Source organism: Taudactylus pleione, unplaced genomic scaffold, assembly GCF_031769625.1.
Source record: "Taudactylus pleione unplaced genomic scaffold, aTauple2 ptg000695l, whole genome shotgun sequence".
Lineage (NCBI taxonomy): Eukaryota > Metazoa > Chordata > Amphibia > Anura > Myobatrachidae > Taudactylus > Taudactylus pleione.
Window position 1 is genome coordinate 35378 of NW_028285097.1, and position 72089 is coordinate 107466.

The following is a 72089-nucleotide window of genomic DNA, read 5'->3' on the forward strand; positions in this document are numbered from 1 at the left end:
GTTCCCCCTTAGTAATACTATCCCACTGCGCTCTCTGCGATCTCATCTGTATATACAGCAGTATATCCGTTCCCCCTTAGTAATACTATCCCACTGCGCTCTCTGCAATCTCATCTGTATATACAGCAGTATATCTGTTCCCCCTTAGTAATACTATCCCACTGCGCTCTCTGCGATCTCATCTGTATATAGAGCAGTATAACCGTTCCCCCTTTGTAATACTATCCCACTGCGCTCTCTGCGATCTCATCTTTATATACAGCAGTATATCTGTTCCCCCTTAGTAATACTATCCCACTGCGCTCTCTCCTATCTCATCTGTATATACAGCAGTATATCCGTTCCTCCTTAGTAATACTATCCCACCGCGCTCTCTGCGATCTCCTCTGTATATACAGCAGTATATCCGTTCCCCCTTAGTAATACTATCCCACTGCGCTCTCTGCGATCTCATCTGTATATACAGCAGTAAATCTGTTCCCCCTTAGAAATACTATCCCATTGCGCTCTCTGCGATCTCCTCTGTATATACAGCAGTATATCCGTTCCCCCTTAGTAATACTATCCCACTGCGCTCTCTGCGATCTCCTCTGTATATACAGCAGTATATCCGTTTCCCCTTAGTAATACTATCCCACTGCGCTCTCTGCGATCTCATCTGTATATACAGCAGTATATCCGTTCCCCCTTAGTAATACTATCCCACTGCGCTCTCTGCGATCTCATCTATATATACAGCAGTATATCCGTTCCCCCTTAGTAATACTATCCCACTGCGCTCTCTGCGATCTCATCTGTATATAGAGCAGTATAACCGTTCCCCCTTTGTAATACTATCCCACTGCGCTCTCTGCGATCTCATCTTTATATACAGCAGTATATCCATTCCCCCTTAGTAATACTATCCCACTGCTTTCTCTGCGATCTCATCTGTATATACAGCAGTATATCCTTTCTCCATTAGTAATACTATCCCACTGCGCTCTCTGCGATCTCATCTGTATATATTCAGCAGTATATCCGTTCCCCCTTAGTAATACTATCCCACTGTGCTCTCTGCGATCTCATCTGTATATACATCTGTATATCCGTTCCCCCTTAGTAATACTATCCTACTGCGCTCTCTGCGATCTCATCTGTATATACAGCAGTATATCCGTTCCCCCTTAGTAATACTATCCCACTGCGCTCTCTGCGATCTCATCTGTATATACAGCAGTATATCCGTTCCCCCTTAGTAATACTATCCCACTGCGCTCTCTGCGATCTCATCTGTATATACAGCAGTATATCCGTTCCCCCTTAGTAATACTATCCCACTGCGCTCTCTGCAATCTCATCTGTATATACAGCAGTATATCTGTTCCCCCTTAGTAATACTATCCCACTGCGCTCTCTGCGATCTCATCTGTATATAGAGCAGTATAACCGTTCCCCCTTTGTAATACTATCCCACTGCGCTCTCTGCGATCTCATCTTTATATACAGCAGTATATCCATTCCCCCTTAGTAATACTATCCCACTGCTCTCTCTGCGATCTCATCTGTATATACACTGCGGTATATCCGTTCTCCCTTAGTAATACTATCCCACTGCGCTCTCTGCGCTCTCATCTGTATATATACAGCAGTATATCCGTTCCCCCTTAGTAATACTATCCCACTGTGCTCTCTGCGATCTCATCTGTATATACATCTGTATATCCGTTCCCCCTTAGTAATACTATCCTACTGCGCTCTCTGCGATCTCATCTGTATATACAGCAGTATATCCGTTCCCCTTTAGTAATACTATCCCACTGCGCTCTCTGCGATCTCATCTGTATATACAGCAGTATATCCATTCCCCCTTAGTAATTCTATCCCTCTGCGCTCTCATCTGTATATACAGCAGTATATCCGTTCCCCCTTAGTAATACTATCCCACTGCGCTCTCTGCGATCTCATCTGTATATACAGCAGTATATCCGTTCCCCCTTAGTAATACTATCCCACTGCGCTCTCTGCGATCTCATCTGTATATACAGCAGTATATCCGTTCCCCCTTAGTAATACTATCCCACTGCGCTCTCTGCAATCTCATCTGTATATACAGCAGTATATCTGTTCCCCCTTAGTAATACTATCCCACTGTGCTCTCTGCGATCTCATCTGTATATACAGCAGGATATCCGTTCCCCCTTAGTAATACTATCCCACTGCGCTCTCTGCGATCTCATCTGTATATACAGCAGTATATCCGTTCCTCCTTAGTAATACTATCCCACTGCGCTCTCTGCGATCTCATCTGTAATTACAGCAGTATATCCGTTCCCCCTTAGTAATACTATCCCACTGTGCTCTCTGAGATCTCTTCTGATATACAGCAGTATATCCGTTCCCACTTAGTAATACTATCCCACTGCGCTCTCTGCGATCTAATCTGTATATACAGCAGTATATACGTTCCCCCTTAGTAATACTATCCCACTGCGCTCTCTGCGATCTCATCTGTATATACAGCAGTATATCCGTTCCCCCTTAGTAATACTATCCCACTGCACTCTCTGTGATCTCATCTGTATATACAGCAGTATATACGTTCCCCCTTAGTAATACTATCCCACTGCGCTCTCTGCGATCTCATCTGTATATACAGCAGTATATCCGTTCCCCCTTAGTTATACTATCCCACTGCGCTCCCTGCGATCTCATCTGTATATACAGCAGTATAGCTGTTCCCCCTTAGTAATACTATCCCACTGCGCTCTCTGCGATCTCATCTGTATATACAGCATTATATACATTCCCCCTTAGTAATACTATCCCACTGCGCTCTCTGCGATCTCATCTGTATATACAGCAGTATATCTGTTCCTCCTTAGTAATACTATCCCACTGCGCTCTCTGCGATCTCATCTGTATATACAGCAGTATAGCTGTTCCCCCTTAGTAATACTATCCCACTGCGCTCTCTGCGATCTCATCTGTATATACAGCATTATATCCATTCCCCCTTAGTAATACTATCCCACTGCGCTCTCTGCGATCTCATCTGTATATACAGCAGTATATCCGTTCCCCCTTAGTAATACTATCCCACTGCGATCTCATCTGTATATACAGCAGTATATCCGTTCCTCCTTAGTAATATTATCCCACTGCGGTCTCTGCGATCTCATCTGTATATACAGCAGTATATCTGTTCCCCCTTAGTAATACTATCCCACTGCGCTCTCTGCTATCTCATCTGTATATACAGCAGTATATCCGTTCCTCCTTAGTAATACTATCCCACCGCGCTCTCTGCGATCTCCTCTGTATATACAGCAGTATATCCGTTCCCCTTTAGTAATACTATCCCACTGCGCTCTCTGCGATCTCATCTGTATATACAGCAGTATAGTTGTTCCCCCTTAGTAATACTATCACACTGCGCTCTCTGCGATCTCATCTGTATATACAGCATAATATCCATTCCCCCTTAGTAATACTATCCCACTGCGCTCTCTGCGATCTCATCTGTATATACAGCAGTATATCCGTTCCCCCTTAGTAATACTATCCCACTGTGCTCTCTGCGATCTCATCTGTATATACAGCAGTATATCCGTTCCCCCTTAGTAATACTATCCCACTGCGCTCTCTGCGATCTCATCTGTGTATACAGCTGTATATCCGTTCCCCTTTAGTAATACTATCCCACTGCGCTCTCTGCGATCTCATCTGTATATACAGCAGTATATCCATTTACCCTTAGTAATTCTATCCCACTGCGCTCTCTGCGCTCTCATCTGTATATACAGCAGTATATCCGTTCCCCCTTAGTAATACTATCCCACTGCGCTCTCTGCGATCTCATCTGTATATACAGCAGTATATCCATTCCCCCTTAGTAATACTATCCCACTGCGCTCTCTGCGATCTCATCTGTATATACAGCAGTATATCCGTTCCCCCTTAGTAATACTATCCCTCTGCGCTCTCTGCGATCTCATCTGTATATACAGCAGTATATCTGTTCCCCCTTAGTAATACTATCCCACTGCGCTCTCTGCAATCTCATCTGTATATACAGCAGTATATCTGTTCCCCCTTAGTAATACTAACCCACTGTGCTCTCTGCGATCTCATCTGTATATACAGCAGTATATCCATTCCCCCTTAGTAATACTATCCCACTGCGCTCTCTGCGATCTCATCTGTATATACAGCAGTATATCCGTTCCTCCTTAGTAATACTATTCCACTGCGCTCTCTGCGATCTCATCTGTAATTACAGCAGTATATCCGTTCCCCCTTAGTAATACTATCCCACTGTGCTCTCTGAGATCTCGTCTGATATACAGCAGTATATCCGTTTCTCCTTAGTAATACTATCCCACTGCGCTCTCTGCGATCTCATCTGTATATACAGCAGTATATCCATTCCCCCTTAGTAATACTATCCCACTGCGCTCTCTGCTATCTCATCTGTATATATACAGCAGTATATCCGTTCCCCCTTAGTAATACTATCCCACTGCTCTCTCTGCGATCTCATCTGTATATACACTGCGGTATATCCGTTCTCCCTTAGTAATACTATCCCACTGCGCTCTCTGCGCTCTCATCTGTATATATACAGCAGTATATCCGTTCCCCTTAGTAATACTATCCCACTGTGCTCTCTGCGATCTCATCTGTATATACATCAGTATATCCGTTCCCCCTTAGTAATACTATCCCACTGCGCTCTCTGCGATCTCATCTGTATATACAGCAGTATATCCGTAACCCCTTAGTAATACTATCCCACTGCGCTCTCTGCGATCTCATCTGTATATACAGCAGTATATCCGTTCCCCCTTAGTAATACTATCCCACTGCGCTCTCTGCGATCTCATCTGTATATACAGCAGTATATCCGTTCCCCCTTAGTAATACTATCCCACTGCTCTCTCTGCGATCTCATCTGTATATACAGCAGTATATCTGTTCCCCCTTAGTAATACTATCCCACTGCGCTCTCTGCAATCTCATCTGTATATACAGCAGTATATCTGTTCCCCGTTAGTAATACAATCCCACTGTGCTCTCTGCGATCTCATCTGTATATACAGCAGTATATCCATTCCCCCTTAGTAATACTATCCCACTGCGCTCTCTGCGATCTCATCTGTATATACAGCAGTATATCCGTTCCTCCTTAGTAATACTATCCCACTGCGCTCTCTGCGATCTCATCTGTATATACAGCGGTGTATCCGTTCCCCCTTAGTAATACTATTCCACTGCGCTCTCTGCGATCTCATCTGTAATTACAGCAGTATATCCGTTCCCCCTTAGTAATACTATCCCACTGTGCTCTCTGAAATCTCATCTGATATACAGCAGTATATCCGTTCCCCCTTAGTAATACTATCCCACTGCACTCTCTGCGATCTCATCTGTATATACAGCAGTATATACGTTCCCCCTTAGTAATACTATCCCACTGCGCTCTCTGCGATCTCATCTGTATATACAGCAGTATAGTTGTTCCCCCTTAGTAATACTATCTCACTGCGCTCTCTGCGATCTCATCTGTATATACAGCATTATATCCATTCCCCCATAGTAATACTATCCCACTGCGCTCTCTGCGATCTCATCTGTATATACAGCAGTATATACGTTCCCCCTTAGTAATACTATCCCACTGCGCTCTCTGCGATCTCATCTTTATATACAGCAGTATATCCGTTCCCCCTTAGTAATACTATCCCACTGCGCTCTCTGCGATCTCATCTGTATATACAGCAGTATATCCGTTCCCCCTTAGTTATACTATCCCACTGCGCTCCCTGCGATCTCATCTGTATATACAGCATTATAGCTGTTCCCCCTTAGTAATACTATCCCACAGCGCTCTCTGCGATCTCATCTGTATATTCAGCATTATATCCATTCCCCCTTAGTAATACTATCCCACTGCGCTCTCTGCGATCTCATCTGTATATACAGCAGTATATCCGTTTCTCCTTAGTAATACTATCCCACTGCGCTCTCTGCGATCTCATCTGTATATACAGCAGTATATCTGTTCCCCCTTAGTAATACTATCCCACTGCGCTCTCTGCTATCTCATCTGTATATACAGCAGTATATCCGTTCCTCCTTTGTAATACTATCCCACCGCGCTCTCTGCGATCTCATCTGTATATACAGCAGTATATCCGTGTCCCCTTAGTAATACTATCCCACTGCACTCTCTGCGATCTCATCTGTATATACAGCAGTATATCCGTTCCCCCTTAGTAATACTATCCCACTGCGCTCTCTGAGATCTCATGTGTATATACAGCAGTATATCCGTTCCTCCTTAGTAATACTATCCCACTGCGCTCTCTGCTATCTCATCTGTACATACAGCAGTATATCCGTTCCCCCTTAGTAATACTATCCCACTGCGCTCTCTGCTATCTCATCTGTACATACAGCAGTATATCCGTTCCCCCTTAGTAATACTATCCCACTGCGCTCTCTGCTATCTCATCTGTACATACAGCAGTATATCCGTTCCCCCTTAGTAATACTATCCCACTGCGCTCTCTGCGATCTCATCTGTATATACAGCAGTATATACGTTCCCCCTTAGTAATACTATCCCACTGCGCTCTCTGCGATCTCATCTGTATATACAGCAGTATATCCGTTCCTCCTTAGTAATACTATCCCACTGCGCTCTCTGAGATCTCATGTGTATTTACAGCAGTATAGTTGTTCCCCCTTAGTAATACTATCTCACTGCGCTCTCTGCGATCTCATCTGTATATACAGCATTATATCCATTCCCCCTTAGTAATACTATCCCACTGCGCTCTCTGCGATCTCATGTGTATATACAGCAGTATAACCGTTCCCCCTTAGTAATACTATCCCACTGCGCTCTCTGCGATCTCATCTTTATATACAGCAGTATATCCGTTCCCCCTTAGTAATACTATCCCACTGCGCTCTCTGCGATCTCATCTGTATATACAGCAGGATATCCGTTCCCCCTAAGTAATACTATCCCACTGCGCTCTCTGCAATCTCATCTGTATATACAGCAGTATAGTTGTTCCCCCTTAGTAATACTATCCCACTGCGCTCTCTGCGATCTCATCTGTATATACAGCAGTATAACCGTTCCCCCTTAGTAATACTATCCCACTGCGCTCTCTGCGATCTCATCTGTATATACAGCAGTATATCCGTTCCCCCTTAGTAATACTATCCCACTGCGCTCTCTGCGATCTCATCTGTATATACAGCAGTATATCCGTTCCCCCTTAGTTATACTATCCCACTGCGCTCCCTGCGATCTCATCTGTATATACAGCAGTATAGCTGTTCACCCTTAGTAATACTATCCCACTGCGCTCTCTGCGATCTCATCTGTATATACAGCATTATATCCATTCCCCCTTAGTAATACTATCCCACTGCGCTCTCTGCGATCTCATCTGTATATACAGCAGTATATCCGTTCCCCCTTAGTAATACTATCCCACTGCGCTCTCTGCGATCTCATCTGTATATACAGCAGTATATCCGTTCCCCTTTAGTAATACTATCCCACTGCGCTCTGTGCGATCTCATCTGTATATACAGCAGTATATCTGTTCCCCCTTAGTAATACTATCCCACTGCGCTCTCTGCGATCTCATCTGTATATACAGCAGTATAGCTGTGCCCCCTTAGTAATACTATCCCACTGCGCTCTCTGCGATCTCATCTGTATATACAGCATTACATCAATTCCCCCTTAGTAATTCTATCCCACTGCGCTCTCTGCGATCTCATCTGTATATACAGCAGTATATACGTTCCCCCTTAGTAATACTATCCCACTGCACTCTCTGCGATCTCATCTGTATATACAGCATTATATCCATTCCCCCTTAGTAATACTATCCCACTGCGCTCTCTGCGATATCATCTGTATATACAGCAGTATATCCGTTCCCCCTTAGTAATACTATCCCTCTGCGCTATCTGCGATCTCATCTGTATATACAGCAGTATATCCGTTCCCTCTTAGTAATACTATCCCACTGCGCTCTCTGCGATCTCATCTGTATATACAGCAGTATATCCGTTCCCCCTTAGTAATACTATCCCTCTGCGCTATCTGCGATCTCATCTGTATATACAGCAGTATATCCGTTCCCTCTTAGTAATACTATCCCACTGCGCTCTCTGCGATCTCATCTGTATATACAGCAGTATATCCGTTCCCCCTTAGTAATACTATCCCACTGCGCTCTCTGCGATCTCATCTGTATATACAGCAGTATATCCGTTCCCCCTTAGTAATACTATCCCACTGCGCTCTCTGAGATCTCATCTGTATATACAGCAGTATATCCGTTCCCCCTTAGTAATACTATCCCACTGCACTCTCTGCGATCTCATCTGTATATACAGCAGTATATCCGTTCCCCCTTAGTAATACTATCCCACTGCGCTCTCTGCGATCTCATCTGTATATACAGCAGTATATCCGTTCCCCCTTAGTAATACTATCCCACTGTGCTCTTTGCGTTCTCATGTGTATATACAGCAGTATATCCGTTCCCCCTTAGTAATACTATCCCACTGCGCTCTGTGCGATCTCATCTGTATATACAGCAGTATATCTGTTCCCCCTTAGTAATACTATCCCACTGCGCTCTCTGCGATCACATCTGTATATACAGCAGTATATCCGTTCCTCCTTAGTAATACAGCAGTATATCCGTTCCCCCTTAGTAATACTATCCCTCTGCGCTATCTGCGATCTCATCTGTATATACAGCAGTATATCCGTTCCCTCTTAGTAATACTATCCCACTGCGCTCTCTGCGATCTCATCTGTATATACAGCAGTATATCCGTTCCCCCTTAGTAATACTATCCCACTGCGCTCTCTGCGATCTCATCTGTATATACAGCAGTATATCCGTTCCCCCTTAGTAATACTATCCCACTGCGCTCTCTGAGATCTCATCTGTATATACAGCAGTATATCCGTTCCCCCTTAGTAATACTATCCCACTGCACTCTCTGCGATCTCATCTGTATATACAGCAGTATATCCGTTCCCCCTTAGTAATACTATCCCACTGCGCTCTCTGCGATCTCATCTGTATATACAGCAGTATATCCGTTCCCCCTTAGTAATACTATCCCACTGTGCTCTTTGCGTTCTCATGTGTATATACAGCAGTATATCCGTTCCCCCTTAGTAATACTATCCCACTGCGCTCTGTGCGATCTCATCTGTATATACAGCAGTATATCTGTTCCCCCTTAGTAATACTATCCCACTGCGCTCTCTGCGATCACATCTGTATATACAGCAGTATATCCGTTCCTCCTTAGTAATACAGCAGTATATCCGTTCCCCCTTAGTAATACTATCCCTCTGCGCTATCTGCGATCTCATCTGTATATACAGCAGTATATCCGTTCCCTCTTAGTAATACTATCCCACTGCGCTCTCTGCGATCTCATCTGTATATACAGCAGTATATCCGTTCCCCCTTAGTAATACTATCCCACTGCGCTCTCTGCGATCTCATCTGTATATACAGCAGTATATCCGTTCCCCCCTTAGTAATACTATCCCACTGCACTCTCTGCGATCTCATCTGTATATACAACAGTATATCCGTTCCCCCTTAGTAATACTATCCCACTGTGCTCTTTGCGATCTCATGTGTATATACAGCAGTATATCCGTTCCCCCTTAGTAATACTATCCCACTGCGCTCTGTGCGATCTCATCTGTATATACAGCAGTATATCTGTTCCCCCTTAGTAATACTATCCCACTGCGCTCTCTGCGATCTCATCTGTATATACAGCAGTATAGCTGTGCCCCCTTAGTAATACTATCCCACTGCGCTCTCTGCGATCTCATCTGTATATATACAGCATTACATCAATTCCCCCTTAGTAATTCTATCCCACTGCGCTCTCTGCGATCTCATCTGTATATACAGCAGTATATACGTTCCCCCTTAGTAATACTATCCCACTGCGCTCTCTGCTATCTCATCTGTATATACAGCAGTATATCCGTTCCCCCTTAGTAATACTATCCCACTGCACTCTCTGCGATCTCATCTGTATATACAGCAGTATATCCGTTACCCCTTAGTAATACTATCCCACTGCGCTCTCTGCGATCTCATCTGTATATACAGCAGTATATCCGTTCCCCCTTAGTAATACTATCCCACTGCGCTCTCTGCGATCTCATCTGTATATACAGCAGTATATCCGTTCCCCCTTAGTAATACTATCCCACTGCGCTCTCTGCTATCTCATCTGTATATACAGCAGTATATCCGTTCCCCCTTAGTAATACTATCCCACTGCGGTATCTGCGATCTCATCTGTATATACAGCAGTATATCCGTTCCCCCTTAGTAATACTATCCCACTGCGCTCTCTGCGATCTCATCTGTATATACAGCAGTATATCCGTTCCCCCTTAGTAATACTATCCCACTGCGCTCTCTGAGATCTCATCTGTATATACAGCAGTATATCGTTCCCCCTTAGTAATACTATCCCACTGCGCTCTCTGCGATCTCATCTGTATATACAGTAGTATATCCGTTCCCCCTTAGTAATACTATCCCACTGCGCTCTCTGCGATCTCATCTGTATATACAGCAGTATATACGTTCCCCCTTAGTAATTCTATCCCTCTGCGCTCTCTGCGCTCTCATCTGCATATACAGCAGTATATCCGTTCCCCCTTAGTAATACTATCCCACTGCGCTCTCTGCGATCTCATCTGTATATACAGCAGTATAGCTGTGCCCCCTTAGTAATACTATCCCACTGCGCTCTCTGCGATCTCATCTGTATATACAGCATTACATCAATTCCCCCTTAGTAATTCTATCCCACTGCGCTCTCTGCGATCTCATCTGTATATACAGCAGTATAGTTGTTCCCCCTTAGTAATACTATCCCACTGCGCTCTCTGCGATCTCATCTGTATATACAGCAGTATAACCGTTCCCCCTTAGTAATACTATCCCACTGCGCTCTCTGCGATCTCATCTGTATATACAGCAGTATATCCGTTCCCCCTTAGTTATACTATCCCACTGCGCTCCCTGCGATCTCATCTGTATATACAGCAGTATAGCTGTTCCCCCTTAGTAATACTATCCCACTGCGCTCTCTGCGATCTCATCTGTATATACAGCATTATATCCATTCCCCCTTAGTAATACTATCCCACTGCGCTCTCTGCGATCTCATCTGTATATACAGCAGTATATCCGTTCCTCCTTAGTAATACTATCCCACTGCACTCTCTGCGATCTCATCTGTACATACAGCAGTATATCCGTTCCCCCTTAGTAATACTATCCCACTGCGCTATCTGCGATCTCATCTGTATATACAGCAGTATATCCGTTCCCTCTTAGTAATACTATCTCACTGTGCTCTCTGCGATCTCATCTGTATATACAGCAGTATATCCGTTCCCCCTTAGTAATACTATCCCACTGCCCTCTCTGCGATCTCATCTGTATATACAGCAATATATACGTTCCCCCTTAGTAATACTATCCCACTGCGCTCTCTGCGATCTCATCTGTATATACAGCAGTATATCCGTTCCCCCTTAGTACTACTATCCCACTGCGCTCTCTGAGATCTCATGTGTATATACAGCAGTATATCCGTTCCCCCTAAGTAATACTATCCCACTGCGCTCTCTGCGATCTCATCTGTATATACAGCAGTATAGTTGTTCCCCCTTAGTAATACTATCCCACTGCGCTCTCTGCGATCTCATCTGCATATACAGCAGTATAACCGTTCCCCCTTAGTAATACTATCCCACTGCGCTCTCTGCGATCTCATCTGTATATACAGCAGTATATCCGTTCCCCCTTAGTAATACTATCCCACTGCGCTCTCTGCGATCTCATCTGTATATACAGCAGTATATCCGTTCCCCCTTAGTTATACTATCCCACTGCGCTCCCTGCGATCTCATCTGTATATACAGCTTTATATCCATTCCCCCTTAGTAATACTATCCCACTGCGCTCTCTGCGATCTCATCTGTATATACAGCAGTATATCCTTTCCTCCTTAGTAATACTATCCCACTGCACTCTCTGCGATATCATCTGTATATACAGCAGTATATCCGTTCCCCCTTAGTAATACTATCCCACTGCGCTATCTGCGATCTCTTCTGTATATACAGCAGTATATCCGTTCCCTCTTAGTAATACTATCCCTCTGCGCTCTCTGCGATCTCATCTGTATATACAGCATTATATCTGTTCCCCCTTAGTAATACTATCCCACTGTGCTCTCTGCGATCTCATCTGTAAATACAGCAGTATATCCGTTCCCCCTTAGTAATACTATCCCACTGCGCTCTCTGCGATCTCATCTGTATATACAGCAGTATATCCGTTCCCCCTTAGTAATACTATCCCACTGCGCTCTCTGCGATCTCATCTGTATATACAGCAGTATATCCGTTCCTCCTTAGTAATACTATTCCACTGCGCTCTCTGCGATCTCATCTGTAATTACAGCAGTATATCCGTTCCCCCTTTGTAATACTATCCCACTGTGCTCTCTGAAATCTCATCTGATATACAGCAGTATATCCGTTCCCACTTAGTAATACTATCCCACTGCGCTTTCTGCGATCAAATCTGTATATACAGCAGTATATACGTTCCCCCTTAGTAATACTATCCCACTGCGCTCTCTGCAATCTCATCTGTATATACAGCAGTATAACCGTTCCCCCTTAGTAATACTATCCCACTGCGCTCTCTGTGATCTCATCTGTATATACAGCAGTATATCCGTTCCCCCTTAGTAATACTATCCCACTGCGCTCTCTGCGATCTCATCTGTATATACAGCAGTATATCCGTTCCTCCTTAGTAATACTATCCCACTGCACTCTCTGCGATCTCATCTGTACATACAGCAGTTTATCCATTCCCCCTTAGTAATACTATCCCACTGCGCTATCTGCTATCTCATCTGTATATACAGCAGTATATCCGTTCCCTCTTAGTAATACTATCCCACCGCGCTCTCTGCGATCTCAACTGTATATACAGCAGTATATCCGTTCCCCCTTAGTAATACTATCCCACTGCGCTCTCTGCGATCTCATCTGTATATACAGCAGTATATCCGTTCCCCCTTAGTAATACTATCCCACTGCGCTCTCTGCGATCTCATCTGTATATACAGCATTATATCAATTCCCCCTTAGGAATTCTATCCCACTGCGCTCTCTGCGATCTCATCTGTATATACAGCAGTATTTACGTTCCCCCTTAGAAATACTATCCCACTGCGCTCTCTGCTATCTCATCTGTATATACAGCAGTATATCCGTTCCCCCTTAGTAATACTATCCCACTGCACTCTCTGCGATCTCATCTGTATATACAGCAGTATATCCGTTACCCCTTAGTAATACTATCCCACTGCGCTCTCTGCGATCTCATCTGTATATACAGCAGTATATCCGTTCCCCCTTAGTAATACTATCCCACTGCGCTCTCTGCGATCTCATCTGTATATACAGCAGTATATCCGTTCCCCCTTAGTAATACTATCCCACTGCGGTATCTGCGATCTCATCTGTATATACAGCAGTATATCCGTTCCCCCTTAGTAATACTATCCCACTGCGCTCTCTGCGATCTCATCTGTATATACAGCAGTATATCCGTTCCCCCTTAGTAATACTATCCCACTGCGCTCTCTGTGATCTCATCTGTATATACAGCAGTATATCGTTCCCCCTTAGTAATACTATCCCACTGCGCTCTCTGCGATCTCCTCTGTATATACAGCAGTATATCCGTTCCCCCTTAGTAATTCTATCCTACTGCGCTCTCTGCGATCTCACCTGTATATACAGCAGTATATCCGTTCCCCCTTAGTAATACTATCCCACTGCGCTCTCTGCGATCTCATCTGTATATACAGCAGTATATCCGTTCCCCCTTAGTAATACTATCCCACTGCGCTCTCTGCGATCTCATCTGTATACAGCAGTATATCCGTTCTCCCTTAGTAATACTATCCCACTGCTCTCTCTGCGATCTCATCTGTATATACAGCAGTATATCCGTTCCCCCTTAGTAATACTATCCCACTGCTCTCTCTGCGATCTCATCTGTATATACAGCAGTATATCCGTTCCCCCTTAGTAATACTATCCCACTGCGCTCTCTGCGATCTCATCTGTATATACAGCAGTATATCCGTTCCCCCTTAGTAATACTATCCCACTGCGCTCTCTGCGATCTCATCTGTATATACAGCAGTATATATGTTCCCCCTTAGTAATACTATCCCACTGCGCTCTCTGCGATCTCCTCTGTATATACAGCAGTATATCCATTCCCCCTTAGTAATACTATCCCACTGCGCTCTCTGCGATCTCATCTGTATATACAGCAGTATATCCGTTCCCCCTTAGTAATACTATCCCACTGCTCTCTCTGCGATCTCATCTGTATATACAGCAGTATATCCGTTCCCCCTTAGTAATACTATCCCACTGCGCTCTCTGCGATCTCATCTGTATATACAGCAGTATATCCGTTTCCCCTTAGTAATACTATCCCACTGCACTCTCTGCGATCTCATCTGTATATACAGCAGTATATCCGTTCCCCTTAGTAATACTATCCCACTGCGCTCTCTGCGATCTCATCTGTATATACAGCAGTATATCCGTTCCCCCTTAGTAATACTATCCCACTGCGCTCTCTGCGATCTCATCTGTATATACAGTAGGGGTGTGCACCGGCCACTTTTCGTGTTTTGTGTTTTGGTTTTGGATCTGGATCTTTCTTCGTGTTTTGGATCTGGATTGGTTTTGCCAAAACCACCCTTCTGTGTTTTGGGTTCTGGGTTTTGTGTTTTGGATCTGTATTTTTTTGAAAAAAAGCATAAAAACAGCTAAAATCACAGAATTTGTTGGTTTTTCTGCTCCTATGCTATTATTAACCTCAATAACCTTAATTTCCACTCATTTCCAGTCTATTCTGAACACCTCACACCTCACAATAGTGTTTTTATGTCCAAAAGGTTGCACCGAGGTAGCTGGATGACTATGCTAAGCGACACGAGTGGGCGGCACAAACACGTGACCCATCTAGGAGTGACACTGCAGTGGCAGACAGGATGGCAGTTAGAAAAACTAGGCCCCAAACTGTACATAATGCAAAGAAAAAAAGAGGTGCAAGATGGAATTGTCCTTGGGCCCTCCCACCCACCCTTATGTTGTATAAACAGGACATGCACACTTTAACAAATCAATCATTTCAGCGCCAGGGTCTGCCACACAACTGTGGCTGAAATGATTGGTTCGTTTGGGCCCCCACAAAACAAGCTGGCAATTAATGTGTCCCTGCACAAACTGGCTCTACGGAGGCAAGATGTCATCCTCATCCTCCTCATCCACCGATTCCTCACCCTCTTCAGTGTGTACATCCTCATCCTCACAAAGTATTAACTCGTCCCCACTTGAATCCACCACCACAGGTCCCTCTGTACGTTCTGGAGGCTGGTCTCCCTGGAAGAGCTGATAATTCATTTTGATGAACATCATCTTCTCCACATTCTGTGGAAGCAACCTCCTACGCCTTTCGCTGACAAGGTTCCCGGCTGCACTAAACACTCTTTCGGAGTACACACTGGAGGGGGGGCAACTCAGGTAAAATAGAGCCAGTTTGTACAGGGGCCTCCAAATTGCCTCTTTTTCCTGCCAGTACAGGTATGGACTGTCTGACATGCCTACTTGGATGCTGTCACCGATGTAATCCTCCACCATTCTGTCAATGGTGACAGTATCATATGCAGTGACAGTAGACATGTCAGAAATTGTTGCCAGGTCCTTCAGTCCGGACCAGATGTCCAAACTTGGTCCTGCCTGCCCTGCATCACCGCCAGCGGGTTGCTTAGGATACCTAAGTTTTTTCCTGGCAGCCCCAGTTGCGGGAGAAAATGAAGAAGGAGCCGTTGACGTGTCACGTTCCGCTTCAGCTGACAGTGTGTTCACCAGCAGGTCTTTGCACCTCTGCAGGCTTGTGTCGGCCGGAAAGAGAGACACCACATAGGCTTTAAACCTAGGATCGAGCACGGTGGCCAAAATGTAGTGGTCTGATTTCAACAGATTGACCACCCTGGAATCCTGGCAAAGCGAATGAAGGGCTTCATCCACAAGTCCCACATGCCGAGCGGAATCGCTCCGTCTTAGCTCCTCCTTCACTTTCTCCAGCTGCTTCTGCAAAAGCCTGATGAGGGGAATGACCTGACTCAAGCTGGCAGTGTCTGAACTGACTTCACGTGTGGCAAGTTCGAAGGGCTGAAGAACCTTGCACAACACGGAAATCATTCTCCACTGCGCTTGAGTCAGGTGCATACCCCCTCCTTTGCCTATGTCATAGGTGGATGTATAGGCTTGTATGGCCTTTTGCTGCTCCTCCATCCTCTGAAGCATATAGAGGGTTGAGTTCCACCGCGTCACAACCTCTTGCTTCAGGTGATGGCGGGGCAGGTTCAAGAGTGTTTGCTGGCGCTCCAGTCTTCGGCACGCAGTCGCTGAATGGCGAAAGTGGCCAGAAATTTTTCGGGCCACCCAAAGCGTCTCCTGCACGCCCCTGTCGCTTTTCAGAAAATTCTGCACCACCAAGTTTATTGTGTGAGCAAAACATGGGACGTGCTGGAATTTGCCCAGATGTAATGCCCGCACAATATTGGTGGCGTTGTCAGATATCACAAATCCCCAGGAGAGTCTAAGTGGGGTAAGCCACTGGGCGATGATTTCCCTCAGTTTCTCTAAGAGCTTGTCGGCGGTGTGCCTCTTACTGAAACCGGTGATACACAGCGTAGCCTGCCTTGTAACGAGCTGGCGTTTCTGAGATGCTGCTACTGGTGACGCTGCTGCTGTTGCTGCGTAAGGTGATACATCTACCCAGTGGGCTGTCACAGTCATATAGTCCTTAGTCTGCCCTGTTCCACTTGTCCACATGTCCGTGGTTAAGTGGACATTGTGTACAACGGCATTTTTCAGGACACTGAGGACACTTTTTCTGACGTTTCTGTACAGTCTCGGTATCGCCTGCCTAGTGAAGTGGAATCTAGACGGGATTTGGAACCGGGGACACACTACCTCCATCAATTGTCTAAATCCCACTGCACTAATGGCGGATACCGGACGCACGTCTAACACCAACATAGCAGTCAAGGCCTCAGTTATACGTTTTGCTTCAGGATGACTGCTGTCGTACTTCATCCTCCTCGCTAAGGACTGTTGGAGGGTCAATTGTTTAGTAAAAGTAGTGGTGTTCCTACTTCCTCTCTGGGATGATGAACGACTCCCAGCAGCAGCAGCAACAGCAGCAGCGGCAGCAGTAGGCGTAGCAATGCAGGATCCTCCGGAGGAATCCCGGATAGGAGAGTCAGTCATGCCAGTGATATGGCCTGCAGGACTACTTCCGATCCTGACTAAGGAGGAAATTGACGAGGAGGGAGTTGACGGTGTGGTTTGCAGGCGCTTGGATACAACAGGACAACGGGATTTAGGTGTCCCTGGACTGCTTACGGTCTGAGCCAAAGTTTCTGAACTTGACAGTAACTTTTTATGAACGCGCTGCAGGTGCCGTATAAGGGAGGATGTTCCTAGGTGGTTGACGTCCCTACCCCTACTTATTTCACCTTTACATATGGTACATATGGCAAGACAGTTGTTGTCCGGATTTGGATAGAAATATTGCCAGACCAAAGAGGTGGAATGTTTGGTCTTCTGCCCAGGCATGACCGTGATGGGCTTTTTCATCCCACGGACAACAACTGTCTCCCCCGGAGCCTGATTTAAACAAACCACATCACCATCAGAATCCTCCTCGCCAACTTCCTCCTCAGCGCCAGCTACACCAGTATCCTCATCCTGTTGTACTTCAACAGTGACATCTTCAATTTGCATATCAGCAAGTGGACTGTGGGTGCTCCTTTCAGCACTTGCAGGGGGCGTGCAAATGGTGGAAAGAGCCACCTCTTCCCGTCCAGTGCTGGGAAGGTCAGGCATCGCAACCACCACCACACTTGGACTCTCCTTGGGGATTTGTGATATCTTCTTAGAAAGCACAGTTCTTCGCTGTGCTTTTGCCAGCTTAACTCTTTTGATTTTTTTAGTGGGAGGAGTGCTTCCATCGTCATGTGAAGCTGAACCACTAGTCATGAACATACTAGGGATCGACCTTAGCCGTTCCTTGCCACTCCGTGTCGTAAATGGCATATTGGCAAGTTTACGTTTCTCTTCAGCTGATTTAAATGTCTTTTTCAAGGTCATTTTCCTGAACTTTGCCATTTGGGATTGTATGTGCCCTCTACTATGACATTGGGCATCGGCCTTGGCAGACGACGTTGATGGCATGTTATCGTCTATGTCATGACTAGTGGCAGCAGCTTCAGCACTAGGAGGAAGTGGTTCTTGATCTTTCTCTATTTTATTTTTATCGGAGAAAGTTTGGTCCTCCATTTATGTTATATCGATTTGATATATACGTGCGGCTAAACACAGAAAATAATTTTTTTTTTGGTTTGGACTGGAGTGTACTTTGTGGGTTACAGCACCCTTTAACGGTCAAGCCAGCCGGCCCTTTACTTATGACACAGGCGCACTCTTGGCACTACTTTGTTGATGCACGTGCGGCTACTGCGCACACAATTCACAAACACAGAAAATAATTTTTTTTTGGTTTGGACTGGAGTGTACTTTGGGGGTTACAGCACCCTTTAACGGTCAAGCCAGCCGGCCCTTTACTTATGACACAGGCGCACGCTTGGCACTACTTTGTTGATGCACGTGCGGCTACTGCGCACACAATTCACAAACACAGAAAATAATTTTTTTTTGGTTTGGACTGGAGTGTACTTTCGGGGGTTACAGCACCCTTTAACGGTCAAGCCAGCCGGCCCTTTACTTATGACACAGGCGCACGCTTGGCACTACTTTGTTGATGCACGTGCGGCTACTGCGCACACAATTCACAAACACAGAAAATAATTTTTTTTTGGTTTGGACTGGAGTGTACTTTCGGGGGTTACAGCACCCTTTAACGGTCAAGCCAGCCGGCCCTTTACTTATGACACAGGCGCACGCTTGGCACTACTTTGTTGATGCACGTGCGGCTACTGTGCACACAATTCACAAACACAGAAAATAATTTTTTTTTAGGTTTGGACTGGAGTGTACTTTCGGGGGTTACAGCACCCTTAACGGTCAAGCCAGCCGGCCCTTTACTTATGACACAGGCGCACGCTTGGCACTACTTTGTTGATGCACGTGCGGCTACTGCGCACACAATTCACAAACACAGAAAATAATTTTTTTTTTGGATTGGACTGGAGTGTACTTTCGGGGGTTACAGCACCCTTAACGGTCAAGCCAGCTGGCCCTTTACTTATGACACAGGCGCACGCTTGGCACTACTTTGTTGATGCACGTGCGGCTACTGCGCACACAATTCACAAACACAGAAAATAATTTTTTTTTGGTTTGGACTGGAGTGTACTTTCAGGGGTTACAGCACCCTTTAACGGTCAAGCCAGCCGGCCCTTTACTTATGACACAGGCGCACGCTTGGCACTACTTTGTTGATGCACGTGCGGCTACTGCGCACACAATTCACAAACACAGAAAATAATTTTTTTTTGGTTTGGACTGGAGTGTACTTTCGGGGGTTACAGCACCCTTTAACGGTCAAGCCAGCCGGCCCTTTACTTATGACACAGGCGCACTCTTGGCACTACTTTGTTGATGCACGTGCGGCTACTGCGCACACAATTCACAAACACAGAAAATAATTTTTTTTTAGGTTTGGACTGGAGTGTACTTTCGGGGGTTACAGCACCCTTAACGGTCAAGCCAGCCGGCCCTTTACTTATGACACAGGCGCACGCTTGGCACTACTTTGTTGATGCACGTGCGGCTACTGCGCACACAATTCACAAACACAGAAAATATTTTTTTTTTGGTTTGGACTGGAGTGTACTTTCGGAGGTTACAGCACCCTTTAACGGTCAAGCCAGCCGGCCCTTTACTTATGACACAGGCGCACGCTTGGCACTACTTTGTTGATGCACGTGCGGCTACTGCGCACACAATTCACAAACACAGAAAATAATTTTTTTTTAGGTTTGGACTGGAGTGTACTTTCGGGGGTTACAGCACCCTTAACGGTCAAGCCAGCCGGCCCTTTACTTATGACACAGGCGCACGCTTGGCACTACTTTGTTGATGCACGTGCGGCTACTGCGCACACAATTCACAAACACAGAAAATAATTTTTTTTTAGGTTTGGACTGGAGTGTACTTTCAGGGGTTACAGCACCCTTAACGGTCAAGCCAGCCGGCCCTTTACTTATGACACAGGCGCACGCTTGGCACTACTTTGTTGATGCACGTGCGGCTACTGCGCACACAATTCACAAACACAGAAAATAATTTTTTTTTGGTTTGGACTTGAGTGTACTTTCGGGGGTTACAGCACCCTTTAACGGTCAAGCCAGCTGGCCCTTTACTTATGACACAGGCGCACGCTTGGCACTACTTTGTTGATGCACGTGCGGCTACTGCGCACACAATTCACAAACACAGAAAATAATTTTTTTTTAGGTTTGGACTGGAGTGTACTTTCGGGGGTTACAGCACCCTTAACGGTCAAGCCAGCCGGCCCTTTACTTATGACACAGGCGCACGCTTGGCACTACTTTGTTGATGCACGTGCGGCTACTGCGCACACAATTCACAAACACAGAAAATAATTTTTTTTTTGGTTTGGACTGGAGTGTACTTTCGGGGGTTACAGCACCCTTAACGGTCAAGCCAGCCGGCCCTTTACTTATGACACAGGCGCACGCTTGGCACTACTTTGTTGATGCACGTGCGGCTACTGCGCACACAATTCACAAACACAGAAAATAATTTTTTTTTGGGTTTGGACTGGAGTGTACTTTCGGGGGTTACAGCACCCTTAACGGTCAAGCCAGCCGGCCCTTTACTTATGACACAGGCGCACGTTTGGCACTACTTTGTTGATGCACGTGCGGCTACTGCGCACACAATTCACAAACACAGAAAATAATTTTTTTTTTGGTTTGGACTGGAGTGTACTTTCGGGGGTTACAGCACCCTTAACGGTCAAGCCAGCCGGCCCTTTACTTATGACACAGGCGCACGTTTGGCACTACTTTGTTGATGCACGTGCGGCTACTGCGCACACAATTCACAAACACAGAAAATAATTTTTTTTTTGGTTTGGACTGGAGTGTACTTTCGGGGGTTACAGCACCCTTAACGGTCAAGCCAGCCGGCCCTTTACTTATGACACAGGCGCACGCTTGGCACTACTTTGTTGATGCACGTGCGGCTACTGCGCACACAATTCACAAACACAGAAAATAATTTTTTTTTTGGTTTGGACTGGAGTGTACTTTCGGGGGTTACAGCACCCTTAACGGTCAAGCCAGCCGGCCCTTTACTTATGACACAGGCGCACGCTTGGCACTACTTTGTTGATGCACGTGCGGCTACTGCGCACACAATTCACAAACACAGAAAATAATTTTTTTTTGGTTTGGACTGGAGTGTACTTTCGGGGGTTACAGCACCCTTTAACGGTCAAGCCAGCCGGCCCTTTACTTATGACACAGGCGCACGCTTGGCACTACTTTGTTGATGCACGTGCGGCTACTGCGCACACAATTCACAAACACAGAAAATATATTATTTTTTTAGCACTTGGGGGGAGCACCCCTGATGGACAGAGCACCCCCTGGACAACACTACAGCACCCCTTTAGGACTGGGACACTGCACAGGACTTTGGAGTGGACACAGCCCCTATGGAGAACTGACTGCACAACACAGTCCAGCCAGCCCCTATGGACTTTGAAGTAGTGGACACAGCCCCTATTAACAACAGCAGCACAGCACAACACAGCCAGCCCCTATGGACTTTGAAGTAGTGGACAACAGCAGCACTACACTACACTACACTACACAGCACTAACTCCCACCCTCCCTCTTCACTGTCCACAGCCGAGTGAGAAAATGGCGCCGACGCGGGTACCTTATATAGGATCCAAAACCCGCGAGACTCGGAAGGCGGGATGATGACGTTTTGCCTCGATGTCAGATCCGAGTCAGGCGGGAAAAGTCGAGCCTGACTCGGATCGGACTCGGATCGGGGGGGCTCGGGGGGGTTCGGATTTCAGAAATCCGAACCCGCTCACCCCTAATATACAGCAGTATATCTGTTCCCCCTTAGTAATACTATCCCACTGTGCTCTCTGCGATCTCATCTGTGTATACAGAAGTATATCCGTTCCCCCTTAGTAATACTATCCCACTGCGCTCTCTGCGATCTCATCTGTATATACAGCAGTATATCTGTTCCCCCTTAGTAATACTATCCCACTGCGCTCTCTGCGATCTCATCTGTATATACAGCAGTATATCCGTTCCCCCTTAGTAATACTATCCCACTGCGCTCTCTGCGATCTCATCTGTACATACAGCAGTATATCCGTTCCCCCTTAGTAATACTATCCCACTGCGCTCTCTGCGATCTCATCTGTATATATACAGCAGTATATCTGTACCCCCTTAGTAAATTCCACTTATCGTTGTTCTTCCTTTGCACATGTAAATAGTCACTTTCCTGCTGTCGTTTCAGGCTTAGTGCCAGTGTGGGCACAGGATGCCACCGCAGACACCGCTGGTGACCCCTACCAAACTCAGTCGACAGTCATGTTTAATATTCTTCAGGGGGAGAATTACTCTATAATGCTGAACACCGGGCAGAAGACCAGTACGTCGCCCTCTCTCACCACCCACAGTGACAGCTCCACACAACTCACTGTGAGAAACCAGGACCGTGCCACAACGCTACTTTCCACTACGCATCAGATCACAGAATCGCTATCACATACAAGTCAGAGCCTCTCCGTAGAGTTACCGCCTGCGAGTGTTGGAAATACTACAGCAGATGAGGATACCACCAGTGCAACGTGTGCTACAGGCGAGAGCAAAACCGGGATCCCTCCAACTACAAGTAGGAACACCACCAACAACCCATCAGCTATAGCAGAGAACAGCACCAACACCCCAACTGGTAAAAGCAAGAACAGCACCGATACGCCGACAGTGACTAGTGGAAGCAGCGCCAGCATTTCATCTACTGCATTTGCAACCAGCACCGGAACGTCATCTGGCACAATGACCGACAGCTTGTTGCCTGTGACACCCAATAAGCCAATTGCCAGTCTGAGAACTTCAGGTCATGCGGTTGTGAACCCAAGAACCGTGAAGAGGACGGCGCGTGTGATCAGCACGACTGGTGAGTTGCTGACATATGCCTCAGAGTTAGGGGCAAATCAGAGAATGGAGCAATTTGCACCATGGAAGATGTGGGAGAGTCCGCATTTTTCGGGTACTCCCAGGGCCGGTGCTAGGGTGTTCGGCGCACCCCTGCAAACTATAAATTTGCTCTCTGATATAGTTAGCATTCACACATTTCTAATGCACGAACGAATGGCTCCATTGGTGAAGTGTCTGAGTACAAAGTGTGGGGTGATAGGTTCGAATCCCAGGTGTGACTGTATTTTAAATTAAGGAGATCGTGAAGTAGCCTCATATAGTTAGAATTCACAGGTTTCCATTGTAGCAGCAAATGGGTCCATTGGTAGAGTGAATGACGGCGTGAGGTGATAGGTTCGAGTCCCAGCTGTGACAGTGTTTTGAAATGTGTTAAATTAAGGAGAATATGGGGTATATTTACTAAGAATCGTGTCTGGCCTGTGTTTGTCAGAGATTACACGGGTGGGAACGATCATACATGGAGGGCTTAAAAAAATTTCTTAGGATCGTTCTTTCCGATGGTGTATGTGATCATTTTTACCCGTGTTTAATCCCCGTGTTTACGTAGACTAACACTCCTGAACAAGCAGCCTGCACATATCAGTGAGATCAGTGCAGGCTGTTGTGTGTATTAACCACTTGCCTGGCACGCATTGCATCAGATGCGACCACACCAGACTGATGCAACCAGTCAGAAATGCCCACTAGGCGGCTGCCGGAAGTTAATCTTCCAGCAGCCGCCTATGTCAGAGGCACCTGCTGGTCCCTCTACACCCTCGGATTCACCTCCAGTGTGTCCCGATCACTGCTGGCCACAGTGATCGGGCACCCAGCGGGACCCCCTCCTGGCACGGCTGCAGGCAACCGTGCCTTCAATAGATCGGGCAGGCTGAGTGAACTCCCTCCCGGCATGGGCAGCCGGCAGCACCACCACGTACACACCCAGCGCGGCTGTGACAGCTGTAGAAGCAGGCAGCAGCTGTGGCTGCTGCTCCGGGGAGCCGGCGGCTCTCCCACCCTCTCCCTCCCCGGCTCGGCTGCCTACCTTCCTGTGATATCTGCAGAAGCAGCAGCCGCGGCTACCAGAGTCGTGGTTGCTGCTCTATATGAGCTGCTCCATCCCAAGCCGGCGGCGCTCGCACCCATTCCTCACCCGATGCAGCTGCCAGCACTGCAGATGCTCCGGCTACTGCTCTGTTCCGAGCCGGCTGCACTCGCACTTACTCCTCACCCGGCGCGGTTTCTATTGAGAGTTGACCCATCGGCTATCGATGGTACAGCTGTCAACGGCCATCATTTCAGTATACCATAAAAATTGCTATTTTCATGGTATACGGTGTTTTAAAAATAAATAAATTATATAAAATCATGTTGCATAAAGATGTTCTTGACTTAATTCAGTCATAAAAATCCCAGACAATTTCAAGGTGGTTTTTGGAAAAAAGTTTGTCCGTTAAGTGGTTAAAGAATAAAATAAAGGGTTAATTGTAGAACTAAAAAAAAATTACATGAGGTTCACCCCCCCCAAAGCATAAACTGCCCCGGGTTCCTGAGCCAGTGCTGGTTCTAAAAATACAGGGGACAAACGTGTGGGAGTACTCCGTATTTTATGAACCACCACTGGGCTGAGAGCCAGTCCAGGTTTTTAAAATACGGGGGAAAAAATGGTGTGGGTTTACCCATATTTTTAAAACCAGCACCGGACTCAAAGTAGCCGGGGTCCATAGCCAGGGTACCCTTTCTCCGGGGTTACCCTGGCCAAAGCATTAACTGGTTAATTCTTTGGCCAGGGTAACCCCTGGCCAGAGCCAGTACTGGTTCTAAAAATACAGGGGACAAAACGTGTGGGAGTACCCCGTATTTTATGAACCAGCACTGGGCTGAGAGCCAGTCCTGGTTTTTAAAATACGGGGAAAAAAATGGTGTGGGTTTACCCATATTTTTAAAACCAGCACCGGACTCAAAGTAGCCGGGGTGTAATGCCACAGCCAGGGTACCCTTTCTCCGGGGTTACCCTGGCCAAAGCATTAACACACCAAGCTAGTCAGCCCAGACCAGGGAACTCAGGGGAGATGGGGACCCCCCAATAAAAGAGTCCCCTAGGGCTCTTCCCTGCACACCTGCCGGTGGGTGCAGGGGTAGTAGTGTAAAGAATAGATGGCTACTATTGTTTTTTACAGTGGGACTACAGGTGCCAGCGTGCCTGCCCTTTGGCACTTGTGGAACTGCAATAGTAAAAAAGACCACAGTGCACACAGATAGATAAATGTAGATAGTAACATTTTATGTTTTAATGCTTTGGGGGGGAGGGAACCCCAATGTATTTATTTCTTTAAATGAACCCTTTCTTTTATTAATTACAGGCAGAAACATACACTGATCACACTGATCACACGGATCACACGGATCACACTGCTCACACTGGGCCTGATTCAGAGCCGCTCGTAAGCGGCCTCTCGTTCGCTCCGAACGATGTTTGCCCAACTGCGCATGCGTACGGATCGTTATATGCATGCGCGAACCAGTCAGTGCGGTCGAAATTCATGTGCTCGCAAAATAGCGAATGCCTGATAATTTGAGTGACAGAAAGAGTCGTATGTGGGTGGTAACAGGGGAAGGTGCTTGAAAACGGGGAGTGGACATCCGAACGCAGGCGTGCTTAAAGGTCAAAACGGGCGTTTTATGGATGTGCATAATTAAAACAGCAGCGTCATTGACCATGTCACTGGGTTATTTTATAGCCAGAACTGCTCGCAAAATTGTGGTAGCAAAAACCAACCACAAGAATAGCGAGCAGTTCATACCCTGGTCGATGTACTCGATTAATCTAATAAATAGCGGACATGACGTAGGATGCGAGCGGCCAGGGGACGTAGTTTCACAAAAAACGACTGCAAGTTTTGTTCGCTCGTTCAGACCTAGAGGCGTGAACAGACCGCAAACAGCGAACGGTTCATTTGAATAGCCACCCCAATTTTCTGCGTCCGGCTCTGAATCAGGCCCACTGCTCACACGGATCACACTGCTCACACTGCTCACATTGATCACACGGATCACACGGATCACACGGGTCACACGGGTCACACGGGTCACACGGATCACACTGATCACACGGATCACACTGATCCCACGGATCACACTGATCCCACTGATCACACTGATCCCACGGATCACACTGCTCTGTGTATGCTTCTGTAAGACACGCTGCTTAGGAGGGGGCCTATTTGAAACTTCTATTTTTTAAGCGTGTTTGCTTAAATTACACCCCTGATTATAATCACGATTGTTGGTAAATTCCCGCATTGTATTCCTGTGTATGGAAAGTACTGCTGTGCTCAGATGATGGTGTATTCCTGTGTATGGAAAGTACTGCTGTGCTCAGATGATGGTGTATTCCTGTGTATGGAAAGTACTGCTTTGCTCAGATGATGGTGTATTCCTGTGTATGGAAAGTACTGCTGTGCTCAGATGATGGTGTATTCCTGTGTATGGAAAGTACTGCTGTGCTCAGATGATGGTGTATTCATTACTACTTGTATTTACGGGGGAATTTTAACTTCGGATTTGGCCGCGTTCACCTCTAAAAATACAGAACATACCACTGTTTTTGCAGGAATGGGTATGCCGGGATGCCTCCTGTGAAAATGCCGACAGCGGCGTCCCGATGGTTGGTATCCCGACAGGGGTCAGGTAATTATACTTACCCTCCCCCCTTCTCCCCATAGCCCTCCCTTCTTGTAGCCTAACCCTCCCCACCCCGCACCCTAACCCTCCTCATCAGTGCCTAAACCCAAGTCTCTCCCCTTCATACCTAAACCTAACCCTCCCCCCTTTGTGCCTAACCCCCACCCAGTGGTGCCTGACGCTAACCCTGCAAAACCCAATCATAGCCCCACTACGCTGCCTATACCTAACACTACCCCCCTCCCGCGGTTAATAGCTGAGGGCGCCCGGACTCGTTCGGGGTGGCGTCCTTCTGTATTCCGTCATCGGGATTATGATTGGTGTCAGTATTTAAGTCCCGTGTCGGACTTTCAGCATCGGGATTCATCCTGTTTTTGCATTAGTAAATTCCCTTGTTTGTATAAATGGCAAATTACTCCCGTGATTGCAATCTTGGGCGAACACGGAGCGACTGTGATGCCGAACGCAAGGAATATGGCTCCAGCATCTCAATTCCTCGCCATTGTGTGGGACCATAAACTCACTCATGACTGCAACAATCGAATGGTCTGCAACCGATGCTGCGCCTTTGTGGTGGGGACAGGGATGTGCTGACCTGTCATCCTTAGGCTCAGTTATGTGGTGGGGACAGGGATGTGCTGATCTGTCATCCTTAGGGTCAGTTATGTGGTGGGGACAGGGATGTGCTGACCTGTCATCCTTAGGGTCAGTTATGTGGTGGGTACAGGGATGAGCTGACCTGTCATCCTTAGGGTCAGTTATGTGGTGAGGACAGGGATGTGCTGAGGTGTCATCCTTAGGGTCAGTTATGTGGTGAGGACAGGGATGTGCTTACCTGTCATCCTTAGGGTCAGTTATGTGGTGGGGACAGGGATGTGCTGACCTGTCATCCTTAGGGTCAGTTATGTGGTGAGGACAGGGATTTGCTGAGGTGTCATCCTTAGGGTCAGTTATGTGGTGAGGACAGGGATGTGCTGACCTGTCATCCTTAGGGTCAGTTATGTGGTGAGGACAGGGATGTGCTGACCTGTCAGCCTTAGGGTCAGTTATGTGGTGGGCAGGGATGTGCTGACCTGTCATCCTTAGGGTCAGTTATGTGGTGAGGACAGGGATGTGCTGACCTGTCATCCTTAGGGTCAGTTATGTGGTGGGGACAGGGATGTGCTGACCTGTCATCCTTAGGGTCAGTTATGTGGTGAGGACAGGGATGTGCTGACCTGTCATCCTTAGGGTCAGTTATGTGGTGGGGACAGGGATGTGCTGACCTGTCATCCTTAGGGTCAGTTATGTGGTGGAGGACAGGGATGTGCTGACCTGTCATCCTTAGGGTCAGTTATGTGGTGAGGACAGGGATATGCTGACCTGTCATCCTTAGGCTCAGTTATGTGATGGGGACAGAGATGTGCTGACCTGTCATCCTTAGGATCAGTTATGTGGTGAGGACGTGGATGTGCTGACCTGTCATCCTTAGGGTCAGTTATGTGGTGGGGACAGGGATGTGCTGACCTGTCACCCTTAGGGTCAGTTATGTGGTGGAGGACTGGGATGTGCTGACCTGTCATCCTTAGGGTCAGTTATGTGGTGAGGACAGGGATGTGCTGACCTGTCATCCTTAGTGTCAGTTATGTGGTGAGGACAGGGATGTGCTGACCTGTCACCCTTAGGGTCAGTTATGTGGTGAGGACAGGGATGTGCTGACCTGTCACCCTTAGGGTCAGTTATGTGGTGGGGACAGGGATGTGCTGACCTGTCACCCTTAGGGTCAGTTAGGTGGTGAGGACGGGGATGTGCTGACCTGTCACCCTTAGGGTCAGTTATGTGGTGAGGACAGGGATGTGCTGACCTGTCATCCTTAGGGTCAGTTATGTGGTGGGGACAGGGATGTGCTGACCTGTCATCCTTAGGGTCAGTTATGTGGTGGGGACAGGGATGTGCTGACCTGCCACCCTTAGGGTCAGTTATGTGGTGAGGACAGGGATGTGCTGACCTGTCACCCTTAGGGTCAGTTATGTGGTGAGGACAGGGATGTGCTGACCTGTCATCCTTAGGGTCAGTTATGTGGTGGGGACAGGGATGTGCTGACCTGCCACCCTTAGGGTCAGTTATGTGGTGAGGACAGGGATGTGCTGACCTGTCACCCTTAGGGTCAGTTATGTGGTGAGGACAGGGATGTGCTGACCTGTCATCCTTAGGGTCAGTTATGTGGTGAGGACAGGGATGTGCTGACATGTCATCCTTAGGGTCAGTTATGTGGTGAGGACAGGGATGTGCTGACCGGTCATCCCTAGGGTCAGTTATGTGATGAGGACGGGGATATGCTGACCTGTCACCCTTATGGTAGTTATGTGGTGGGGACAGGGATGTGCTGACCTGCCATCCTTAGGGTCAGTTATGTGGTGGGGACAGGGATGTGGTGACCTGTCATTCTTAGGGTCAGTTATGTGGTGAGGACAGGGATGTGCTGACCTGTCATCCATAGGGTCAGTTATGTGGTGAGGACAGGGATGTGCTGACCTGTCATCCATAGGGTCAGTTATGTGGTGGGGACAGGGATGTGCTGACCTGTCACCCTTAGGGTCAGTTATGTGATGAGGACGGGGATGTGCTGACCTGTCATCCTTAGGGTCAGTTATGTGGTGGGGACAGGGATGTGGTGACCTGTCATTCTTAGGGTCAGTTATGTGGTGAGGACAGGGATGTGCTGACCTGTCATTCTTAGGGTCAGTTATGTGGTGAGGACAGGGATGTGCTGACCTGTCATCCATAGGGTCAGTTATGTGGTGAGGACAGGGATGTGCTGACCTGTCATCCTTAGGGTGTTATGTGGTGGGGGACGGTAGTGATTCTGTTTGTCACATATATTTAGATTGGTAACCGCCAGCACTGGTTTTGCCTTTCACATGGACCGTAAATAATTTGATTTAGTCCTGAACCTTCATCCCTGTACACCCCTACAAGTGCCCCACGGCACCAAGTTTGGTGACCACCGCCCTCAGTGTCTCACTAAAATGGTTTTCTCTATGGTTATTTTGTACTTATAGTACAATGCTTCTTTTTTACTACAGATCTTGTTATTGTTTAACTTTCAGTGACATTGTATTATCCCCATGGCCCGCTGTGATACTTGGCACTACTACAGGCAGCACAGCCGGAGCTCTGCTACATTACATTGGGACAAAATCTCTATTTATAATGACCCCCTTCCTCTCATTCAGGCAGAGTTTCATTAAGTGTGAAGATTCGGAGCAGCGTTTCTAAGGACGAGGCCATCAGGAAGTTGTCACGAAAGGTAATTTTTATAACAAGGCTGCTGCTATATCTGTCGTGGCCTCGGTGTTGCACTTTATTGCGGCTGATGCACAGAAAGTCCTGCGCCAGTTTGTGTCACGTAAATTGCTTGAAATCGTCTCTGCTTAAGCTCAGAAAGCCATAACATGGAAATGCGACTATTTATTTATTACCAGTTATCTATATAGCGCACACATATTCCGCAGTGCTGCACAGAGAGTATCTGGCCATTCACATCAGTCCCTGACCCAGCGGAGCTTACACTCTATATTCCCTACCACATGTACACACACATACACACATACGCAAACACTACTGTTACTTTTTGTCAGAATGTCTATTTTGCCTATTTTTGTGCACAAACCACAACCACATAAAGTGTAACCACAAATGGTGCTCCATGCAGATGACATACGGCGTATCTGACGCTCACAGACACACAGAGACCTATCGCCGCCACAAACAATTGCGCCAAGTTCTCCTGACTCCATACTCGTGTTCTAATAGTTGTCACCTGTTTCCTTCTAGGTCTGTGAACTAATCGTTAATACCCCACAGCTTGAAGGCGTCTGGCTGAGCTTGGGACCGGACAGGACACGGATAATGTGTTTGGGTGCTGATGTCTAACAATCTTCCCATCAGTCTTTGAGGATCCAGCCTGGAATCTCATCTGCAATCTATCTATAGACACAGCTGCAATATGGGATCATCCCTATATGATAAAGCACAGACCAGGAACCAGCTAGCACCATTGTAGATACATTGATTATTCTGGTTTCAAGATATGTCAGAAATGTGTGTGTGGGGGGCACAAGTGGTTAAATTTTTTGTTGATTCAGTGAGTAAGGCTCATAGACCAGAACTGTCCTTCATGGACACCTAGGGTAAGTGACGTCAGACTGAGCTGTATATAGTTATAATGTATCCTGCTCTCCTGTGTACTGGAACCACCAGCGCGATCTGTTGATGAATTGACCTAGTGCCACCTAGTATTCAGCTAACTCCAAAAACTGAAAGTTTGCTTTCGGGAACCAACGTCATCTTCAGATGGCATTGAGTCCCCGAGCCCCGCTCATTCCTATGGGAAGGAGGTCCAAAGTTGCGAAGAGGGATCCCTGTTCGTGCCCTGCAGCCATGCACAGTCAGCTGGCACGGTAACGGTAAGTAACCCTACTACTTCTTTGGTAGCAGTGTTTTGAATCAAGGGGACATCTGATTTTCGGAGCAGCTGTCCCCGCAACAAACAATACTGAATTGCTTCAGTATTTAAGTATCCGCCGCCGCAACTTGCAGCCATCAATCATGAATAGGCCCCTAGAAGACCTGTAGCCAAAAAATATTGTGCATCTTACCATAAAAACACTGAAGAACAGCAGTCAGGGCGAGCGCTCCGATTCGCAATGATATTGGCGCAGTACCGTTGGAACAGTAAGCACTCCGCACGTAACGGCGGCACATTGCAACAACAACAACGCTCATTTTACCTGACACAAGCGTAGGAGTGCGCAGTAAAATCAGCGATGTTGGGCCACTGTGATTCTTCGGATTGAATTGCGCCCGAAGGACACAGTAGAACCAGAGAAACAGTCACTATTTTAACATTGTCAAATTTTTTATATACAGTGAGGCAAATGTATGAAGCTTGTGCTCCAGTAATGGTGCCATGCAGACACGCCATACTCAGCCTTGCAATAAGTGTTATATAAACTGCTATATACAAGTGATAACATGCGTCCTCGACAGGAAGTAACGACAGCGCTGCAGACGGAAATAAGTCATAATACCGTCATCTAGGTGAAAAACAAAAACATTTATTATAAAATACAATGCTATCCATTTATGTTACACAACAAACTACGTACATAAAGTCAAGAACTACACATATAGCAAATGTATCCGAACGTCTGATAGTTATATTATGAAATGTATCGCTTTTTTCTGCAAGAGTTAGGTGCACAGAAAAATCACAGATGTAAGTCCGTTCTTGTGCAGCAGATAGTACGTAATGCGGCAGAAAGTCGCTCATATGTGCGCTGTTAAGCAGACAAATATATTACCAACTGTAGCGGCCCCTTAGGACTTTAAATGACGTCTCACCCACAATCCTGAAATCTTACAATCTAATTGTAATCTCACTCAACCTGCAATCTGGGTCACTGGTGGAAACTGGTGAGACCGTGCTGACCGGAGGCTTGTGACCCAAAGAGGCGGCTGTGAGGTGCTGTAGTGCTTGGTGATCAAATCTTGCTGATTGGGCAGATAGTACATCCAAAATGATAATTGTATTAATCAGCTTTGTGGCAGTCATTCCAGTGAAGATCAAACAATGAAACAAAGTAACTGACGCATTTCTTCGTCAGTGGCGATTTCCTCTGGGGGCACTATCACAACCTTTTTGTTTTATAATTTGTAACTTGTACAGATACCAGATTTGATTTCTCGTCCCTGTTAAAATCCTAATAAAAAGATTATTAAATTTTTTTTTAAATTGTACGGCTACTAAAGGGGTGATATAATAAAGCTTGGAGAGATAAAATGGTGAGAGATAAAGCACCTACCAATCAGCTCCTAACTGTCACTTTACAGGCTGTGTTTGAAAAATGACAGGAGCTGATTGGTGCTTTATCTCTCTCAATGTTCTCTCTCCAAGCTTTACTAAATCTTAGAGGAGGACCAACACCATACAGAGATATGAGATCACAGGATATGAAAGGTGAATTTCATTATAATAGTGGAGACGTCCTAATAATAATACTTTTATAATAATATAAACATTCCCAATGAACACTGAAGTGGTAACATCAGAAATCACAGCGGATACAGATATTACTTCTTGCACCTTATACACATAGAAGAAATCATATTATACAAAACTGCAATGATTTGCTATTATTTTGTGCTGGTCTTTATTACACCTAATACAATAATTATACCAAACAACACAACGTAGTCCGGCACCAGGACACAGATGCTAGAAAAACAAAATGGAAGTATACAGTGTAGTATTGGCAAGCCTATATATAAAACAAAACAAAAAAGGAGAAAAATAATTTCAAAATGTAAGTTAAATAAATCTATTAACTAAATATTAAATTGAATTCGCATTTTCAGCTTCACAAATAAGATGACTCCTTAATGTGAAAAAAACTTATATTTTGGATCATTTTTCCCTAATACAGTAAACTTATCTACCATACACTTATAGTGACTAGTACATGGTGTGTTGCTAATATTGAATCATTTCATATTCTAAATGATCTGTATCACAGCACAGTGTGACCCGTGCCCACTGCTGACCCGTGCCCACTGTTGACCTGTGCCCACTGCTGACCCGTGCCCGCTGCTGACCCGTGCCCAGTGCTGACCTAACTAAATACATTCTGAAGCAACTTGGGAAGAAATATAACAGATGCTGTAAATATAACAAAGGCTTCGGGTTTATATGTCTGTACCCGGACTGCAGGCTCTGGTGTCTCTATCAATGATATAACCTGTACACTATTATAATATCTAATGTTATTAATGAAATTAGATAGTAAGGACCAGTCTGCCTCAGCAACAGATAGAAGGGACCTTATTGTCTCTAAAGTATTTTACTTTGCTTTTTGTCTGTTACAACGATGTTTGCGGGTGTGATACCATGTTGTAAATAGCGCCACATAATGTAATACTTTGTATTGGAGGGACAAGGTCATTATTTCGATGATTTTTATATATTGGTTTGTAATTGGCTTTGCTGCAACTTCTACTAAGAAATTACATTTTTTGTCTTCATTCCTATAATTTCCAACCATGAATTCACATAATTATAGAAATTAGCAGGAGCGCCCTCAGTGTAGGAAACAGAAATACACAGATTAATGGCTGATTGATACATTACACCGATTTATTAATGACATTCCTGTCTCATTTGCTATCTCTCCTCTCTCTGTCTTGCCCTTATAATATAGATGTTACATGTACTGTCCGTGACCTTTAGAAGATTGTTATTTATATAATGTGTAACATGCAGCAATACATAAAACCATACTTGCCTACTTTTTGTGAACAAGTTTCAGGGACATTATAATTAGTAAAGCGCCGTTGAGAGGGCGTGTCATGCTCCACCCAAAGGGCGTGTCTAGCTCCACCCAAAGGGCGTGTCTAGCTCCACCCAAAGGGCGTGTCTAGCTCCACCCAAAGGGCGTGTCATGCTCCACCCAAAGGGCGTGTCTAGCTCCACCCAAAGGGCGTGTCTAGCTCCACCCAAAGGGCGTGTCTAGCTCCACCCAAAGGGCGTGTCTAGCTCCACCCAAAGGGAGTGTCTAGCTCCACCCAAAGGGCGTGTCTAGCTCCACCCAAAGGGCGTGTCTAGCTCCACCCAAAGGGCGTGTCTAGCTCCACCCAAAGGGCGTGTCATGCTCCACCCAAAGGGCGTGTCTAGCTCCACCCAAAGGGCGTGTCTAGCTCCACCCAAAGGGCGTGTCTAACTCCACATATGAGTGCATCTATGCTTAAATGCTTGTTGCGAGTTATTTCTGTCTAACATTAATAGCAATATATTTTGGAAAATTTTGCAAGTATTAACCAGCTGCATAAAATATATTTACATTTAGATCACGCTTATCGAGGTAGCCATTATTTTGATGTTCTACTTGAGATACAGTATATTTGTTCAACTACTTTTGTACCTATGTTTTGACAAATTCCATTGACTCGCAACATATAATATGAAATTACAGACTGATTTTAATGATCATCTCTCGGTAAAGAAGCAGATTTTAAAACTTTTTGCTGTATTGTCCTTTTTATGTGTTTACAGTGAGGAACTTCTCTGTTCACTTACACTGGGAATAATATCTCCCCCTTTATTTGAACTAAAGATTGCTAATAAAAATTCTTAATCTCATTCACAGCTCACGCTAACAGCAGACGCTTAGCATGTGCCACGCCGTGATCTGCTGCTGGGGGACCAACAAAGAGCAGCTGGGTAATGACAACAGTGTCTGCTGCAAATCACTATTGTTGCTCAGCACACCTTTGAGGGTCCCCCAGGAGAGTTATGCTGCAGTGAGTAATCCAAAGAATCTAGGGGTTTTGATTTACAATCTGGGGCAGCGGGAGTCTCCTGCATGATGTGAGACGGTAGCCAACTTTGTATACAGGTTGTTTTTGAGCAGCATCTCTTCTTACTCAACACATTTTTACTTAGTTGCTGCTTCCCCCTGGTGGAGTCCCAGGAAACTGCATGCTGAAACAGTTTCCCCTTGGACCCCTGCATTTTTGTACTATAGCACCCATACGTTTTGGGTATAGCAATGTTTTCACCTTACTTGGTAGTGCAGTATTAATACTCACATATGTCCAGACTATTTGCAGTGTTTGAGGCAGAATGTATACACAAGAATGTATTTTCTTCAGCGGCAAGTGAACTGAATGTAATCTATACCCGTGTGGGTTGTTTATTCCTGTATTCCTGGCCGAGTTCTGATCATTGTCGCCTCTGAGGTGACGTAAAATCTCTCCATTTTATGCAGCTAAATAACTCCACTAAGTTCAGTTATGGTACCAAATATAAACCGGTTCCAAACCTCATTTTAATTTTACATATCACTATTTTTTTCCTTGTTGACTGCAATATCTGTCCCTAATTAAGACATTATTAAAGATAATGTGAATTACTACATACATCCCTACATATATCCCTATACATTAAGGTTTATCCAGATCTACCCATCGTAACAAAACAATGCAATTGGTGCGTGATCCATATCAAAGGTGATGTAACAGGAATATAGGAGAACGATTGTCACAATATGGGAGATAAATGTTTCCTGTGCTGGAATTCCACAACCTTAAGGCTCCATTTTACACCAGTACTGAATACCAATGGTATCACAGTGATACTAATAAATATGCCACCGGTACTTAATATAAATGATCTGTCCGGTGAGGTCCGATGATTTCCTCCTCTGTGTTGCCAGGAGCATAACGCTGGCAGCGACGGGCTAATGTCTATGTGTGACGGCCGTTTGCACATGCTCATTGCATTTTAACCCGTTGGGGACTCTGCAAAGTCTGGAAGGCTTTGCTGATGCAGTAAATGTTTATGCTGGGACCCCACTGCTGGCAACTGGGACCGTAACGCTAACGCCATCTATAGAGGTACAAGTGATGCGGTCGCTGACAGTGGTGAGCTTACAGCTAAGCCTACCGCAGTTTGCTAAATACTCACAGGAGGTCAAGAACCTTATAACATGTGCTAAAGGGGTTATAGCTTGTTCTTGAATGGAACCCTTAGGGGCCCATTTATCACGGATCGCTTTTGGGCATGGCAGTAACGTCCATGAATGCATTGCAAAGAGCGATCCTATCGGTCGGATGTATCCCCTGGGTCATGGGCTCAGAAAGGAGCACGTCCCTGCCATGTCTCCGGAGAGCTACCGGCCGATGCAGGGGATGCAACTCCGCCATAGCCGGGGAGGGTTCCGGCAGATCCCTCCACCGGCTAATAGTGCGCGGTGTAGCTCATAGACTACAGCGGTTAACGCCATCTTTAGAAGGCGTTAGCTGCAGGGGCCGATATCTGGAATGTATCGCATTCCAGATATTGGCACATTTGGCAGCATCGCAGCCCCCATAAAACCTGTGGGTGGGGCGTCTGCCAGCTGCAATGGAGGGATCGCAGCAGGTATTGGAGATACCTGCTACATACCTGTTGTGGTCCCTCCTTAATACATACGGAGGATCCTTAGTATTTGAGGTAAACCCACGAAAACGGGTGTTTTAGGGGATTATACCTCAAATACACTTTGATAAATAGGCCCCTTAGTGTTGTAATGCCGCCATAGTGTGATCTGTGATAGTGTATCCTTATATCTGTATTTATCACTGGACTCTATTCTGTTACATTTCTTCCAGGACTGAGGCTTCCTCTGATTTCTGCATGTTTTAAAAATATTTCAGATCTCTGTTTAGTTCTCTGTTGTCATTTTTATAAATAAACTGCAATAAGATTTATGATAATTGTGTCATGACAATGAGTAATAGCGGCTGGATCGTTAGCAGATTGTCTGTTGTAATACAAATAATTCTATAGCATGTTACATGTACAAAGAGTAAGCACCTATGTCCTACGTATATCGATCCCCAGGGCCGCAGGTTTGGAGCAGAGTGACGTGATGGATGATTTTGGTGTAGGGAGGGAAAAAGGGAACTTAGTAACATGCTGCATGATCATGTTTTATCTCATTACCAGGGGTACGTGGCCTTGCCCCTTCCACAAATCCAGACATATCCCCCACAGGACGTCCATGCAAAGCGCCGGTTTGGAGGCAAATATTCAGGAAAGACTTGGAATGCTATGCTCCTTTCTACATATCTGCTTTGATACAGTGGCAGAACTAGAGAGTGGTGGGCCCAGGTGCAAGAATATGCTTTGGACCCCAGTAATGGTCCACCTATGCAGTGCCCCTTATACAGTGCCCCCAGAAGTGGTCCCCCCTACGCAGTGCCCCCAGAAGAAGTCACCCCTATGCATTGACCCCAGTGGTAGTCCCCCCTATGTAGTGTCCCCAGTGGTAGTCCCCCCTATGCATTGCCCCAGTAGTAATCCCCCTATGCATTGCCCCCAGTAGTAATCCCCCCTATGCATTGCCCCAGTAGTAGTCCCCCCTATGCATTGCCTCCAGTAGTAGCCTCCCCTATGCATTGCCCCCAGTAGTAATTCCCCTATGCATTGCCCCCAGTAGTAATCCCCCCTATGCATTGCCCCCAGTAGTAATCCCCCCTATGCATTGCCCCCAGTAACAATCCCCCTAAGCATTGCCCCCAGTAGTAATCCCCCTATGCATTGCCCCCAGTAGTAATCCCCCCTATGCATTGCCCCCAGTAGTAGTCCCCCTATGCATTGCCCCAGTAGTAATCCCCCTATGCATTTCCCCCAGTAGTAATCCCCCTATGCATTGCCCCCAGTAGTAATCCCCCCTATGCATTGTCCCCAGTAGTAATCCCCCCTATGCATTGCCCCAATAGTAGCCTCCCCTATGCATTGCCCCCAGTAGTAATCCCCCTATGCATTGCCCCCAGTAGTAATCCCCCTATGCATTGCCCCCAGTAGTACCCCCTGTGCATTGCCCCCAGTAGTAGTCCCCCTGTGCATTGCCCCAGTAGTAATCCCCCCTGTGCATTGCCCCAGTAGTAATCCCCTCTATGCATTGCCCCCAGTAGTAACCTGCCCCTATGCATTGCCCCCAGTAGTAATCCCCCCTATGCATTGCCCCCAGTAGTAATCCCCCTATGCATTGCCCACAGTAGTAATCCCCCTATGCATTGCCCCCAGTAGTAGCCTCCCCTATGCATTGCCCCCAGTAGTAATCCTCCTATGCATTGCCCCCAGTAGTAGCCTCCCCTATGCATTGCCCACAGTAGTAATCCCCCTATGCATTGCCCCCAGTAGTAGCCTCCCCTATGCATTGCCCACAGTAGTAATCCCCCTATGCATTGTCCCCAGTAGTAATCCACCCTATGCATTGCCCCCAGTAGTAGCCTCCCCTATGCATTGCCCCCAGTAGTAATCCTCCTATGCATTGCCCCCAGTAGTAGTCCCCCCTGTGCATTGCCCCCTGTAGTAGTCCCCCCTGTGCATTGCCCCCAGTAGGGTCCTGCCCTATGCATTGCCCCCAGTAGTAATCCTCCCTATGCATTGCCCCCAGTAGTAATCCCCCTATGCATTGCCCACAGTAGTAACCCCCCTATGCATTGCCCACAGTAGTAACCCCCCTATGCAGTGCCCCCAGTAGTAGTCCCCCCTATGCATTGCCCCCAGTAGTAATCCCCCTATGCATTGCCCCCAGTAGTAGTCCCCCCTATGCATTGCCCCCAGTAGTAATCCCCCTATGCATTGCCCCCAGTAGCAGTCCCCCCTGTGCATTGCCCCCAGTAGTAAGCCCCCTAAGCATTGCCCCCAGTAGTAAGCCCCCTATGAATTGTCCCCAGTAGTAAGCCCCCTATGCATTGTCCCCAGTAGTAAGCCCCCTATGCATTGCCCCCAGTAGTAATCCCCCCTGTGCATTGCCCCCAGTAGTCGTCCCCCCTGTGCATTGCCCCAGTAGTAATCCCCCCTATGCATTGCCCCAGTAGTAATCCCCCCTATGCATTGCCCCCAGTAGTAACCTGCCCCTTTGCATTGCCCCCAGTAGTAATCCCCCCTATGCATTGCCCCCAGTAGTAATCCCCCTATGCATTGCCCACAGTAGTAATCCCCCTATGCATTGTCCCCAGTAGTAATCCCCCAATGCATTGCCCTCAGTAGTAGTCCCCCCTATGCATTGCCCCCAGTAGTAGCCTCCCCTATGCATTGCCCCCAGTAGTAATCCTCCTATGCATTGCCCCCAGTAGTAGTCCCCCCTGTGCATTGCCCCCAGTAGTAGTCCCCCCTGTGCATTGCCCCAGTAGTAATCCCCCCTATGCATTGCCCCCAGTAGTGTCCTGCCCTATGCATTGCCCCCAGTAGTAATCCTCCCTATGCATTGCCCCCAGTAGTAATCCCCCTATGCATTGCCCCCAGTAGTAATCCCCCTGTGCATTGCCCACAGTAGTAATCCCCCTATGCATTGCCCACAGTAGTAACCCCCTTATGCATTGCCCCCAGTAGTAGCCCGCCCTATGCATTGCCCCCAGTAGTAGCCCCCCCTATGCAGTGCCTCCAGTAGTAGTCCCCCCTATGCATTGCCCCCAGTAGTAGTCCCCCCTATGCATTGCCCCCAGTAGTAGTCCCCCCTGTGCATTGCCCCCAGTAGTACGCCCCCTATGCATTGCCCCCAGTAGTAAGCCCCCTATGCATTGTCCCCAGTAGTAAGCCCCCTATGCATTGCCCCCAGTAGTAAGCCCCCTATGAATTGTCCCCAGTAGTAAGCCCCCTATGAATTGTCCCCAGTAGTAGTCCCCCCTGTGCATTGCCCCCAGTAGTAAGCCCCCTATGCATTGCCCCCAGTAGTAGTCCCCCCTGTGCATTACCCCCAGTAGTAATCCACCTATGCATTGCCCCCAGTAGTAGTCCCCCTATGCATTGCCCCCAGTAGTAATCCCCCTATGCATTGCCCCCAGTAGTAGTCCCCCCTGTGCATTGCCCCTAGTAGTAATCCCCCTATGCATTGCCCCCAGTAGTAATCCCCCTATGCATTGCCCCCAGTAGTATTCCCCCTATGCATTGCCCCCAGTAGTAATCCCCCTATGCATTGCCCCCAGTAATAGTCCCCCCTGTGCATTGCCCCCAGTAGTTATCCCCCTATGCATTGCCCCTAGTAGTAATCCCCCTATGCATTGCCCCCAGTAGTAATCCCCCTGTGCATTGCCCCCAGTAGTAATCCCCCTATGCATTGCCCCCAGTAGTAGTCCCCCCTGTGCATTGCCCCCAGTAGTAATCCCCCTATGCATTGCCCCCAGTAGTAATCCCCCCTATGCCTTGCCCCCAGTAGTAATCCCCCTATGCATTGCCCCCAGTAGTAGTCCCCCTATGCATTGCCCCCAGTAGTAGTCCCCCTGTGCATTGCCCCCAGTAGTAATCCCCCTATGCATTGCCCCCAGTTGTAATCCCCCTATGCATTGCCCCCAGTAGTAGTCCCCCCTGTGCATTTCCCCCAGGAGTAAGCCCCCTATGCATTGCCCCCAGTAGTAATTCCTCTATGCATTGCCCCCAGTAGTAATTCCCCTATGCATTGCCCCCAGTAGTAGTCCCCCCTGTGCATTGCCCCCAGTAGTATGCCCCCTATGAATTGCCCCCAGTAGTAATTCCCCTATGCATTGCCCCCAGTAGTAGTCCCCCCTGTGCATTGCCCCCAGTTGTAAGCCCCCTGTGCATTGCCCCCAGTAGTAATCCCCCTATGCATTGCCCCCAGTTGTAATCCCCCTATGCATTGCCCCCAGTTGTAATCCCCCTATGCATTGCCCCCAGTAGTAGTCCCCCCTGTGCATTGCCCCCAGTAGTAATCCCCCTATGCATTGCCCCCAGTAGTAGTCCCCCATGTGCATTGCCCCCAGTAGTAAGCCCCTATGCATTGCCCCCAGTAGTAGTCCCCCCTGTGCATTGCCCCCAGTAGTAATCCCCCGTATGCATTGCTTGCTTTGCTCCCAGTGGAGAATCAGAGCCACTATCTTGAAAGGTCATCGCACAGCAAATATTCTGCCATTTTCATGCAAAGTTGGATTTAGGCATCAGAAATAATTAAATTCAAATGGCTTCATTGCTAATAAACGGCACAAGCTGGACAAAAAGTTTTCATGTTGTACTGTACAATATACATGTATTTATCTGGGATAGTTTATGGTCTCATTATTAAGAAAACTCATTGTACTGGCATTTACCCTAATGTCACCCTTATTTTATTATCAAAGATGTAGAAACAGGGGCGTGGCCTGGCGGGCAAACGGAGAACACGCTCGTGGTGTGAGCTCCTGCCCGGAACTATATAAAAACCCCAAATACAACCTGTGGGGGACCACCTAAAGACCTCTGCCTTGTCGCATCTGAGGTGTAGGGGGTGTAGGTTGCGGAGCCGGGAGGTATAGTACCTCCGCAGGTTGTGACTCACCCGCCTTACTGCAGTCGGGACCTGAGGCCGAGGATGCCGCAGTTGGAGGCCGTGAGTGTGGTGTCTGCACGTGGCCCGGCTGTCTCTGCTGCTCCTCTCTCTGTCTGGGTGGCGCCCGCTGTTCTTCCCTGCCTGCTTACGCGTCGCTGACTCCCGGAGGAGCGGGTGACCGGGCTGCTGCGCTGTGCGCGCTGGTGTGGCCACTGGCTTCCGGCGGCCATTGTTGGCACTTAAAAGGAGGAGGGGAGAGGCTGCCGGAACATAAGCAAGTTTGGTGGGATATAGTACATCAACTGTGGAGAAATACACTTCTCTTGGAGTCAAGGGACATTTGCCAGGTGACATTGTGTGGGTGCTGACGACCTGTCTGTACTTTGCTATTGTAAAATATACTACTTTAAAACACTGATCCCTCACTACCAAATATAAAGCTCTGATTCCTGGAGCTTTGGCTCCCTCATGTGGCAGTTTACTGTAACTCTACTCTATAAGCTCCCATTCTAAGCCGATTTACTATTATTTCCGCTACTGTATTTCACCTGGGCTTCATTATTAAATCTGACGCATACCCGTACACCTTCATGCCCCAATTTAGAGGAGGTGTATTTTTGCCTGGCAAGATGTGGCCAACTTGATGAGAAAAATGCCCGTTAGACCGTGATCACATTGTGTTGAGGGGAACCTGTATCATGATACCGCCTATATAAGTTTATCTCAATTGGAAAATCACACAGCATTACCTTATGGGGAGACGCAGCACTACTAAAAAACTATCTGCCACTCCAACTAAATCTACTAAGACCATAGCTTTTCACACTTTATTTGGAGCTACATCTTCCTCTACGTCAGACCCTACTACAACCAGGTCTTCACCAATGGCTTCAGGTAGCTCGGAGGGTTGTCAGACTCCTGAACTTCATTCTCCTCATCTGTTGCCCTCTTCACAGAATATGAGTTCAGAAATTAGTGACATCTTAACTCATCTACGTTCCCTGCTGACACGACAGGATATCCAACAAGATTTGCAATCGTTGGAACAACGTCTACAGGAGTCTGTTAAGACTAATTTAGTGGCCTTCCAATCGGACCTGATGCAAGTGGCGGAACGAGTTGAATCACTAGAAGGACATGAAGATGAGGTTGTTGATAAAATTGCTGACCTGGATGCTGTATGTCGCCGCCAATCTAGAGCGTTGATTGATATGCAGCGCCGATTAGATGACATCGATAATAGGGGACGCCGGAATAATTTAAGAGTTAGAGGTGTTCCAGAGGATATCTCACAACAATGTCTAGTAGATGTACTGACAAAAACCTTTAACGAGTTGTTGGAGGTGGCACCAGACTCCCAGATTCACTTTGATCGAGCGCTACGCCCTAAAGGCATGCCTTCGGAGAAACCACGAGATATTATATGTCGACTGCATTATTACACGGTCAAGGAGGATATATTGAAAAAGGCCCGATCAGCCGACACTATTGAATTTAATGGTCATTCCATACAAATATATCAGGACTTATCTTGGAATCTGCTACACCAGAGGTGACTACTCCGACCGCTCCTTGAAGAATTGTGGAAAAAGAATATTAGGTTTCGTTGGGGATTCCCTCTGAGTATTCAAGTGTTTCATGAAGGAGTTCTCTGTATTCTTAAAGATCATGAGGATGTACCGCAGTTCTGTTCTACGTTGGGTCTCCCTACAATATCAGTTCCAAGCTGGTGCGATCCTGTGGAACCGTCTGTCGCTCCCGTTGCTAAGAAGGAACCCTGGCAGAAGAGTAACTCTTCCAGGCGCAGGACACGTCACTCTCCTGATGAGGACACTCTGACAGCCACTTGAGCTAAACCATTTTATTAGATAGCTGTGTGCTTTATAGTATTTGTTGGTGTGCATACTGCCTTCGCCATGTCCTAATATGGTTGTCTTCTTCTTATCTTATTTGATTGTTATAATTTTGGATCTGTTTCCTATGCTGTGTATTATACTGAATATTTTAGACTGAAATTTTTGTTTGAGATCCATGTTGTGTTTAGACGAGATTATATATTGGTGCCATGGGCACTAGTACCCTCAATTCCCCCTTCCTCTGCTGTATATATGTTGACCGTGTCCCCATATGGGCCTTACACGGCTTCTTATGCAGAGAGTTATACATGTTTACTTGTTAAATGTGTATTAATACTAGGTTTGCTCAGTAATCTGAGCACTACCATATTGCTGTTATTTGTTTATGTGTTTATGTCTCTTTGTCTGTTCGATCCCCTATCCCAATGTTTTTTTCCGTACCCACTTCTTTCCCCTCTCCTTCAGAAGTCGGTGTGCATGTCTCGGACAAGTGAGACAACCAATATGAAACAGATGCTTTGCCTGTGGGTCTGTAAACGTTATATTACCTATGGCTAATCTATTATTATTTTTCAATAATGTAAAAGGCCTTAACTTTCCCGGAGAAACGGTCCAGTCTCCTCCATTTACTTCATGTAGATAAGGTTGATGTAGCTTTCCTGCAGGAGACACACTTTAAAAGGGATGCTGCTCCCAATTTACTCTCCCATCATTTTAATAATTATTCTGGTGCCAAGGCTAGGGGGGTTGCCATCTTGTTCTCCAAAGTTTTGAATTTATCTGATGCTCAAGAGATACCTATAGGTGATGGTAGGGGTTTGCTTGTCAAAGTAACAATAGCTGGACAGCGGTACACTTTTGTAAATTTATACTTACCTAATACGGGCCAATCACGTTTTTTACGTGAATCCTTGGAAGCCATTGAAATCCATATAGAGGGTATATTTATTGTGGGGGAGTGATTTTAATTGGGCTCTGGAACCCCAGTTAGATACCTCTTCTGGTGCTCCCAGATCATCTCGTAAGGAGTCTCGTAAGTTTAGAGCGATCCTACATGAATTTCAGTTAATAGATACCTGGCGGTTGCTGCACCCTGCCAAGAGGGATTATACATTTTATTCTCCTCCTCATAGGTCATATTCCCGAATTGACTATTTTTTTATCAGTCACTCCCATTTAGATTTAATAGTAGATGCGGATATTGGCCAGATAACGGGCTCAGATCACGCTCCTATTACCCTGCGATTAAGAATTAGCCATCCATCGCATCGTCACTGGCGCTGGACATTTAATGAGCAATTTCTAAGAGACACTAATTGCCGAGCTCAATTGCTAGAGGCTATTGATCAATATATAGAGTCTAACGTGACTGACGACGTCTCCCCGATTTCGATATGGGAGGCCCATAAGTGTGTAATCAGGGGCATATGTATTCAATTTGGTTCACTTATTAAAAAGCAAAGAACTGAATGCAGGGACTCTTTACTTTCCAAAATTAAAACACTAGAAGAGACACATAAGGGAACTCTTGCTCCTGATGTATACGTAGAATTACAAAAAGCTAGAGAATCACTTAATGCTTTATTGAATGAGGGAGTTAGGAAAGCTTTTAGACGTTGTCGCCATAAATATTATCAATGGGGGAATAAACCAGGGAAGATACTGGCGAGGGCTCTTCGGGAACAGAGGTCTCAAACATATATTCAAAAACTTAAAAATGCGTCGGGTACTCTTTGCTCCTCTGACTCGGAGATTGCAAATATATTTCAAAAATATTATTCTGATCTCTATAATCTGACTTCGACTCGCTCTCAATCTGAGTGTTCGCGTCACGAGTTAGAGGTGCGGAGATATCTAGATGCCATTCAGTTTCCAGCTCTCTCTACTGAGGTGCTCCAGGCTTTAGACGTACCTTTCACGGAGGTTGAATTGTTGGACGCTCTTAAAGCGACCCCAAGTGGAAAAAGCCCTGGTCCTGATGGGTTCCCAGTTACTTATTATAAGGCCTTTCAGGATCGGTTGATCCCCCTTCTTTTACGTGCCTGTAATGCTGTCTCGGCTGAAGACCCTTTTTCTGGCCAGTCCTTGGGTGCTCATATCACAGTTATACCTAAAGAAGGGAAAGATCCATGTCTCCCTGAAAGCTATAGACCTATCTCTCTCCTTAATGTAGATATTAAGTTACATGCTAAGCTTATAGCCAACCGACTCAAACAGTGGCTGCCCAGCATAGTTCATTCTGACCAGGTCGGCTTCATGATGGGGAGAGAAGCTAAAGATAATACTATTAAAGTCATCGATTTGATAGAATATGCCACCACTACTAAGGTACCGATGGTACTTCTCTCCATGGACGCAGAAAAAGCCTTCGATCGGGTGGACTGGTGTTTTATGTTAGCAGTTTTAAGGCGGTTGGGCTTGGGTGAAGTCTTCCTTCAAAAAATTATATCACTATACAGAGCGCCCTCGGCACGGGTCAGAGTCAATGGGATTTTGTCGGACACCATACATATTACCAATGGTACGAGACAGGGTTGCCCACTTTTGCCCTTACTTTTTGTAATTTCTATGGAAGCGCTGGCGAGGGCAATCAGGAGTAACCCTAATATTACTGGCCTTCAGGTTGGTTCTCAAGAATATCCTCTTGCTCTTTTTGCGAATGACCTGCTGGCAGTAGTAACAAATCCTGTGACCTCTCTTCCCAATTTGATGAAGGAGTTCCTTAGATTCAGTAGGCTTTCAAATTTCAAAATAAATTACGACAAGTCCACAGCACTGAATATTACCGCTTCAGTAGAAACTGTTTCGGCTCTTCAGGCCTCATTTCCATTCACTTGGCATCCCACGCAACTGAAATATTTGGGGATATTAATACCTTGCAGACTGTCTAATTTATATGATTTAAATTATGTCCCCCTTCTTAATAAGATTCGCTCCTATTTCTGTAGATGGCTTTCACAGAAACTATCGTGGTTGGGTAGAATGAATGTGGTAAAAATGAATGTGCTTCCCAGATTATTATATTTATTTCAAACTATACCTACAGCTTTACCGCCCCGTTTTCTTTCAATAGTTCACAATGTTTTAAGGGATTTTGTATGGAATGGTAGAAAACCGAGGTTTAAGCACCAGGTTTTGTTTAGACGAAAATCGCAAGGAGGTAGACAACTCCCTATGGTTGCAGCATACTACCAGGCCACAGTACTTAATAGAATTGTAGATTGGTTTCGTAACTCGCAAGAGAAACAATGGGTGGCCATTGAATCTGCCTCTACGAATTTACATTTATCAGCTATTCTGTGGTGCAATAAAGTTGTTGGTTCAGATCACCCTACTGTGGGACCGACTCTTAAGTTGTGGTGGAAACTGCGGGTAAGGACTGGTGTCTCTTCCTCAATCTCTCCCCTTACTCCTTATATACACAATCCCTTTTTTACACCCGGAACTTCAGGTCATGTAGCGGCCAAATGGTTAGCGTTAGGTGTCAATAGGTTGGGAGGGTTGATCTCGGAGGGGGTATTTAAATCTTATATCACCTTAGCTAATGAGCTGAAGTTGACTAAACAAGATTACTGGTTTTATCTGCAAATACGTTCTTTTACTTCCTCTTTAGGTGGGAGTGCCCAAATGGGGAGAGCTTTGACTCCTTTTGAGTCTTTATGCACAGTTGCTACCGCCCCTAAACATGTTATCTCCATTATTTACCAAATTCTTCTATCCACTTATCTTCCAACCACTTCGACATACCAAGATGCTTGGGATAAAGACATGGCTTCTAGGGGCATACAATTAAACTGGGTTAAAGATTTTCAATACATTACTGTTTGTTCTGCTAGTTTAGAAATTATGGAAACGCAATTTAAGGTGTTGACGAGGTGGTACCATTGTCCAGATGTTTTACATAAGTTTTCCCCAGGAGTATCTGCTCTTTGTTGGAGATGCAAGAAGGATAAAGGATCATTATTTCACATCTTGTGGGAATGTCAGTTAATTGCCCCATTTTGGGCGGCAGTCATAGCTTTGGCATCAGAAATTCTTGGTGTTTCCGTTCCCGCTGGTCCAGATTTTTGGTTGCTATCCCACTCGAACAGTCCTATTTTTCAATATAAAAAATCCCTGCTGAGACATATGAACAATGCAGCGAGAGCAGTACTCCCAGTTAGATGGCGTTCCCACCTTCCACCCACTATATGGGACTGGTGTCAAAAATTAGATTTTTATATGTACATGGATGACATATTTCACTCTACCCCAGAAAAACAGTCGGATTTTACTGCCAGGTGGTTTAGTTAGATAGAATTCAAACTCTCTCCGTCATATAAGGATCTCATCCCTCAGACTCCAGGCTAATATTTATATTTTTATTTTTTATATCTTTATTTTTTGTTACATAAGAAGCTAATTGATACTTGATTTTATGTGGATGCTGAGCTGTTACGCATTTGATCTATTAACAAGATGTAACCTGTGTATACCTCTGACTTGTTCCGTTTGCACATCTCCTCACTTCAGCTCTTTCTTCCTCTTCTTCCCTTGTCTTCCCTTCCTCCTTCTGTATTGTCTTTATATTGATTTTTGTTTTGACTATTTTGGTTTTTGAATATTATTGTTACAATTTAAAATGTAAGAGCAATCATTTCTCTATATAAGTATATATGTTGGAAATGCAAATTTTTCTTTCATTGAAAATTTAAATAAAGAAGTTATAAAAAAAAAAATAAAGATGTAGAAACAGACTAAAGCCCCTATTTACTACAATCTGCATTTCAAATGTGTATTGTAGGGCGACAATTTCACCTAAATACGCATTGCGAATGTAGGAATTACCACGAGAATGTACCGTACTAACATTCTCACGCAGGGTGTTTGAGGATTTTTTTAAAACATTTTTTTCTTCAGGGACCATAGGGCTCCACAGGGGAGATAGTTGTGAGGGCAACTCAGTTTCGTTGGTGTCCGGCAGGAGCTGGACCACCTTTTTAACAGCGGCTTGCTATTAAGCAGCCAAGACATACTTTTATGATTTTATTTATTTTAATATTTATCTACTATGAGCAGCAACATGAGACAGTCCTTGGGACATCTGCACTGATCCGGGAATGCTAGGTCAAGTCTCCCTGTATACCTCTCCCAAGGGCCAGGTTATGCAGCGCTATAGCCTACCTGCCACTGCGGTCTGTGTAGTTGTATTTTCTGCATTGTATGTGATTAGCGCTGCTGTCTGTTTTCTTTTTCATATGACTGTAGGCTTATACCTTTCCCTTTTTTCCGATATAACCCTAGCATACTGAAGCATAAGGGGTCCATTGTACCTCACATCTCCATATATTTGTGAGGGCTATCACATACTACATATTGCTGTTGCGCACTACACTGTGCCATATTGCACATACATCTTCAGGCTGGATTGGATCTTGGCCTCTGCCTAGCTTCTCTGAAAGTGCAAGTTTCTGCTCTATCTATCTGGTTTCAGCGAAGAATTGCTCATCTACCGGATGTTCAGATCTTCCTGCAGGTTGTACTACGTATACTCCATGGCATTTGTTAGTGGTGCTCCACGCACTTCAGGAACCTCCATTTGAACCCTTGGAATCAGCGGATGTCAAATGGCTCACTGCAAAGACTCTGGCCCTGATTCAGAGACGGACGCTCTGAATCAGGGCCGTCCCTGCTCCTTTTTGGAGTGATCCCATGGGAACGCCTCAGTCTGGGCAGCCACGCCCCCGGCACGCCCACCAAAGAATCACCATCGACAGCATGCCCCCTTTGGTGCAAGACCCTTAACGACGGCTTGGCCATCGTTATTCGGGTCTCGCACATGCGCACGACGGAGGCGCCTCCGTCGTGCGCACGCGCACTTGGGCACCATCGACCCGCTTGCGAGCGGGTCTGAATCAGGCCCTCTGTTTCTTCTGGTTATGGCATTTGCCCGAAGGGTATTGGATTTAGGGGCGCTTTCATGTCGCTCCCCCTTTTTAATCTTTCATCAGGACAGGGCTGTTCTTAAAATGCGTCCGGGTTTCCTTCCCAAAGTGGTTTCTCGTTTCCATATTAATGAGGAAATTGTGGTTCCGGCCTTTACATCAACAGACCTCTCGGCAGGTGAGGCCTCCTTGGATGTGGTCTGTGTTCTAAAGATCTACTAGTTCCATCAGGAAATCAGACTGCCTGCTGAACAACTATACAAGGCAACTACTGTACATGGTCTTCTGTCCACACCTTTCTTAGGTTCTATGCCATTGATACATTTGCCTCTTAGGATGCTTCCTTCGGGCGCAGGGTTCTCCTCTCAGCTCAGGAGTGTCCCTGCCCTTGAACAACTGCTTTGGGACATCCCCATTGTCTCCCCTGTGGAGCCTATGGACCCTGAAGAAGAAAAAGAGAGTGATGGTAAAACTTAAGCTTGTTAACTTTCTTTCTTCGAAATCCATAGGGTCCACAGGGCACCCGCCCTGATGCACCTAGCTTCTATGGGTTTCTTCTCCTGGTTACTTGTTTCCTTCTCTGTGTGAGAGTGTCATTCCTCAGTGTACCAGTCTTCCTTCTCTCCTATCCTGCTCCTGCATTGGGCTTGTTGACAAAACTGAAGTGCCCTTAGGCTGTGGGCGGGATCTAGGGGGAAGAACCGGGGCATCCTGAAATTTAAAAGCTTTCAGGTCCCTCCTACATCCCAATGTCTCCCCTGTGGACCCTGTGGGCTTCGAAGAAATAGAGCTAACAAATGTAAGTTTTACCATAACTCCCTTTTTTTCAGTGAAAGCTGCTCACAGCGGGCCGGCTCCTGGCTCTGCTCTGCCTTGCCTGTCAGAGCGGAGCAGGAACTATGGGAATCGGGGGGAACCCGGCTTAACGCCATCTCCAGATGGCGATCTTATAGCAGGGCTCCCACACTGTATTTTTTTTTACAATTCCCCCTTGGTAATTTCAGGCAGATTGTATTTCCCATTACAAAGTATTGGAGATGTGATCTGCTTGCTAAAGAAACGCAAATTAAAGGGCTTGGAGTCGTTTTTCACGAAAACGACTCCAATTGCCCTATAATACATTTCAGTGAAACTAAAATAATGTGAAAAGGGTGTGAACACACAAAAAAAGATTGATAAATAGAGCCCTAAATATTCTGATTCCTCCCCTCCCCACAACTAGCACTTTTGCAGTTACACCCCCACACACCCCCAGTGATGTAGCTGTCTGTTATGAGAGGGATTGAAATGTATTCAAGTACTAATGTGAAAACAAAAGATTATTATGATAGGATTGTAACACCAGAGGTGGGCGGCTGTTTAGTGATCGCAGCCTGTTTTAGAGCTGGGTTTGGCCTGACGTTGCTGTCTTTGTGTCTGTAATCTCAGGACAGCAGCTGCTGCAGTGAAGTGTGAAGAGACCGCTCCTTGCTCTACCTGAGACAGCAGAGGTGACCAGATCAGCACTTTAATCCGAGGCATTCAGAGACACAAAACACAGCTTTCTAGGCAGACTGACAGTCTGACGTTGTGCAATGAATGCATGTGTCTGGAATCCTTCCCCTCCGTACGTGACATCACCAAGTGTGAGGCTCAAAACAACATCTGCTATTCCTTGCCGGGCATGGCTATTCCCAATCCAATAGAAAGACGGATTTTGCAGTTTGTTGAAGAAACGCGTTTCCATGTACAAGCTGAGTAATGCGATGGCAAACCTCAAACAGCGCCCTGTGACAGTCTGTCCCTACGCCCATTGATTTATGAAAAGTAAAATAGTAATATAACAAGAACAGACATTATATCCTTCCATAGGTCACCAGACTTGTGCTGAAAGCTTTGGGCTCTTCCTGGAGCGGTCGGGAAACTCACAGAACAAATGTGCTGGTTTGGCACACAAGCTTGTCTAAACAAACTCTGCCAAAAAACCCCCAAAAACTAAAAATCCTCCTTCCCCCTCACCAGACAGCAATACAATATAATGTGTTGGACAAACAATTAAATAGAAAAAGGTAAAATATATTGGACCCTATATTTTGTTACTAATTATAGTGCCCCTGGTAAGAGTCATGTTGTGGACATTCAGAATTTCGACACTGTAATGTTATGTAGTTCTGAGTGTCATACAGTCATGTTCATAATTGTTCATAATGTCGACATTTTGTACATATTAGGTTATGGTTAGGTTGCTGTTAAGGTACCCACACACATACCGATATACTTACGATCCGATGATGTGTCCGATTTCCCTTGAAATTCTCCCCGGCAGCTCAGCGCATGATATGCACACGATCAGCACACGATCAGCGAACGATCAGCGCACGATATGCACACGATATGCACACGATATGCTGTCCAATCTTCATACGATCTCCTGCAGCCAGACTTTTTTACAGTGCATTGTTTCCTAGATTGTCAGATCTGCCGTACTGCACGGCAGATCTGAAGATGCGATGTGCGACCAGCGGGGGTGCGCATCGTGATCGTGAATGGGGACTCACGATTTGGGCATTTTTTACCCGATCTGTCGCTCCAATGTGTCGGAATCGGCCAGATCGGGAAAAAAATCGCTATGTGTGTGGGCACCTTAAGGCATAGAGTGCCATCTATAATATAATCTTCATGATAAATATTGTTGTCCTCTATTACAGCACCATCTATCTATCTATCTATCTATCTATCTATCTATCTATCTATCTCATATCTATCTATCTATTTATCTATCTATCTCATATCTATCTATCTATCTATCTATCTATCTCATATCTATCTATCTATCTATCTATCTATCTCATATCTATCTATCTATCTCATATCTATCTATCTTTCTCATATCTATCTATCTATCTATCTATCTCATATCTATCTATCTCATATCTATCTATCTCATATCTATCTATCTATCTATCTATCTCATATCTATCTATCTCATAACTATCTATCTATCTCATATCTATCTATCTATCTATCTATCTATCTATCTATCTATCTATCTATCTATCTATCTATCTATCTATCTATCTATCTATCTAATATATATCCCATATCTATCTATCTCATAACTATCTATCTATCTATCTATCTATCTATCTCATAACTATCTATCTATCTATCTATCTATCTATCTATCTATCTATATATCTCATATCTATCCCATATCTATCTATCTCATAACTATCTATCTATCTATCTATCTCATAACTATCTATCTATCTATCATCTATCTATTTCATATCTATCTATCTTGTATCTATCTATATATATATATCCCATATCTATCTATCTATCTATCTATCTATCTATCTATCTATCTCATATCTATCTATCTATCTATCTATCTATCTATCTATCTAGCTCATATCTATCTATCTATCTATCTATCTATCTATCTCTCATATCCATCTATCTATCTATCTATCTATCTATCTATCTATCTATCTATCTATCTATCTAACTATCTATCTATCTCATATCTATCTATCCCATATCTATCTATCCCATATCTATCTATCTATCTATCTATCTATCTATCTATCTATCTATCTATATATCTCATAACTATCTATCTATCTCATATCTATCTATCTATCTATCTATCTATCTATCTATCTATCTATCTATCTATCTATCTAATATATATCCCATATCTATCTATCTCATAACTATCTATCTATCTATCTATCTATCTCATAACTATCTATCTATCTATCTCATAACTATCTATCTATCTATCTCATAACTATCTATCTATCTATCTATCTCATATCTATCCCATATCTATCTATCTCATAACTATCTATCTATCTATCTCATAACTATCTATCTATCTATCTCATATCTATCTATCTATCTATCTATCTATCTATCTATTTCATATCTATCTATCTTGTATCTATCTATATATATATCCCATATCTATCTATCTATCTATCTATCTATCTATCTATCTATCTATCCCGGTTCAAATCCCGACAGCGGAAGCACGTCCAAAGGTAAGTATAAACTAGCATAATTCTACCCCCTAACCCTATCCATCGTTTAAGGGTGCCTAACCCTAACCCCCCTCTAAGTGCCTAAACCCTAAACCTAACCCCCCTTCCCCGCAAGCCTAACCCTAAGTGTCCCTGGGGGGGCCTAACCCTAACCCCCCCTTCTATCTATCTATCTATCTATCTATCTCATATCTATCTATCTCATATATATATATCTCATATATATATATATATATATATCTACCTATCCCATATCTATCTATCTGTCTATCTCATATCCATCCATCTATCTATCTACCTCATATCTATCTATCTATCTATCTATCTATCTATCTCATATCTATCTATCTATCTATCTACCTATCCCATATCTATCTATCTATATATCTCAGATCTATCTATCTATCTATCTATCTATCTATCTATCTATCTATCTATCTATCTATCTATCTATATATATATCTCATATATCTCTATCCCATATCTATCTATCTATCTATCCCATATCTATCTATATGTATATATCATATCTATCTATCTATCTATCTATCTATCTATCTATCTATCTATCATATCTATCTATCTATCCCATATGTATGTATCTATCTTTCTATCTGTTTCATATCTATCTATCTCATATCTAATCTATCTATCTATCTATCTATCTATCTATCTATCTATCTATCTATCTGTCTCATATCTATCTATCTGATAACTATCTATATATCTGTCTATCTCATATCTATCTATCTATCTCATATCTATCTATCTATCTATCTATATCATATCTCTATCTATATCATATCTATCTATCTATCTATCTATCTCATATCTATCTATTATCTATCGATCTATCTATCTCATATCTAACTAGCATCTATCGATCTATCTATCCCATATCAATCTATCTATCTATCTATCTATCTATCTAGTATCTATCTATTTCATATCTATCTATCTCATATCTATCTATCTCATATCTAGCTATCTATTTCATATCTATCTATCTATCTATCTATCTATCTAACTATCTATCTATCTCATATCTATCATCTATCTATCTCATATCTATTGTGACACAGTCAGATTAGGGGTTCCCTCTCCTGGGTAGAAGGACTCCTTTCTTACACACACACACAGCAGCAGGGAAGCAGCACACCAGTCTGGATGCAAGTACAAGCTGGTCGGCGCCAGTCTTTATTGTACAATGTCAGAAACAACATAAAGAAAACATAAACATAAATCCTAGCCCTGTCGGGGCACTAACTTCACAGGTAGTTCCCTCACTACCAGAACCTGGCAGGGCCTAATGCCCTCACCAGCAACAAAGGCACAGCACAACACTCACAGATAGGTTTTCAAGTGTCTCTGAGCAAACTCCCTGCCTGCTCTCCCAGGAGAGATACTCAGCCCTAAACACACTAGGCTTATATTGGCCACTCTCAGGTGGAAACCCTAACAAGCCTGTTACCAGGCTGCGAGAACCAAAACCTGGAGTGGCCGTGGGTGGAGCCCTCCCTCTCCTCTCACCCACAACCCCCAGGTCCCAAACCGGCTTTTCAAAAAGCCGAGACTCAAGCCTGCTACACTGCAGACTTTCTCCTGGAGGTTTAAAACACATAAGACAGGAATCTGGGACAAATGTACCTGCCACAGACCACTTCACCAGTGATCCTATCACATATCCCCCCCCCTTTGTTTCGACCTATGGGGCGGAACAACTGAAGCCCCCAAACAATGAACGCATGACAACACATCTGCATTAAACAACAGGCCCCCTGGCCTGTGTTCCACTGAAAATTTTAAAGTTTGTAACGCCAAGAACCATCTCGTAATTCTCGCACTACTGTCCTTATTTTCGGACATCCACTTCAAAGGGGCATGGTCAGTGATCAATTTGAACTTTCTTCCAACCAAGTAGTACCTGAGAGCCTCTAACGCCCCCTTTATGGCCAACGCCTCCTTCTCCACTGTGGCATCGGGTAGGCATCGAATTTTGAAACACTGTTCAACTTTCGGAAGTCATTGCGGAAACGCACACTCCCGTCGGGCTTTGGAATCAACACAATGGGACTTGACCACTCACTATGTGATTCTTCAATAACCCCTAACTCTAGCATATTTTTAATTTCTTTCGACACAGATTCTCTTTGTGCTACTGGTAACCTATAGGGCTTTAGATTAACTTTAACCCCTGGGTCAGTGATGATGTTATGTTTAACGACCGAGGTTTTCCCAGGTACGTCAGAGAACAGCACCCTATTTCTGATCAGAAACTCCTTGACCTCTTGTTGTTGAATTGCCGACAGGGTTTTTGCCACTGTCACTTCGGGAACTAAGGGCCCTGGATTTACTGGAGGGGCTCGGACGGCCGACAGTACCGTTCTATCTTTCCAGGGCTTTAACAGATTTATATGGTATATCTGTTCCGGCTTTCTTTTCCCCGGCTGGTAAACTTTGTAATTGACCTGTCCCACTTGTTCTAAGATTTCAAAGGGCCCTTGCCATTTAGCCAAAAGTTTATTTTCCACAGTGGGAACCAACACTAACACTCTGTCCCCAGGAGCAAAGCTGCGTAACCGAGCATTGCGGTTGTATACCCTCTGCTGTGCCTGTTGAGCCTGCTCCAGGTGCTCTCTCGCTATCGGCACCTCTATAATAGGCAATGGAACTAGTGGACCCTTAAAATGTGGTCTGGGAAATGATACTGACACTCAGGGCAGGATGCGCAAAAGTCAGATACCTCTTTATGAAGCCCGGGCCAGAAAAACCTCTGCATTATTCGCTCAGTGGTTTTCTCTACCCCTAGATGGCCTGCCGTTATATGACCATGGGCCAGATCCAACACTGTTCTTCTGTAGGCTTTGGGAACTATTAGTTGTTCCACAACATCTTCCCCCTTCTTAGTCACCTGATATAACAAATCCTGACACATTGCCATGTGGGGATAGGACAAAGGACTATCAGAGTCTATGGGTTTACCATCAACTACTTTTACATTCTCCCTGGCTTTTACCAAAGTAGGGTCATTCAACTGCTCCACGGCAAAGACCTCTCTTCTGACCTCTAAATCAGGCAGACGATCCACTGGCCCAACAACACTTCCCACCTCAATGGGAGGCACATCAGTTGGCGGGCCACCATCACGCTCCGCATTCTCTAGTTCGCCAATCATAGTAGAAAAAGGGAATAACTCTGACGCAGAAGAAACTCCCTCCTCCACTACATCGACAACCTTCTCAAATGGATCGGGGTTGTTCACTTCTGGAACAAAACGGCTTTCCCACAACTTCCAGAAGTGAGCAAAGTCTCTCCCCAATATTGCATCGCACATCAGTCCATGCACCAAACCCACAGAAACTATAGCCGAACCACATGGTGTCTCGATGTTCACCTCGGCAGTAACATAATATCGAGTATCCCCATGTATGCAGGTTACACCAACAGTTTTCCCCTCACTCCGCAAGGGGTTCACCAGCTCAGCCATTATAAGTGTCACCAAGCTACCAGAGTCTAACAGTGCCTCTACTCGGTTGCCATCTACAGTGAGTACACACATGTGCTTATCAGTCTCAGCCTGCCGGTCAGCCATACCGGCTGTCTGTGCAAAGAAAGACGCCCTGCGGTAGACATGAGCAGTATCACATTGCATAGGTTCAGTTGTAAGTGAACAATTAGCGGAAATATGGCCGAAGTCACCACACCGGAAACACTGAATCATATTAATGTCTAGTCGTTTACGGGGCAAGAATCTTCCTGGCCTGGCAGGCCTGTCTCCAGGTTCTACACCCTCAGTCTTAGGTACATTCCACCACCCCGCACCCTTCTCCCCTGGAACAGTCTTACCAGTGTCTGTGGGAGTTCGCCGGTGCCCCATCGGGGCTCGGTGGGGCATACTCCTCAGCTACTCAGCCGCCACGTACCTCTCCACCAGCTCGACCAACTGGTCCGCGGACTTAGGGTCTGCATGGCTCACCCACTTGCGCAGAGTCACAGGTAATGATCGCAGGTACCAGTCCATCACGACCCTTTCCACGATCTGTGGTCCCGTCAGCGTCTCGGGCTGTAGCCATTTTGAGGACAGATGGACGAGGTCATGAATCTGTGAACGTGGAGGCTTGTCCATATGGAACTCCCAGCGGTGGACCCGTTGGGCACGAACAAAGGTGGTGACTCCCAAGCGAGTTAGGATCTCCTGTTTTAGTTTTTTATAGTCCTTGGCATCAGCCAGGCATAAGTCGAAATAGGCCTTTTGTGGCTCCCCAGACAGAAAAGGTGCCACCAGACTTGCCCACTGCTCCTTGGGCCAACTCTCCCTTTTGGCCGTTCTTTCAAATGCGGCGAGATAGGCCTCCACATCATCGCCCGAAGTCATCTTTTGGAGGAAGTGACTGGCTCGTACGGAGTGAGTGGTGGTGGAAGGACCAGTATTAACATCTCTGGGCCGGGCGACCATGTGCTGTACCACCTCTTTTATGGCCTGGCTGTTTTCCACTAAGGCCTGGTGGGTTTCCTCGATGGCGACCTGTTGTTGCCTCTGGGCTGTCTCCAAGGCCAACAGTTGCACCCTGGTGGATTCCTGCTGAGCCCTGGTAGATTCCTGCTGAGCCCTGGTAGATTCCTGCTGAGCCCTGGTAGATTCCTGCTGAGCTTTGTTCGTCTCCTGCTGAACTGCTGTAGCTTGGAGCAAGGCTTTAATAATGTCCTCCATTTTGTCCTGGGGTGTAGGTTGGAAGCTGAACCTTGCCTCTCTGAGCATTGGCTGACGCCTCCTCTATGGGACTCCAAGGACACAGTGTTATTTCCACACTCACAAATTGGGTGTCTGTCCCTTTAATTTTTAAATGGAAAGTTTTCCTCTCGCTGCAACTTCAGTGTGTGTGGGTGCCCGCATTCTCCACCATATTGTGACACAGTCAGATTAGGGGTTCCCTCTCCTGGGTAGAAGGACTCCTTTCTTACACACACACACAGCAGCAGGGAAGCAGCACACCAGTCTGGATGCAAGTACAAGCTGGTCGGCGCCAGTCTTTATTGTACAATGTCAGAAACAACATAAAGAAAACATAAACATAAATCCTAGCCCTGTCGGGGCACTAACTTCACAGGTAGTTCCCTCACTACCAGAACCTGGCAGGGCCTAATGCCCTCACCAGCAACCAAGGCACAGCACAACACTTACAGATAGGTTTTCAAGTGTCTCTGAGCAAACTCCCTGCCTGCTCTCCCAGGTGAGACACTCAGCCCTAAACACACTAGGCTTATATTGGCCACTCTCAGGTGGAAACCCTAACAAGCCTGTTACCAGGCTGCGAGAACCAAAACCTGGAATGACCGTGGGTGGAGCCCTCCCTTTCCTCTCACCCACAACCCCCAGGTCCGAAACCGGCTTTTCAAAAAGCCGAGACTCAAGCCTGCTACACTGCAGACTTTCTCCTGGAGGTTTCAAACACATAAGACAGGAATCTGGGACAAATGTACCTGCCACAGACCACTTCACCAGTGATCCTATCACACTATCTATCATCTATCCATCTGTCTATCTATCTCAAATCTATCTATCTATCTATCCCGGTTCAAATCCCGACAGCGAAAGCACGTCCAAAGGGAAGCATAAACTAACCTAGTTCTACCCCCTTAACCTAACCATCGTATCTCATATCTATCTATCTATCTATCTATCTATCTATCTCTCTCTACCTATCTCATATCTATCTATCCCATATCTATCTATATATCTATCTATCTCATATATATCTATCTGTCTCATATATATCTATCTGTCTCATATCTATCTATCTATCTATCTATCTATCTATCTATCTATCTATTATCTATCTATTTCATATCTATCTCATATCTATCTATTTCATATCTATCTATCTCATATCTATCTATCTATCTATCTATCTATCTATCTATCTCATATCTATCTATCTATCTATCTGTCTATCTATCTATCTATCTATCTATCTATCTATCTATCTGTCTATCTCATATCTATCTATCTATATCATATCTATATCATATCTATCTATCTATATCATATCTTTCTATCTATCTATCTCTCATGTCTATCTATCTATTATATATCGATCTATCTATCTCATATCTAACTATCATCTATCTATCTATCTATCTATCTATCTATCTATCTATCTATCTATCTATCTATCTATCTATCTCATATCTATCATCTATCTTCTCTCATATCTATCTATCTATCATCTATCGATCTGTCTATCTATCTCAAATCTATCTATCTATCTATCTATCTATCTATCTATCTATCTATCTATCTATCTTGCTATCTATCTATCTATCTGTATTCTATCTATCTATCTATCTAATCTATCCCGGTTCAAATCCCGACAGCGGAAGCACGTCCAAAGGGAGTATAAACTAACCTAATTCTACCTCCTAACCCTAACCATCGTTTAAGGGTGCCTAACCCTAACCCCCCTCTAAGTGCCTAAACCCTAAACCTAACCCCCCCCTTCCCCGCAGCCTAATCCTAAGTCTCCCGGGGGGGGTGCCTAACCCTAACCTCCCCCCTGGGGTGCCTAACCCTAACCCCCCCTTCTATCTATCTATCTATCTATCTATCGCATATCTATCTCATATCTATCTATTTATCTATCTATCTATCTATCTATCTATCTATCTATCTATCTATCTATCTATCTCTACCTATCTGATATCTATCTGATATCTATCTATCTATCTATCTATCTATCTATCTATCTCATATCTATCTATCTCTCTCTACCTATCTCATATCTATCTATCTATCTATCTATCTATCTATCTATCTATCTATCTCCTATCTATCATCTATCGATCTGTCTATCTATCTCAAATCTATCTATCTATCTATCTATCTATCTATCTATCTATCTATCTATCTATCTATCTGTATTCTATCTATCTATCATATATCTCTCTTTCTCATATTTATATACAGTATATATAATCTATAAATATATATATCCATATCGGTCTATCCTATACTATTTAATGGTATGTGAAAAAACAAATGATATAGGACATGTACTAAGTTGGTCACAGGCCAGTTACACTCTATTGCCTTTGGCACTGTGCATCGTAACACCTATCCAGGAATGTGACATTTCAGCTGAGACTGTATAGATGCATTGTCACAGATCGGCTGTAACACCTCTCCATGCCCTGCACTACCTGGGGACACTGCCAGAAGGTATTGGTTTTGGAATTATACTGCAGACTTTGGACCATGGATAATAACAGAAAGGGCTGGATACTCCGCTGGCTGACTCTACAATCTCTGTTACTTTATGGTATGTTGTGGTTAGCTTTTGCTGTACAGCTATTAATTAAAAATAGTTTATGCAAGCATGAGCAAGAAAGGTTTTCAAGATGTGCATCAGTCCAGATAGATAGATAGATAGATATGAGATAAATAGATATTAGATTGATATATCATAAGCGAATGCAGGGGGTGGTTTCTGAGTACCTAGAACCCCCCCTGGTCGCCGCGCTGCTAAACGATATATATATATATTTTTTTTTGTAAAGACAGGGAGCACTGGAGTTCAGGTAACTATCCCTGCTACTATACTAGGTGGGCTGACTGACTGTAGGGGGAGCTGCAGCGCGCAGCCCTTCCCAGGCGCAGGCAGTTGCCATGGAGCATTCTGAGAGGCTGAGCTGCTGCCGGGGGTCTCACAGACTGTATTTCCGGTGCTCTCCCCCCGCAGCCCCAAGTGTGTTTATCACTTGTGGGGGTCTCACTGAATGTATACCCGACGCTCTCCCCCGGATCCGCAGGTGTGTCTATCACATGTGGGGGTTGCCGGCGGTGAGGAGGGAGGGGAGGGGGGGGTCATCTTTGTGAGAGTGTGTGTCAGTGTGTAGTCTTTGTCAGTGTGTGTGTGTCAGTGTGTATGTGTGTCAGTGTGTAGTCTGTGTCAGTGTGTAGTCTTTGTCAGTGTGTATGTGTCAGTGTGTATGTGTGTCAGTGTGTAGTCTTAGAGTGTGTGTGTCAGTGTGTAGTCTTTGTCAGTGTGTGTGTGTGTTAGTGTGTATGCGTGTCAGTGTGTAGTCTTTGTCAGTGTGTGTGTGTCAGTGTGTATGTGTGTCATTGTGTAGTCTTAGAGTGTGGTGTGTCAGTGTGTAGTCTTTGTCAGTGTGTGTCAATGTGTGTGTAGTCTTTGTCAGTGTGTAGTCTTTGTAAGTGTGTGTGTGTCAGTGTGTATGTGTGTCAGTGTATAGTTTTAGAGTGTGTGTGTCAGTGCGTAGTCTTTGTCAGTGTGTGTCAATGTGTGTGTAGTCTTTGTCAGTGTGTAGTCTTTGTCAGTGTGTGTGTGTCAGTGTGTAGTCTTTGTCAGTGTGTGTGTGTCAGTGTGTAGTCTTTGTCATTGTGTGTGTGTCAGTGTGTAATCTTTGTCAGTATGTGTGTGTCAGTGTATAGTTTGAGTGTGTGTGTCAGTGCGTAGTCTGTCAGTGTGTGTCAATGTGTGTATAGTCTTTGTCAGTGAGTCTGTGTGTAGTCTTTGTCAGTGTGTGTACGTGTGTAGTCTTTGTCAGTGTGTGTCAGTGAGTCTGTGTGTAGTCTGTCAGTGTGTAGTCTTTGTCAGTGTGTGTGTGTCAGTGTGTAGTCTTTGTCAGTGTGTGTGTGTCAGTGTGTAGTCTTTGTCATTGTGTGTGTGTCAGTGTGTAATCTTTGTCAGTATGTGTGTGTCAGTGTATAGTTTGAGTGTGTGTGTCAGTGCGTAGTCTTTGTCAGTGTGTGTCAATGTGTGTATAGTCTTTGTCAGTGAGTCTGTGTGTAGTCTTTGTCAGTGTGTGTACGTGTGTAGTCTTTGTCAGTGTGTGTCAGTGAGTCTGTGTGTAGTCTGTCAGTGTGTGTAATAATATATTATATATAATATTTGTATGTTTATAACTCAGTCAGCATAAAATAATGTGTTATATTACTGAGACCTCTTTATGATTTAATGTCATTGTTATGTAAGGAAACATTTACTGGTTATTACAATTTTTTTGTTTAAATGAGATTCTCATTGTTTCTGCTTCATGTTTATCATTGTTCTTCGTGATTCGTAACTTTGTCTCAGCAGCTAAAGTTTCATAGACCTGTTGTAACCTGTGACTACAGCATAAAAAGGTCCCTCTCACCTGGCGCACAGACTCTCTCCTATGTATTCCGTTCACATGATTTCAGTATCTTATGGAGCGTACACACGGTCAGATTTGTCAGACTTGTCAGATTTGTCAGATGAACGATTGAACGATTGAACGATTACCAAAGTTTTGAACGATTTGAACGATTTGAACGATTGAATGATTTTTGACTGCATTAAAATGAATGGAATCGTCCAAGTCTGACTGCAAACACATCAGATATCAGAAATCGTTATCTGACCATCGGGAACGCGCATCGTTGATCGTCCATCGTTCAGGCATGTCAGATATGAACGATTTTCCTTCAGATATGAACGACTGAACGATTTTTAAATCGTTATCGTTCATATCTGAAGGAAAAATCTGATCGTGTGTATGCACCATTACTCTTAGTATGTGGTACTGTACTGCACGTGGAATATATTTGACACCTAATGTATTTTTTTTTGCATTTATCACGTTGATGGCTGGTAAAGGCTAAACCTAAGCCTGCTGTGCAGTTTGTGCATATATATATATATATATATATATATATATAACACAATTACTGTAGGGGCGCTTCAATTAGACTCTAGAAAGAAAATCAATAATGTCTTTATATTCCTTATATTGTATAATTCAATCACTTCGAGGCTTAAAGGTTCCAATTCTTTTTCTTTTGAAGATTGAAGTCACCGATATTCGTGCTTGTTTTTCAGAACTGGTCAATAAGTTTGTATAATGGAGCTTGTTTAACGTCCTCCTTGAGGTTCTATAAAGATACCCTCATACCAGAAAACACCCAAAATAGGCCACAAAGTCCAAAATGTATTAATAATGCATAATTATTAAAATAGACTTTTATTAAAATTCCACAATTTCAGATGGACACAAGATCTTACATACATCTGATATGTCAACATCTACTACATAGATACGATTGATTCCTCTGCACCTTCCACATGAGGGAAGTGCTATATGTGTAGGGCCCACCTTTCACATGAACCCTACGCGTTTCATCCTTTATCAAGACTTCTTCAGGGGTAGATCTCAGAATAAATGTGCAAACATATGGTCATAGCATGGCAGTGTTCTAGGCGATTCTCAAAATCAATTGATATATGACCTCACGGCTGATGCCTATATTGTGATATGTTTGATCTCTTAATCATCGAAAAGACTATATAAAACTTTTCCGTCCTTATACCTCTCTGTCCCACTGCTACAAGAGAGGTATAAGGTACAGAGAGGTATAAAGCCTCTATTGGTGCTCCAGCCAATCAGCTCACAACTGTCATCTTTTAGAAAAATGTTGGGAGCTGATTGGCTGGAGCACCATTTATCATACAAGGTGAAATTTATCACTCGTTTTGGTGATAAAACTCGTTAGTAAATAGGAGCCATAGATGGATAGATAGATAGATATGAGATATATATATAAATATATATATATATATATATATATATATATATATATATATATATGAGATACATACATACATACATACATAGATATGATATAGATAGGTAGATAAATATGAGATAGATAGATATGAGATAGATAGATACATAGATATGAGATAGATACATAGATATGAGATAGGTAGATAAATATGAGATATATATGAGATAGATAGGTAGATAAATATGAGATAGATAGATTTGAGATAGATAGATACATAGATATGAGATAGATAGATATGAGATAGATAGATGATAGATAGATAGATATGAGATAAATAGATAGATATGAGATAGATAGATGATAGATAGATATGAGATAGATAGATATGAGATAGATAGATATGATATAGATAGATGATAGATAGATATTAGATAGATAGATATGAGATAGATGGATAGATAGATAGATATGAGATAGATAGATATGGGATAGATGTGAGATAGATAGCTAGATAGATATTTAATAGATGTGAGATAGATAGATAGATAGATAGATAGATAGATATGATAGATGTGAGATAGATAGATAGATAGATAGATAGATATGGGATAGATGGATAGATAGATGGATATGGGATAGATGTGAGATAGATAGATAGATAGATATGGGATAGATGTGAGATAGATAGATATGGGATAGATGTGAGATAGATAGATATGGGATAGATAGATATATTTGAGATAGATAGACAAATATGAGATAGATAGATTGATAGATGTGAGATAGATATGAGACAGATAGATGTGAGATAGATAGATATGAGATAGATTGATAAATAGATATGAGATAGATAGATATGAGATAAATAGATTGATAGATATGAGATATATAGATAGATAGGTATGAGATAGATAGATCGATAGATAGATATGAGATAGATATATATGAGATATGAGATAGATAGCTATATAGATAGATATGAGATAGATAGATATGAGATAGATAGATAGATATGAGATAGATATTTATGAGATAGATAGATAGATATGAGATAGATAGATATATAGAGAGATAGATAGATATGAGATAGATAGATATGAGATAGATAGATAGATAGATATGAGACAGATATGAGATAGATGATAGATAGATAGATAGATAGATAGATAGATAGATATGGGATAGATATGAGATAGATAGATATAAGATAGATAGATTTGAGATAGATAGATATGAGAGAGATAGATAGATAAGATATAGATAGATATGAGATAGATAGATATTAGATAGATAGATATGAGATAGATAGATAGATAGATAGATATGAGGTAGATAGATAAATAGATATGAGATAGATAGATATAAGATAGATAGATATGAGATAGATAGATAGATAGATCGATATGAGAGAGATAGATAGATAGATAGATATGAGATAGACAGATAGATATGAGATAGATAGATATGAGATAGATATATATGAGATAGATATGAGATAGATAGATAGATATGGGATAGATATGAGATAGATAGATATAAGATAGATAGATATGAGATAGATAGATAGATATGAGAGAGATAGATAGATATGAGAGAGATAGATAGATATGAGAGAGATAGATAGATAGATATGATATAGATAGATAGATAGATAGATATGCGATAGATAGATAGATACTGTAGAAACAAAGAAAATATCCTAGTGCTTGAATATCACACTGAACTTACTGAAAAAGGACGTGCCTTGGTAGACAGAAGAAGGGGAACAAATTGCAACCCCACAGACAATAGAGTAAATGTAAGATAGCCGCACTGGTACAGAAAAAAGTATATAAATTGTATGTAATAAAATAAAAATACAGATAATGATTGTGGAACAATGAATAGATCATTTAGACATAGTTACAGCAATATGACATATATCAATAATACAATGGAAATACAGATATAGAAAATAAAAAATAAAATATAAAAATAGAATTAGTGAAAACTGACTGGTGTGTTATTGATGGTAGATAGTTATGGTTGGTTTAAGGAATCGCTGGAGAACAGTCACTGAGAGATTCCAAAGTGTCAGATAATAGCGTTTTGACACATTTAGCTAGTATAGCTTAATAATGAAACAATGTAACCGCTAGTCTTCAGTTATAATATCCTTTTCAGTATCCACAAAAGGAAGCAGTCTAAGACTTATACACTGCAAGTAGTTGGTAGTTAGTAATGCTCAATGTGTCACCCCGTTGGGCGCATATTGGAACAGAGCAAAGTACTGACCGGTCTCAGGAATTCAGATGGCTGAGGTGAAGGTATCGTGGTTCTCTCACCGGCGTAGAAAAATGCTGACCAGGGCCCTCATTCAGAGCCGTACGCTCTGAGCAGAGCGCACGCTCTGAATGAGGGCCGTCCTCCATAATTATGGAGCGTCCTCCTGGACGCTCGTATAGCTGTGGGTCACCACCCACAGCCTGTACGAGCGTGCAGGTTGATGGCCGCGATGGTCTTGACCATCGCGACCATCGCCACTGTGAGCCGGAGCCTGCGGTTGAGTTTTTCAACCGCAAGGCCCGGAGTGATTTTGGCTCTATCAGAGCCAAAATCACTCCCACTGACATCACTAGTGATGTCAGTGGGCCGGCTTCTGACGGTAGGCGTTCCCTTGGGAACGCCCACGTCAGGGAGGCACGCCCACCAAAGGGGGCGTGCTGTCAATCAACATCGACAGCACGCCCCCTTTGATCAGACACAACGAGCAAAGGAAAGTCCTTCGCTCGTCGCGTCTCGCGCATGCGCACGACGGAGCTCTCGCCGTCGTGCGCATGCGCAGTGCACAACATTGACCCACTTGCGAGCGGACAGCTGCTTGCGAGTGGGTCTGAATCAGGCCCCAGGTCAGATGCCGCTCTCAGTGTCTTGCGGCTAGGGAATCAGGTACCAAGGCTCACTGATCGGTGAATGCCTGCCGGAGACCAGGGCCAGGAGGAAGAGAGAAGTTTATATGGTGAGGGAGTGTGCGAGGCCGTGACTTGTAAATCTCCACACACCGGAGTCAGAAGACTGCAGACACTGAGGACACTTTGCAGGAGCAGGTTACATGGTAGGACACAGTACAGATACGGGCAGCAACGCATTTCGTCCCATTCCTGGGACTTTTTCAAGCTGAAACTATAGGTATGGGATACATAGATACATAGATAGATAGATCGATAGAGAGATAGATAGACATGAGATAGATGATAGATAAATATGATATAGCTAGATAGATACATAGATATGATATAGATAATAAATATATATATAATGCATAGATGGATATATAGATATGAGATAGATGTGAAATAGATAGATATATAGATAGATATGGGATAGATAGAGAGATATATAGATATGAGATAGATAGATATATAGATAGAAAGATATCATATAGATAGATAGATATGGGTTTGGTAGATAGATATGAGATAGCTAGACAGACAGATAGATAGCTATGAGATAGATAGGTATATATTAGATAGATAGATATGAGATAGTTAGATAGATAGATATGAGATAGATAGATATGAGATAGATAGATGTTAGATAGATATGAGATAGATATATAGATATGAGATAGATAGATATGAGATAGATAGGAGAGATAGATATGAGAAAGATAGATAGATATGAGATAGATAGATTATGAGATAGATATGAGATAGATATATAGATAGAAAGATAGATATGAGATAGATAGATAGATATGGGTTTGATAGATAGATATGAGATAGATAGATATGAGATAGATAGACAGATAGGTATGGGTTTGATAGATAGATATGAGATAGATAGATAGATATGAGATAGACAGATAGATAGATATGAGATAGATAGATAGATAAATAATAGATAGATATGAGCTAGATAGATATAGATATGAGATAGATAGATAGTTAAATAAATAATAGATAGATATGAGATAGATTGATTAATAGAGAGATATGAGATAGATATGAGATAGATAGATATGAGATAGATAGATATGAGATAGATAGATATGAGATAGATAGATAGATAGATAGATATGAGATAGATAGATAAAGAAACACTGTACAACAAATTAATACTTTTAATTTGTTTCCTTTCTAAAAATAGTCATACATTACTAATTTGAGGTCAAGAAAAACTAAAATGATTTCAGAATGTTTTTACTAGCTCTATTTTTTGAGCTACACTACTTGCACTATACTGTATGTACATAAAGCTATTTTAAAATAATTTGATAATTTCTTGATTGAATTAAAACAACTGTTATTTATTTTCTATCAATCACAAATAAGAACACAAAACGAAACAAACATACAGCATACGAAACAAACATACAGCATACGAAAAAAACATACAGCATAGGAAACAAACATACAGCATAGGAAACAAACATACAGCATAGGAAACAAACATACAGCATAGGAAAGTACTATGTAATATAGTGGCCTATACATGGGGGTGCTTTCTCTTTGCTTGTCGCTTGTACTCCTCCTCTGGGGCATCTCTTGTCACTGTCACCTTCCCTGATATCTTTGTCCCATTGCAGAGATGTCTTGGTGGAATCGCTCCCTATGCTGTCACTCAGTGCACCACAGTTATCTTGTGGGGGTAATCCCGTGAATCGCATATATTTGAATAGGGGAGGGGACAAATAACTGATTCATTTAATTGGGTCATTAGGCCCCGCCCCCTCAGCGTGGAACGCAGATTGCTGGTAAGATTCTCTCCATTCTGCCCACGTCACTAGGAATACCCCTACATCCTCATAAATGGGGGATATCTCGGAACTCAGAGCTAACTGAGAGTTTTACATGTCATATTCATTCTTTGCATGCTGACATCAATTAGAGGTAACTATTGTCACATCGGAAATATTCTCATTGTTGTGCAGTGTAATAGATAGAGAAATATGAGATAGATAGATATGAGAGAAATATGAGATAAATATATATGAGATTGAGAGATATATGTGAAATAAATATGAGATAGACATAAATAGATACTATATAAATATATATATATATATATATATATATATGGGCACAGTGGTGTATATACATAGGTACATTCGTGCCCTTATATTAAGGCTGCATCTAAAAAACGGATATCTCCATAGAGAATTCTGAAGGGGGGGCAGGATGTTCAAGGGGCTACACCTCAAAAGCTGTTAGAGTTACGGATCTGAAATTTATCATGGCCGGGTAGAACTGTCGCTCGGTGCTGCATGCCAAATTTCAGAGCAAAAACAGAAAACATGAGGATTTGGGAGTAATCTGAAGCTCCAACTGTCACTTTTTTCTGACATTCTCAATTAGGACCACTTCTCTGCTATAGTCTATGGGGGATACTCGGGAAGGCATAACTCAGGGTAGGGGTGGAATTTAGACTTGGGGTTTGTATTATTAGGTAGCTATTGTGCCAGGGTACGTGCTTTTGGGGTACAGGTAAATTAGAAAGTTACAGTTTTTAAACTATTACCTCAAGAATGCGCCATTATAAAGATAGGACTTTTCAACTTGTTGAGCAGCCGCAGTAGGAGCCTCCAGCAGGTGTAGTAACTGTGGCTTCACTTGGGTGCACAAAGATGGCGATAGCGGGCAATGGTAGCAGTGGCAGGGACATAGATGCGGTGGTGGTGGCGGGGACATTAGCGGCAGTGGCGGGTCGCGGGTGTCGGCGGCGGCGCGGGGGAGCGGCGGCGGGTCACGGGTGTCAGTGAGGGCGTTGGCGGCAGGCCTGGATTTCAGAGGATCCAGTCCCTGACAGCCCTTCTGCCGAATACGGCAGTGGCGCCCATTTCAAAAATGGCGCCTTAGCACCATTTTTGAAGTTCAAAGATGGCCACCGCATTGTCATCGCCTCGCCCCCTCGGCTGGCTTAAATACAGCCAGCAGCGTGAGCCCCGTCCATTCAGTCGACGGCCGGGGAGCTGGAGAGACCAGCTGAAGTATGAAGACGCCGGGCAGCCCTGGATGGGCGGCGGCCACGCAAAAGAGCTTAATGGCCGCCGCAATCCAGGTGAAGATGCCGCAGAAGCCCTGGATGGGCGACGGCCCCGCAAAAGAGCTTAATGGCTGCCGCCCTCTAGGTGAAGACACCGCAGAAGCCCTGGAAGGGTGGTGGCCACGCAAAAGAGCTAATGGCCGCAGCCCTCTAGGTGAAGACGCCGAAGAAGCCATGGATGTGCGACGGCCCCGCAAAAGAACTTAATGGCCGTCGTCCTCCAGGTGAAGGTCCTGGTAAATAAAAGGTTTAAAAGACTGTGTCTATTTATTTTAAAAATTCTTTTGCAGGGGTACTATAGGTACCAGCAGGCCCATAGTGCCCCGCCTGCTGGTACTTCTGGTTCTCTAAGTGCCAGTATGTGGGGATGCCTGCTGGGTCCTGTAATACTACTGCAAAAGACAATATATATAAACATATGCACCACACATCAACCCAGCACCCACCGCCCAGGTGTGCTGGGGATAGCCCCAGGCTAACAGCCTGGGGTGCCCTGAAGTAGGGGACCCCTTTATTGGGGGGGTCCCCAACTCACCAGGAATCCCCGGCCTAGGCTGACTAGTGGTCAGGGGTGATGCTGCTAGGGCAGGGTGCCCCGGTGAAAGGGCTCCCTTGGCTGTGGCATCACCCCCCCGCTAGAAGGAGTCTGGTGCTGGTTCTGGGAAATACAGGAGGGCCTTATGCATTTTTTCCCACTGTATTTCCAGAACCAGAACCGGCCCAGAGCCCTGTACTGGTTGCGCTAAATACAGGGGACCCCTACATCATTTGTCCCCTGTATTTTGGCAACCAGGACAGGTTCTGAAAAGCCTGGTGCTGGTTATGCTTAATACGGGGGACCCCTACATTGTTTGTCCCCTGTATGTAGCACAACCAGTACTGGAGCTCCAAAGTCCGGTGCTGGTTGTCTTCTAGGGGCCGGGCTACAGGTTTTTTTTTTTAACACATTCAATTTTTAACAGATTCGTAGATGGATCTCACTGCTGCATTCGTGCATCTGTGACTTATTGATTTGATTTTCTCAGGTGCATACGCACTACCAATGAGCCCTCTGTTGCCCACTGATGCCCCCTTTGCACTGCACCGCTGCCACTGCTCTGCATCACTGCTGCCACTACCCCACATGCCTACAGCCGTCTCGCACTCTGCACCTCCCAAACCAATGTCCTGTGTGCTGTCCCCCCTTCCACCTGCGTTAGTGTACCATTTTGTTGCCCTTCTCCCCTGCAGGTGGCCCGGTTTGCTCATCCAAACCCTGATAGTTAATACATTTTAAAAAAGCTATGAAATTCAATAGACAAAAAACCTTACGGTTTCACATGTCCCATTACGGCAGCTTAGAAATGATCTGAAAATTCACAAAACCTATTGATTTTCTGCCACTCAAACTTCAAAAAGCAATGACATTACGATCATTAAGGCTGACGCCTTAATGGACGTGTTCCTTGCGCCATACAGATATGGTATGCCATCACACCCTGTGGTTCACTGCAGATTCAGCACTCTCACAGAATGAGATTGCTGTCACTCACAAAATGGTGCAGCTACTAATTCACAGAATTGGGTGCTCATTGGAATACACACATGCAGTCTATGCAACTGAGGTCTGAGCAGTTATGTGGCTCCCGCATCCCACTCAGTGCCCACAATTCGCCCATTTGATCACCAAAACAATCTCACTGGCTTCCAACATCCTTCTCACTGCATACATTTATCTCATTTAGAATACACCTTCAGTTCCCTTATTTTTA

At 44.6% G+C, this 72089-nt stretch overlaps 1 protein-coding gene across 1 annotated transcript; it reads left to right on the forward strand.

Annotated features, from left to right (window-relative positions):
• The first annotated feature begins 22744 nt into the window (after positions 1 to 22744).
• LOC148477730 (uncharacterized) lies at positions 22745 to 37318 on the forward strand. The gene is made up of 3 exons (XM_088456274.1): positions 22745 to 23407; positions 30327 to 30400; positions 30928 to 37318. Exons 1-3 carry the CDS (start codon positions 22819 to 22821, stop codon positions 31024 to 31026), a joined length of 762 nt encoding a protein of 253 aa, XP_088312400.1. The 5' UTR covers positions 22745 to 22818; the 3' UTR covers positions 31027 to 37318.
• Positions 37319 to 72089: the final 34771 nt, after the last annotated feature.

Excerpts from the sequence above, each read along its gene's own strand:
- LOC148477730 (XM_088456274.1), top strand. The coding sequence starts at position 22,819 with ATGTTTAATATTCTTCAGGGGGAGAATTACTCTATAATGCTGAACACC. Across the intron at positions 23,408-30,326 it reads GCGTGTGATCAGCACGACTG|GCAGAGTTTCATTAAGTGTG; the intron begins GTGAGTTGCTGA and ends CCTCTCATTCAG. Across the intron at positions 30,401-30,927 it reads TCAGGAAGTTGTCACGAAAG|GTCTGTGAACTAATCGTTAA; the intron begins GTAATTTTTATA and ends GTTTCCTTCTAG.